We start from the raw sequence: 72089 nt of genomic DNA on the forward strand, positions 1-72089 counted from the left end.
CTAGCAAGATAGAATTTCAGTTAGTGCTGAGCATTAGTAATCATCAAGTGCCAAGTAATATAGTATTGACATAAGAGTTTGTGCCTTCACAAACTAAAATGTAAATCATGTCGCATGACAACTAATGGATATACCTCGTAGCTTAGAGATAAGATTGAATCTATTTGATTACCTATGTAATCAACATGCAACCAATTAGAAAAATGGAATGCTAAAGAGGCAAAAAGGATGAATCTTAGTCGTAGATTCATACCTAACCCGAAGTCACGAAAACCTTTTAAGGAGGACGAAGCCCCATAATTCAAAGAGGAGAATATAGTATAAGTGAGCAAAGAACAGAAGGAGTGAGGGGTGAAGTATTAAGAGGACATTCAAAGGTGACTTAGCAAAATAGAGGAATTGCAAGATCAGTTAGTAGAATAGAGTATCAACACTACAAAAAGTTTCATATCAAATTAGAGAGGATCAGATCGGACAGAACAAGGATTTGAAATCAGCAATATCAGATTGTAAGTGATTAGGTCAAACATTCTACTATACTCTCTAACAATTGTATTAGCAAAATGAAATCCTATGGACTTAGGTTGGTTTAACAACCATTGTATAAATCCTTTAATAGGGTGACATTCAAAGTGAATGTTTTGTAAATCCTTTAGATAGGTACACTTTTAGTAATGTATAAGAGCCTTTAATAGGGCAGGCCTTTCACAGGGCAGACCATGGCTCATGGTCCAACTTTGTAACCTTGACAAGTTACATTATTGCTGCAGTGATAAGTTGTGGGTGTCATCCCCACCCTAGTTTTACCTTCTCATTTTAGAGGGTTTCTGGGTGATCAAATATGGTGTCAACTATTTTCATGCATGCTTTTACTTTCATGTTATTTAAATGTGTATCATGCATGTATTTTTTTTAAGTTAAAAGTTTTATTGGTTAAGCTTTGTACTTCTAATTCAACCCCCTCCCCCTTGCCTCTTAGAAGTATACCTCCCACTTATAAATTCCAACACTGCATGTCAAAATTTTAATATTATTATAAACATAATATAGTTTTAAAAATAATCTAATAAACACCACATAAAAAATATGTTTTGCTAAAATTATAAGTTTTGAAGACATAAATAATCAATATTTTTTAGAAATGAATTAAAAAAAAACTTAATTCAATCTTGAAAAATTAATATAGATACAACAAAATACAATTTTTTTGGGTATAATAAATTAAATTGTAAGTATTTGATAATTAATATCTATCGACATTTCTTTAGATAGATTTATCTAATATATCTAAACTAGTTGAATAATTTTTTTAAATCAATGTTACATATTTTTATTTTAAAAATACAGATATATACCCTCTTTCCCACACTTAAAAATTCTAGGACATATGTTAATGAATATTGAATTTGACTTGTGAATATTGAATCTATTAAATTAAAAGAAGAAAGTATTTTGTTACTCTCTTTTTTATTGGTCATTTTGTAACTCATGTTCTTCCCTTAATTTCTAAAAAAAATAATTGTGACAACTTGTTGTAAAACTTAATACTTATATATAATTTATTTATTTTCACTTGAACAACAAAAAAACATTACAAATAGAAGCCTCAAACAAAGACCCATACTAACTATGGCATAGGTGCGTCAAGACTACCTAAATATCTATTTTGAGCAAAGCCCTTAGCTATGGAGAACACAAGAATACAAAGATTTTTTTGATAGATAGGACATAGAGGGATGTTACCATTTCATGTGATACTTTGGATACATCTTCACCCCCTCGGTTGCGGTTGAGAAAGGAGCATCTGAAGTAGAGTGCACTTTTGTAAACTGGATTGGGTCTCAAGAAAGAGTAGTAGATGTCTCACCAAAAATATCACCACAAATAATGTAGAAATAATAAGGGAAGTGAGCCAGGTGAATAACTTTATGCGGAGTGTGTAGGATGATGAGATAGAGGAAATGAAGAATGTTGTGTAGGGACATCATATAACATGTGTGGAGTGATTGAGAAATGTTGTAGGTTAGAACAAGAAATAAAATATGACGAGTATTATAGGATGTGAAATATCAGTAAATTGAGACAACATGAATTCCAAACTTTTTTTGAGGGGTGTGTAGGATACGATCTTTGCACATATGACTAAATTTGGGTGCTACGTTCTTGTATATAAATGCCATAAGATAAAGACAGGAAAGTTAGATGCTCTTTTTTGATGTAGAAAGCTAAAACCTACAAAAATTGCACGAGATGACAAATACTGTTGATGATTGCATGGGCCATAACCATACTCAAATCCTAAGAGTTGACATTACAGAAAGAAACTATTGACATTGGCAAGACGAAGAGGCAAAGGGTTGACATTTAGGGCCATGTCATGAGTCAAGTCACTAAGAAACCTTCACATTCAACCAATTTTTCTTTTGAGCAATACTCAAAGATGTAGAATAACACATACATAGTTTTAAAGAAAAAAGAACAACATTGCTTGCAAAAAATTTTGTGTGACAAATCGAATACCGCAACAAAAAAATAATAGTCATGTCTACATACTGGTTGATGTGAAGCATAACTCATCATACTGACAATCTAGAAAAATTGTCTCGAGCATGTATTAGTTAAAATGTCATGTATGTCAATGGGCCCTTGATCTATTAGTGAAGTTGAAAGGCTCACAAAGAGCCCACCATCATGGATCAAGTCTTGTTGAGTGCAAGGCCCCTCGACGCCTAAAAGGGATGAGGCTGGGATTGTGCCCCAGGCGAATTTGGTGGAACAGATACCCCTCAATCCTTGGTTCTTAACTAAAGAGGCTAGGCGAAAAAAGCTGACCTCCATAAAAAAAAATGCCATGTATACTATGTACATAAAAAAAAGGAACATCTTGACTCCTACTTATTGGTCCCTTCCTATATATAGGTAGGGAACTAATGTTTCCAGATGACTCATCTCATTAAATTTTATGACTAAATTTAATAGATATCGAAGATTTAGATTCTGTTTTATTTTTAAATGAATTTTTATTTCTTAATTTCTATTTTGTGATTGGTTGATCATAATTTTGCTGGGGATATAACTATATTTTCAATTAAAAAATATGAATAATAAAATATTTGGAAACTTCCATAGAATTTTTGAAATACGAAAGCACCGACAAATTACTGCTTCACAATTTGCCAGCTACACAGCTTATTATGGCCCTTCCTATAGAAAAGTAAGTTTTGGGTTTTGAATTTTAGAATTATCTCCTACCTGCAAATGTAAAATATTTGTAGGATGAAGCAACCACATATTAGTAATAAATATCTTGCAAAGTTTTGAGGAGACACATTAAATTAATGCTTGCTTACCTAAGAAGGAGCAAAAGGCTTGATTACATTTCAGTTTTCAGAAGTAAAACATTTACATGACTTGTATTTTGGAACTCAAAAATAATTTACACTTTAATTACATTTCAGTTTTCAAAAGTAAAACATTTACATGACTTGTATTTTGGAACTCAAAAATAATTTACACTTTAATTACATTTCAGAATTAATGCTTGTTTACCTAAGAAGGAGCAAAAGGCTTGATTACATTTCAGTTTTCAGAAGTAAAACATTTACATGACTTGTATTTTGGAACTCAAAAATAATTTACACTTTAATTAAACGAAGTAGATGATTATTAATATTATTATTACTATTTTAAAAATAGTGGTATAACATGCCTCTTTTTCAAGCCTATCATATTATATTTTTAAAAAAAATTAACAAATCTATACTGATAATATAATTTGTATTTTTATTTATTAGAAAAAATAAAAGTAAATATGTTATTTATAGTTTGTTTGTGATTAAACCATTTATTATTAAAAAGTTAAAATTAGAGTTATGTAAGAAGAAGTGTTTCTAAAAGTGGGAGTAATATTTTTAAATTTTTTTTCTCATTTTTAATATTAATTTATATTAATAAGTAGGAGATAATTTCTATAGAAAGTCAAATTATGATATTGCTATTAGGATTTAACTGTGTGATTTTGAGTCAATGACCTTAGGTTGGAGTAGTGTTGGGATGTGTGACCTCCCGGGAAGTCCTGGTGCTTCACCCCTAGATCCAATGAATGCTATGTGTTCCCTTTATTCTCATGAGAGAAGGATTCATGTTGAATCACTACTCATGAAACATGGGTCAATGAGTTTGACTCAAAATCACACAGTTAAATCCTGATAGCAATATCACATTAATTTATATTGCTAATATTTAATATATAAGTACAAAATTTAATATATGTGAAAAATTAACAAAATCATAATAAAAATAGAGTTGGTCTTTTAATTTATTAGAAATAATAAAAATATAAAATTAATTTTTATAATTGATTTTTACGGTCAAGCTATTTAATTAGTATACATATATATTTATCAAAAAATCTAAATTAGAATTATATTTTAAAGAGAAATGGAATAACCTTTTTCACCTCTCTCATTTTTAATGCTAATTTAGATTACTAACATTAAATAATAAATATGTTTAAGTTTAAAAAATCTACATTGAAAACATATTTTAAATTTTAATTTATTAAGAAAAATATAAGTTAAAGTGATATTTATAGTTCATTGTAAAAACTTAAATCATTTTTGTACAAATTAATTATTTTTTAAATAATTTGTTTTCTTCTCAATAGACAAGGACTCCCGTTCCGAAAGAACTCTTGTTATATTATTCTTCCATAGTTTAATAGAACAACCGCATATTATTGTACCTTTTGATGCAAATGCTAGTCAATGAACATAATTGTTGTATTAAGTCGAGGATGCTCCTTGCCTAACTCAAAAAGATTTATAGAGAATATGAAACACCTCGTATTTCCACCAACAGGTGGCTAGAATGCGATATTTCCACATTGTAAGATGACACGTGTGAAGTTATTTGAGTTATGGAAGATGGGTCCACACGCAAGGATGAGATGAGAGATATTTTTATGGACCATGCAAAGATCTGCATCAGACCTCTCGCCGTCCTGTTTTTGATTTACCTCCCTCTCGAATATTCCAGACGGCTTCCGTAGCAAACGATGGTGCTCTCTGAGATTCGATGACGACTCCTCTAAATATCACGGTGGGAGACGTGTACAAGCAAACTACTCTTTGTTATCAATTTGAAATCTTCCCGTAATATAGACCACCAGAGGAAAGAGCAGGAGCAAACAAAATTGCCGAGCTTTTTGTATTCTGAAGCATACCCACAAAGTGTTTGATGCGTTTAGGGTTTGTTCTTCTGGGATAGAAGTCGAAAAACAATGCCATGGAGAGAGCTGGAAATGAAGCTTTGGAGGTTCGACTGGATTGGAAGACGGAGTTAACGGCTGAGTTGTACATCGACAACGAGAGAAAGAAAATGGAAGGTGAAAGAATAGTTATGTGGGAGAAGTTTCTTCCACGGCGGTCTCTCAGAGTACTGGTGGTTGAGGGTGATGATTCCTCGCGCCAGATTGTCAGTGCTCTGCTGCGTAATTGCAGTTATCAAGGTATTTAGTCGATTTCTTGTTTTTTCTTTTAATCAGTACGTTTATCTTTCTGCTTCTTCGGCCTGGATGCCACTGTCGAGGGATAATATTGCTGACAAATTCATCTGTGGGTTAGATTATGGTGTATTTAAGGATTGGGCGTGATAGTTTATTAATTCGTATTCAGTATTTATGCATTTAGACGAGCGACATATATAAACATAGGTTTTCACATTGGAAGGTCCATGCTTTATTTGAACTCATCCCATTTGACTCTGCATTTCTTTGTAAGTGTTATTATCGTTTTGGTAGAAATCTCATCTACTTCTTGTGTTGTTCTTTTTTCTGTTTTTATTTTTAAATAACGTTATAGGTCATGGCCAGCCTTTAATTCTGTCCGAGGAAAGGATACACCGCAGTTTAAAGATGCTTAAATCTTAAGTGGGGTTGTTTCACCATAAGCTGGACTTACGGCGGCTAGATATTTTGACTTGGGTTCTATTGGGATCATTCCAAAGAAAAGGATATTACAATTGTACAAATATATTCAACATTAAACATCCCGTTGTCTGTCGCATCTATTTATTCTGTTATCCTTTCAAATTTCATCCTCAGACCTTCTAGCTTGCATTCCTAGAAGCTAAACCCTTCAGCACCTTATTAGAGTTCTCTTCAACGTGGAACACCTTAGGTGGCAACAGAGTGTCCCAATCCACTCTTGGGTAGCATAGTCACTTATAATAGACTACTTTTTTGCTAGATAATCTTCAAGTATACAATTCTACGTACACAGTCTTTTTTGGCACTCACTTAAATTTGAAATTGGGCGCCAAGTTGCGACTCACCTTGGGTGCCCAACCTTGTATTTAAGCAAGCCCAGTTTATTACAAAAGGTATCTTGGAAAAAGTGTTAATGCGTTGTTGCAACTTCTCAAACACACGGATGGCTAGGGCAACACAGTGCTTGATTACAGGTACAGGTTCAGCCAAGGATGGCAGGTCTTAACATGTTGATATGCAGTCCATTTTCGATAAATGTAGCAAGGTATTCAGTGAAATTCTTCTTGGGTTACTATCGGTTAGGGGCTTAGAGCATGTCTTTGAGCTGAGAACAGAAATGTGTTAGCAAAGACAGTTAAACAGCAGGTTGAATGTTTGGTGATTATTCCTTGCTATTGCTTTGAAATTTATTGATGCTGTAGTAGGATTTGTGTTGTGAATTTGATATATTTATGAAGCTGGTGAAACATCTCATAAACCCTAGGTGTATTATAAAGCACCATCTTAACGTACTCCAAAGTCTTTGCCTCTGATAAATTAAATATGTTAAAGAAGCGTTGCTCCATAAATACTCCCTTGGATGCATTTGTTCTCTTATGTTGTCATTTGATTTCCTCCTTTGCAAATTGTCTCACTAAAATTTCCCCTCTCAATCTCCTTAAACATGGGAGCACAAAACTAGCTTTTTCTATCTCAAAGCTTTTTACTCTTAAAGCTAACATCACATGCAATGACGGTTGACAAACTTAATTGTCACATACACTACCCCTTTAATCAAGAATATTTTGGCAAATATAATTTTTTTTTGAGGAAGAGTTGGAATAATTGCCAAAATTCACAAAGAATAGATACTTTGATAAGCCATTCAAATTGATTCATTACCTCCCATTACACAAAAGGAATTTGATCCACATACATATCCATTTAAATATATTTTCAAATCCATTTCATTCTTTGTATCATTTCTTAATGAAATATTGTGAAAGAACTACTTTTGCAAGGCTTTTGATTCTATTCCCCGCTCAGCATTATTTTAGCAAATCAAAGATATTGGGGTTTCAGAGGTACTCCTCATGGCCATCATGAGACTTTATTAGAGAGTTGTCGGTCGTCTCAGGGCCCCCTTTGGCTTCCCCGATTTCATCCAAAGTTCCATTGGGGTTAAGTAGGGCTGCCCACTTTCTCCTACGCTGTTTGGTATATACTGTAAGGATTTGCCTAAGGGCAAAATTCACCTAGGAACTAAGAACTCAAACACAAGCACAACTGTAGACCAGAAAAAGAGAGTATGATCAGAATGACGATATATTCAATATGCCATGTTCAAGAGTACACTAGGAGTGTCTGTATATAAAGGCCTCTGAGATACATCTAGAATGCCTCGGAATTAGCTACATGATAAGTCATACAACTAGACACATGTCCACCAGATATGGGTTATCCTTCATTAAGTACAGAAGTAAGTGCGGTGATGAGAGGATAAGCCTACAAGGGTGTAACACACAAATTAGTGTTGTAGACACCATGTGTTAAAATAGAGTTGTGTACTCTTGTGTTGTCAACAAGACAACTCAAAAAGGTGCACAACCTTCTAAGTGTCTCACAAATAAAAATAATAAAATAATGCATTAACTTTAGTAAACTTAAGTAAGTGTAAATAGTAAGTATTTATTTACACCAACACCCCGCCTTAAGTGCAACTTAGGGGAATGCCCTTACGTTTACGAAACTAGGATGAAATGCAGGATGGGTCCCGACTACTAGGCCATGTTAGGTACCTATGTACATAATGAAATGCAATCTCTCATAAAGCGGAGAAAGAGGGAAAACCTCATGGGAAAAACCCTCCCCCAAAAAGAGAGATAACTAGGGATGCATGGAGTAATCAAGACCCCCCTCATTATGACATACATCTATTATATACATAAGAGAATGATGAGAGGAGGAAGAGAGACAGAAGAGGCTCTCCCCCCAAAGAAGAATGCCAGGCAGTAAAAGCCACTCCAAGGAAGAAGTTGGTCCAAGAATGCAGAATGATGTTGCTTCCTTTAGGAAGAAACAAAGGCATAGGTACAATCTTGAAGATGTATGGTGGCCTTGAAACTTGCTCAAGTATCCCTGTGTTGATGCTGATGCCCGCCCCTTCCGACTGTGCTGAAAAGAACAAATGCAGATCTGGCAAGGATGTCTGTTGAACCTGTTCCACGAAACCATTTGTCTTCTCAACTGACAAAGAGACCACCGCTAATTGCTGTTCATAAGGATCTACAATCACGCCAACCCGTATAGATTGATCATGTAGAGAGTGGACATGAGGGTCAGAGTAAGCCCTCGCAACAATTGTAGAAGGATCACCTTCATCAAAGAGAAGATGTAAGTCCTCAAGGCTGTTTCCCAGGTCAACTAAAGTTGGAGCTGGAAGACGAGATGGACCATGCTGTGTTGGACCTTTCGCTATGGCAATGTAAGCATGTGGACTAAACTGATGTGACCTCTCACTGCAACTGTCGATAAAACCCCATGTGTTTGAACTTGTTGAAGCACTATTGCTGGTGTCACCATCAGTTTCCACTGTGTATGATGTGCAGAGAGTGGAGGATAAGTTGGGTGAACTTTCCTCAAAGTGAACATCCTTCTCCACAAAAATCTTGTGTCTCTGGATCCATAAGTCTGTAAGCCTTTGCATTGTCTTCATAACTGATAAAGGTACAAGGCCTAGGTGCCAGTGCCTTACAACTCCTAGAAGATAGGTTAGCCCATGCTGGACAACCGAAGACTCTTAGGTGACTCACAACTGGTTTTCTGCCGCACCATGCCTCAAAAAGAGTCTTCCCTTCTAAGGCATTATGAGGGGACCTATTAAGTATGTGAGTAGCACTGCTAATGGCTTCAACTTCAAGTGTAGGATCAAGAGACTTGGCTTTTATCATGCAACTTGCCATGGTTTTGAGAGTCCTAATCCTCAGTGCTGCAACATCTGTCTTGTGCAGACTGAATGCTGGTGGGTTTTGAAGATCAATCCCCTAAATTTTGCAAAAGTTCTCAAGTCTTCTATCTACATATCTGTTCTCATTGTCCACCCTTAGTTCCTTGATGGCTTTCCTAGATTTGTGTTCAACATGAGTCTTGAAGTCTTAAAGCTTATGAACCAATTCACTCTTATGATGAAGGAAGTAGACCCGAGTGAATCTTGAAAAGTCATCAACAAATGTGAGGATGTAGCGGCTTTGGCTGACTAAAGTCACTGTAAAGGGTCCTGCTAAAACCATGTGAACTAACTGAAGAACAACTGGTGCTCAAGAAGACTTCCCTTTATCATACTTCTCCTTGAGATGGATATCCACTGAACATGATGAACACTGCCCCTCAGAAAAGTTGATATTAGGTAGATCTTTGACCATATGTTTAGAGCAAAGTTGTTGAAGAGAGCAGAAGTCAAGGTGACCAAACTGCTCATGCCATAAGTTGATTTGTGAAGTAGAGTGAGTCAACAAGGCTTGAGAAGGAGACTTAGGCACAAAGTGGGAGAAGGAATAAAGCCTCTTGTCATCATTGACTTTTCCCACTGCAACCAATGAATCATCTCTAAGACTGCGCACCATCACTGAATCTGGAAGGAACTCAACTTTTTGATCATCTCCAAGGTGAGTGATTTGGTAAACTGATAGGAGATTGGAGCTAAGATTTGGAACGTAGAGAATATCTTTGAATTCCCCATTTTCCATTTCCACATGTCCTTTCCCGTCAACTTCCATTTTAGTATCATCTCCCACGAAGATGTGTGGTACCTTTGACTGCTTCAATGAAGAAAAGTCTCCCTTTGAAGAACCCATATGGTAAGAGGCACCAGAGTCAAGTATCCATTCCAAAGAAGAACTTGTGCTTGCCATAAGTGCTTTCCCTTTACCCTTTGAAGAGGTTGGAGCTGAATCCTTGGAAGTACTTGGTACTTGAATCTTGTTCTTCCTAAGTAGGTTTTCTAACTCATCGATTCTTTTAGTTTTGCAATGATGCTTGTCATGATTTGGCTCTTTGTAGTATGCACAAAATAATTTGTCCTTCTTTTCATTACTTCCCTTCTTGTTGGAAGAAGAACCGCCTTGTTGCGAGGAGGATTGTTGTGTCTCACATTGTGATTTCTGCTTCCACTGCTTCTTGTTGTTGTTGCGTTTCCCTCCTTGACTTGATTGGTGCTCATCACTAGCCACCAAGGCTTTGGTCTTTGATGACTTGAGAAGTCCTAAATCCATCAAGTGAGATTGCTCAACAATCAACATCTCTGCAGATGCATGAAATGTAGGCTTTTGGTAAGCAAATCCCATGGTCAACCTATGAGTATTGAAACTTGAAATGAAGGAAGCATACTTTGATGGTAGCCTATTTAGGATGCGATGAATCAACTTGTCGTCCTTCATGGGATTTTCGCAATCTTTAAGAAGTGCCCTATACTCATTGGCTTTGAGGATATAATCCTGAATTGTGTCAAGATTCTTCGGATACAAGAGAAGTAGATCATCCTCAATCTGAAATCCCTTTTCTTCATCCACCTTCCATACAATGATTCAAGTTTGTCCCAAGCTTCTTTAGATTCTGAACAATTGGTAATGTGAAAGAGAAGATCCCCATTTACACAACTCCTGATAACTCCTCAAGCCTGTTGGTCTTGTACTTGCCAATTAATGAGTTCTTTAGCATTGGTAGGTTTAGGAATTTTACCATCAACATAAAGACTATATCCTTTTTCCATTAATCTACTCCATGCAATATCTTTCCATGTAGAATAGTTGCGTGAAGTTAAGAGGACATTTAAAACCCATGATGCAGAAATTAAAAGAGCACAATAGAGACAAAAAAAACACAGTACACCCCCCCCCCCCTTTCACTCAATCAAAAGACCCCCCCCAAAAAAGATGCTTTTGGCACTTTATAAGTAGTGTGTGTACAATGGGCCACTTGTCAAAATGAACAAAGTGGACTTTCTGATTTTGCTTTTACAATTGCCTTATGAGGCCCAAATCTATCACTAAGCACTGTAGCTCAGGTTTACAACAATTCTGAAAAAGAATCAAAGCTTTACAATGTTGAAAAAGGCCTAATTCTGAAAGTGAAAATTTTGTCCACACAACCCTAGAATTTGACTTCAGATCTGGAAAGTAGACGAAAAATACGCACTTTAAAAAAAAACTAAACCTTAAAAAGTGACCAAATGTGCTCGTATAGAGCGTTTGAAGTTGTAAAACATAGGATTATGCAGGTACAATCGCCAAAAAATGCAATTTTTGCAAAATCTGTGCACCAAAACCACAAAACAACACCACCATTCGAAAATTTAGGAAATTCTACCTAATTTCAAAAAAATTGCACTTGAATCGGAGTCCAGATGTCTAAGTTATGGGCTTGCAAAGTTAGGCTGCCAAATTGAAAAGCAATTTGGAGAGGGGTTTGGCAGGAAAACTGCGATCTTAAATTTGATGGACAAACGACCGTCGCAGTAGTTATAAAATGACTAGGTTTGACAGTCAAACAACTGTCAAATTTAACCTTGTGAAAAGCTGACGTGAGCGAAAAAAATGCCTCTTGCTGATGTGTCAGGTTGAGTCGGATGTCTGTACGGTACAAATTGACACGTGGCTGCATGGTCAGCGTACAGTCGGAGGTGATGTGGCTCATAGTTGGTAGTATGATAGTCTAATGTGGTGGATGAGCTATATGCTGACGTGGCAAAAATACGTGTCACAGGAGTGACATGGCAACTTATGTGGCAAGTTGCCACGTGGAGGTTTGCTACTACACGAGGCAGGCGAATGAATACATGACATGTGTCCTTGGTAGGCTCTGCATAGATGGCTGAGTTGTTGGAGCCGATGAATTAAATAAGGCTGTGTGTCACCGGATTTAGTGCTGTCAGAGTTTCACAGTCTTCGTGAGCCTGTGGCCAGGATCTGTGACGTGATTACTGCCGTTGCCGAGAGTTTAAAATGGTGCCAGATAATTTGAAATGTTGCTGCCGAAGTTTATCCTGCATGTAGGTTGTTGTGACGTCGAAATTTGCTTTTGTGTGGGCCGGGAACAAATTAGTGACGATGGATGTTTGAACGAACGGGACCTCGAGGTTGTCAAAGATGCCCCAAACGATCTGTACATAGCGGGAAATCCAAAGTCGTCTGCCGAATTAGTGGAAAATATCCCACATTGGTAAGGTGGGAAGCTTGCGGGCAATTTAAAAAGAAACTTTTGTGCAATGCCAAGAAAGAGCCCTTCGGGGTTATTGTGGACTTGTTGCCGGTGGGTAGAGTGGTCGGTTTTTCTAAGACTTGCTGGATTTGTCCGCCGGTTAAGCTGTATGGTGTGATAATAATAAAATCCCTACTAATGCCTGCGAATAAAATAAATTCCCCACACTGCAATGCTGAGACCTGACATCCCGGTTCTGCAAAAAAAATTTCTCTGCTGGGTGCCCGAAGGGCAATTTTTCTTTTCCATAAATACTGATGAAAAATAAATAAAATTACAGAGAATAAATACAGATCCTAAAATTAATTAAATTGCAGATCTGAAAATGACCATACTTGAATTGCAAATCGGGGCCTTCGGGTTCCGATTTGCAAATTTTTTTGTCTCATGGTCGACTTTGGGCCAAGGTAGCTGAGTTTATAGTCGATCCTCACCGATTCAGCGTTTGGGATGCAATGGCGAGGTCAGATCTGGCTCTAGACGCTCCTAATTTCCGCAGTACTCCAGAGTCGGGCTGAGGTGCTGAAGCAAGAGTGGTCTCGAATGACTATGTGATGAGAAAATCTCCAAGCTCTGATACCATGTAAGAATTTGCCTAAGGGCAAAATTCACCCAGGAACTAAGAATTTAAACACAAGCACAACTGTAGACCAGAAAGAGAGAGTATGATCAGAATGACGATATATACAATATGCCATGTTCAAGAGTACACTAGGAGTGCCTGTATATAAAGGCTTTTGAGATACATCTAGAATGCCTCGGAATCAGCTACATGATAAGTCATACAACCAGGCACATGTCCACCAGATATGGGTTATCCTCCATTAAGCACGGAAGTAAGTGCGGTGATGAGAGGATAAGCCTACAAGGGTGTAACATGCAAATCAGTGTTGTAGACACCATGTGCTAAAATAGAGTTGTGTACTCCTATGTTGTCAACATGACAACTCAAAAAGGTGTGCAAACTCCTGAGTGTCTCACAAATAAAAATAATAAAATAATGCATTAACCTAAGTAAACTTAAGTAAGTGTAAATAGTAAGTATTTATTTACACCAACATATACATTGATGGGCTTGAGACTTATTTGAGGAGATTCTCGCTTCTTGAGAATGGGTCTTACCTTCATTAGGTCCTGATATCCATCGTTCTCTTTGTTGACGATGAGGTGCTACTATCCTCCATCTCGGAGGGGTAACATCGTCTTTTAGACGGTTTGGCCTCCTTTTGTGTCTCTCGACAGCTTGTGGTTAACTTGGGCAAGACCCAGGTTATGGTTTTCAACTGCTTGAAAACCTCACATTTCCACTTTTTCTTCAGAGGGATCGAGATCAAGTTGACCTCCAACTACACCTATTTGGGCATTAGGTTTTCTGGGCCACGTTATAGTATGAGATTGGCCATGACGCTGTGGGTTAATAAGGGGTTGGGTTCATTTGCTTGCTTGAGAGATAGTGCTTCAAACATCACTTCCAGGATACCATATCTAAGATGTCCATCTTAGACTCCTTGATTAGATCTACTATCCTTTATGGCTTGACCATCTCGGGGCCCTCTTTATTGGTTGCTGACTAGACTTCGATTGAGAGGGTTCAGACTCTTCTTCTTTGACGCTTTATCTGCTGCCAGTTGACCACTCCTACTAATATTAGCTTGGTCAAGTTCGATGCTCGTCCATTTAGACTTTGCACGATCTTTGATTTGGTTTGGTTACTTCATAGACTCAGGGGTTTTGCAGACTCCGTTGATAGCAGATAACGTTATTCCTACTTGGCTTACTGTTCCTCAGCGTCAATTGTGGCCGTTGACCCCACTTGTCATGCTTGATGCTAGTATCCTGAGGTTTACAATCTCCTCAGTAATGTAGGTATTGATATTGACTACCTTCCTCCCTTTCAGTTCTCCCTTGACGTTCCCACTCATCTCCTCACCCCTCGGGAGAAGTTGAATTAGATTACTAGGATGGACAACAAGAGGTTTATTCATGTGACCTGGGTTAACTTGTGAGGGGGTCTCTGCCCTTGTATGGCCTTCTATGTAGAGCACTATATTGACATTTAGGATGGCATCATTGTTTGACCGCACTACTCTCAGTGTCGGCCCCATGCCTTCTGTATTCTGTTAGGCTCTTTTAGAATTGACTTTCACCGGCTCTGTATCCAGACATATCACCAAACCAACAAAGATAAGCGGTTTTGTTAGTGTTGTGACATGGGTGTGGTTAAGATCAAGATTGATTTCATATTTTTATTGTTCGATCTACTACGAGATTAGAGGGAGATTCCACTGCTTCTTCAGGGATTGCATGTCCCTCTCCCCTTTCTTCAAGTACGATGACCAGCGATGCCTCACTCTTTACCTCTAGGAGGCCTTTCGTCTTTGGGATCTTACTCTGCGGGAGTTATCCTCCTTTGGGTTTGCGCGCCCCTTCACTAGCTTATCACATCTTTCTTCACTTTGGTTATCTTTACTAGAGGAACCAAGCGTGCGAGAGGCTCGCTTACTGCTACTCACACCAGATTAGTGAGGCCGCGCAGAGGTCGTATGCACATTCACCATCAGTGACAATGATCCTCCTCTCTTCGGCGACGGGCTTAGACTTCTTCGCACACGAATAGTAATCCTTAGGTTTTGAGCTACTTTTCGACGTCTACGAACTGCTGGTTGCTTTGGGGTTTCGTAATCTCTCTTGTGTAGTGTGGTTTCTCTTTATTTGCTTCTTGTTCTGTTTGTTTCCTTTCTCTTAGGCACTGATTGGTGGTCCTAGTGCCTTCTAGCCTCTGTTTGTATCTTCAATACCTTAGGCCCAGTTGTGGTCTCTTATTGGATGTTAATATTCCATCTTATCTTATTTAGGTTAGCATTGCTTCCTCTTATTTTTTTGATAATTTGCAAGTATTAATATGCCTATTTACACGGGCATTAATATTCACTTGAGAGTGCTCTTCAATCTCTATTTTCTTATTTTCCTTTTCCTTTACCATTTTTAAACCATCCAAAATCACAAGTGCTTTAGGCTTTCAACTTCACTATTCATTCTATGACCAAAGAAGAGTTCCTCCTTTGCCAGATTACACACTGAAATCATGCAACACCACCTTTGCTCTTGTTATCCCTAATTTTTTAAAGTCAATCTATGTAAATTTAGTTTTAGTTTTCTAAATATCCCTTTTAAGTAAGGCACCACTTACTTTTAATAAATCTTTCTTATTATCTTACTTTCGTTACCCCTTCAACAAGGAGAGTACTTGGACATTAGTTAGATACATGTTATAAATTTCACACAACTACCTCAATCTTTAATGAGAATACAAAATCCTGTATGATGTCACGACTCACGACACAATTTTGCCACATTTGTATTATTACTAGGCGATCTTATTGTGACTAAACCTTTTAATTAATATTATCCAACCTCACATATGTACATTAGATTATTATGGTTTTATTTAATAAACGATGTTTATAGCTAGTTATAAAAGTATAATTGTTACAACAAGATCTTGCATATGGTTGTTGGGAGTAATAGTGGCCTTATGGAATTATATTTAACAACCTCATCACATTTGTATATTACCTTATCGGTGGAGGCATTATTGTGGTGAGAGGTATTTAACTTAGGTCATTCTCATATTAATGTCCTCTTTTGAAATGGATAATTTTGGTCCCCATTATTTAACTATTAACTATTTTAATATAATTTTCTCTAATTTATTTTCCAATTTTACAAAACAATGTTTCTCTTCTTTTGTGATTTGTGAACATTTTGTACCTTCTAATTTCTATACCAGAACTCTACATATGGTTGCTAGGTTTATGGTTTTATTAGACATGATTAGGGTTACAACTTACTGATATAGTTATAATGCAATTTTGTCAATACACAATTGTACACATTGTTAGTAGAGCTATGGTGGCTTTACAAGAGATTATTAGGGTTACTTGTATTATAAATATGTTAATCTGATAGTTCAATGGAGTTTTTAGACATTCGGTGAGGGAAGGGAAGGCTTTGGGGTTGGGGGATTGAGGGCCTAAGTTTGGAGATGGTGTGGGGACAATAGTGAATACTAAATTGTAAAGTAAAATGCACTGTAATGATTGCAGCTGAACATTTGAATTTTTGAAGTCAATACTAACAATGAAAATGTCGAATTTATAATATATATTCAGTGTACACCCCCTCCCAAACCTTAGAGTACCCATCCTCGAGACGCCCTCGCATCGGGTACTAGTGCAGAAATAGTTTCATTTGTAAGAGAACAAGAAGCTGCTGATGCATTGGTCAATAGGTTAAAAAAAGCTACTATCAAGGTCCATCCTCAAAGAGCAAGATGCATGCACCCACTGAACCAATTGTATCCTCCCAACACCCATTTTGGCAAGTACCTATGCTAGTAGAGGATGAGGAAGAAGTGGGAATTTCAACCTGCAAAAGAGGTCCATTGCACACCGCATTTCAAATGGAGGCAAGAGACCGTGCTGATGAAGCTATTGCATGTTGCCTCTAACAAATGGGCTTCCTTTCAATTTGGTGAGAATATTGGAAGGAAATGGTGGCAGCAATCAAAGAATCACTAGTTGACTACACAAGCCCAGGGTATGAAAAGGTGAGTACAACTCTATTGCAACAAGAGAAGACACAAATAGAGAAAAACCTTCAACCAATCAAAAAATCTTGGAAAACTTCGAGTTTAACTATTATGTTAGATGGTTGGAAGGATACAAGAAACCGACCACTGATTAATGTGATTGTAGTTTCCCCCAAAGGGGCAATGTTTTTGAAGGTTGTTGATTGTGAGGGGCAAGTGAAGGATTTTGAATTCATTTCTAGAATTCTCATGGAGGCCATTGAGATGGTGGGTAGTGAGAATGTGGTACAGGTGGCCATAGATAATGCCAAAAATTGTAGGGGTGTGGGTCCTTTGGTTGAGAGCCGGTATGAACATATTTTTTGGATCCCATGCAACATTCACTCCCTTAACTTGATCATGCAGAAGATTGGCACTGAAATAAATTGGGTGAAGAAAATATACCAAGAGGGGGAGGAGATACAAATGTTCATGATAAACTGCCACATGTCACAATCCATTCTTAAAACATACTCCAAATTGGAGTTGCTTAAGGTAAATTAATTTCTTAAAAATACTAAGTTTCATGGATTTGTAATTTAGTTAAAAATTAAAATTTGTAATTTTATAGTCAATTGACATATTGTTAACTTGCACAGGTTATTGAGACCCATTTTGCATCTCATATAATTTTTATGAGACGACTCCTCAAGGTAAAAGATGCATTGAGCCAAATGGTCATTGGTAATCAATGGGGTGATGGAAGGCCTCAAATTCAGAAAGAGGTCAAAGGGTTAGGGATTTGGTCTTGAGTGAGAGTTGGTGGGCACGTGTGGCATATGTATTGGATTTCATTGAGCCCATCATGACTATGCTCCGCTTTTCTGATGCAGATACACCTTGCTTGGGGGATGTGTATGATGGCATGTACACCATGGTTGAGAAGGTAAAACATTCTATACAAGCACATGAGAGTGACCCTACACAAAGCGAAACTTTATGCAATCAAGTGGAAGCAATCATCCACCATCATTGGAATAAGATGACTAGCCCATTGCACATCCTTGCATATGCCTTATCTCTTACGTACTATAGTGAGGAGGTACTTAGTATGCCGGGTAGAGTTGCACCATTTGCAGATGAGGAGGTTGCTGAGGGGTGCCACAAAGCTCTTACAAGATTCTTCCTATTGGAAGAAATGCATAAAAAAGTGAGGGAAGAATTTGGGCTGTTTGTTTTGGGGTTAAAGCATTCTCCATTTGCACTAAAGGATCAAAATAGAATGGGAGCTATCACATGGTGGTACATGTATGGTCAACTCTTCAAGCATCTTCAACCTCTTGCAATCAAGGTCCTATCATAGGTAGAATTTTAATTTTGTTTTGTTTTAAACTTCTAATATTTATGTTTACACTTGCATTCTAGAATTTAGTGTTTCACACATTCTTTAAAATTAATTTTCTTTTCATTTGTATGTTTTGTGACAACTATTTAGGTTGCTAGTTCTTCTATTGCTGAAGGGGATTGGAGTACATACTCCTTTATCCATTTAGTGAAGTGCAACCGGTTGTGCTCCAAGAAAGTTGAGGTCTTGGTCTTTCTCCACACCAACTTGCGTCTTTTGTTATGTAAGAATGATCATTACAAGGAAGGGGCAACAAAGCTTTGAGATGTAGCCTCTGAGTGTGCGGATTTGGATGCGACACTTGATGAGCTTACTACAATTAGAGATGGTGATGATGATAGCGTGGCATGTGGTGCATCTAGCATATTTCGAACCATGTTTGGTTCAAATGATCTTTCAATAGTTGGAGACGATGATAAAAATGTGGATTTTCTTGCGAATCCTTATGATTTAGACTCTGATGCATATTAGTTGATTGGATCTTCAATTATTAACTAAGTTTTTATTTTGTTGAAATCTTGAACATGACCTATTTGAACTTATTGTCTAAGACTAAACTCTAATGTTGGACAAGCACAGATTGATATATCATATGAATTTTGAAATATCTTGAATTTTGATAAAGGGTAAAGTATCATAGTCATACTATCAAATGATTTGTTTTTGAATATTTCTTGCATTTCTTTGCGCACACACACATATACACATTTCCTCTCGTATCTGCATCCAAATTAATTTTTTTCCCGCATCTCATATCCGCTCTAGAATCTGCATCTGACTCGGTAACTTAGCCTAGAAATAACAAATCTAATGGTACAATTTATTTGTAAGAGTATTTGTTCACTCAATTACACAATAACAATTGAATCTAGGAAAATAATGAATTAACATTAAACAAAATGATAATAAAAATTCCTATTGTAAATATGTACATTGTAGCTTTTTCCTAATAACTAACCATATTAGAAAATCGAGGGAAAATCACAATAGAATGCTGGGAGATGGTCCTCCATAACTAAGTCCAAGAGCATTAAACAACCTACGAAGTCAAGCCAACTCAGTGGATGAACCTGTACTGCTGCATCTCCTAATTATGTCTCCTTGCCAGTTCGTAATATGGTGGCTTTATGAAAATCAAATGAATAATTACTAATCTTACAATTGTTGTTAGGATGTTTGGATACTATCTTCCTCAACCAAGCCGAAGGGCATGATACATCCTTCAATACAACTTGACCCATTGGCCCCGAAGCGGACCAACTTAGGGTGGATTACTTGACGAGGGAAGATCAGTACTGCTGCATCTTCCTTACAGTTTCATAAATAAATTGTAAATACAACAATATTTACCTTCCACTTTCCTTAATATTTGAGATTGATGTATGTTTTCTGTGTTCTATTCAAATCATCAGAATTGATCCTTCGGTTATTGTTAATTAAAGATATTTTTATGATTGAATGGTTAATTGAATGTATTTCTTTGATCACATCATTTGAGGTATTGGTGAGTGATGATTAAATGATTGCTGAGTATATGATTGATGAGTGATGATGTAATGAATGCTGATTTTAAATATTGGTGAATGATTGAATGAATTTTGATTTGATAGTGTGCTTTGCTGATTGATTGTTTGCTTGATTTGATAAGTGATGATTGCTTTTGTGGATTCATCAGTGGTGATTCATAAGTGATCCTTGAATGATTGCAATGATCTCTACTTCATTGGTGAAAGTCTAACAATTTTTAATAAGACTTGCATCACCACCCTCCATTGCTGCTCTTTGAGAGCAATAAATTATTGTCCAAATTGATCTCTCTTGGATGTCTTTCTCAACTGAAACCTTCCTTCCTTTATATCTTCCACAGTGAGGGATGAGGTCACATCTCTTCATCATGTCTACTGTATAGCAAGAGTTACAACCTTTCAAAAGTACAACCTTTTCAATTAGTACAACCCTTCATACTTTCTACCCTTTAAAGAGACATTACCTCTCACAATTAGTACTCTTTGAAAGAGTACAAGTCTTCATAATTTATACCGTTTGAAAGAGTCTCATCGTTATTTACTTCCTGTTCCTTTCTTCTTTGCTTAATTCTTCTTTGCTTCACATGCTCCATTCTTTCTTCCTTCCTCTCCCTCCCATTTCAATGAAGTTCTCTTCTCTCTTTTATATCTCGTGTTTGAGGGAGTTGTAACTTTTCATTTAATGCCTTTTGACCATTCATTGGAGTTGATTAAATAATAATTATGCTATATTTTTAATTTAAAATTAGTCTTTATTCTTTTATACTATTAAGTTTATAACTTTATCATGATTGTTTATTTTTAAATCTTATTTTAAAAAAGGGACATTACATATTAATACATTATCCACATATTAATTCTTGAATCTTTTTGCCAACTTGTCTTTAAACTTATCTGGCATGTTCACAAATAATTTCTTTTTCCCCTTTTTAAATTTGTCAATTTTAATCTATAAAAAATAAAAAAAATAAAAGAAAAAAACCTTGAGAAAATTAGAAAAAAAGTTTTTTCAGATTATAACCAAAACAGAGAAAGTGAGTTGTCAAAATTGAAAAAGATATTTAAATATTTCAGAAATTCTAAAAGAGTACTTAAAATTGTCCCTGCATCACACACTCACTGCATTCTATATTTGTTATTTTATTGACATTTGTGAAGGGGATCAGGAGTCCTCCGTTCTTCTGTTATTTAGTATTGAATCTTCTCACCATGTAGTTTTGTTTTATTTTTATGATGTTATTGATTGAATTTGGTGTTCATTTTTTCTCCTAGATTCTTTGCCAATTGGTTTTCCAAAATTTGGCCTTTGCAGTTTTACTCATCAAATTTACTTTAGAATCAGCCTTGGTTCTTTCTCTTGCCATCTGAATGACATAACAAAGTGTTCTTTTTTTGCTGTCGAAGTCATCAAGGACCTGAATTTTGTCCCTGTTCTTATCCATTATGCTGCATCTACACTTTGATGCTGTAATTTGTTTGCTGATTCCAACAATTTACATGTTGGTGAGTTGAATGCAAGGCTCCACTGTGAAAATGTCAACAATTTACTGCTTAAGCCTGTCCACTTTTCATGCCATATTGATGGTTTATATGCTTTGTTTATCTTATCTTTGAGCCATTTTTGCTTTTTGGTATTTCAATTCTGTTTTTGGTTCATGTTTACTCTAAATTTAAGTAAATTGATGATGCCCTTTGAAATATTTAGCAAAGGATTTTTTTAATTTCCTTCTTTTTGAGCCATTCTGTTCTGTATATATTTTGCTGCTTAAGCTGAATTGACCCCTTGGAGACATCTAGCAGAGGCATCGATGTCGTAAGGACCAATACTTGCTGGCCAAAGTTGGAGTCTTATTTTTCTCCTCATAGAACAAGCTTTTATCAAGTGGACAGGTACAATTCTTGGGAGTGGGATTGGAATTAGTTCAAGAAATCAAAATTTTGAGGAAAAACTAGACTATTTATAAGAGACTTATCTTTACGCTTTACAGATTCTGCATTAAATGAACATAATTTGATACAGTCACTCTGTTTGTTATCTTATGGCAAAGGTGAGTGCTTACCACCAATTTGACTCACGTGTACCCTTTTGAATCCTATCAGATGGTTTTGTTCAAACTTTCCCTTGCAAGTTTTTTTAAAATGAGTTTAGAAATAGGTCAGCTCTGTAAATATAACATGCGTACAAAATCACTACTAGTAAATCATTTCCACATGTTCTCTCAAATATTGCCATTCTATTCTTGTGAAAAATTTCTATTCCTTGAAAATCCTTGGGGAGTGGGAAGGTTCCCTGGAGCAGTCTTTGGAGGCCAATTGTGGTATCTGCAGGCTTTTTGACACACTGACCTTTTCAGTTGTGAAAATATAATGTATTGGATCTTTGTTCTAGTTATATGATATGAGACATCATTGCTTGTGGCAAACACCAGTAACTGCAGTTGGAGATGGCCTGCTAGCATGGGGGCTTTTGGAAGATCCAAGCAATTGCTTTGACCTTGTCTTAACAGAGGTGGCTATGATATCGCTTTCTGGATTTAATCTTCTTTGTAAGATCACGAGTCATGAGAGCTTGAAACACATTCCTGTGATAAGTAAGACACTTATACTCAAATGATTTGTCTTATGCTGACATTTTTGTTTTATATTATTGAAATTATTGTAGCATTACTCTCCAGCAAAAGATGTCTATGTTTATTTTCTTTTTTCTTGTTGCATGCAGTGATGTCATCTTGTGATTCTATGAGTGTAGTTTTCAAATGTTTGACTAACGGTGCTGCGGACTTTCTGGTTAAACCTGTTCGGAAGAATGAGCTACAGAACTTATGGCAGCATGTCTGGAGGAGGTGCCATAATGTATGTCTCCGATGTTCATTCAATATTAGGTTTTACCATTTCTAATGTAGGAATGTGTCTCTTCAGAATATTTCTGCAATGCATGTTGCTATTCTTTTTTCTTATTATTGTTCACTTTTCTTTTCTTCGGAACTTGTTAGATTGTTGAGCTAATTAGTTGTACCTGTCAGTCAAGTTGCAGCGGTAGTGGAAGACAGAATCAAAATGCTGCCCAGAGAAAGAATGAAGCTGGATATGGTAACAACACTGGCAGTATTGGTGGAAGTGAGAATGCAAGTAGTGGTTTGGATATCAGAGAAGGAAGTGACAATGGAATTAGTACACAAGTGAGTCTTTTCATTTATACCTTGGCTAGACAGAACGTGTTTAGTCAGATACAGTACTTCCAGGAAGGCATTGGCAAGAAATGTGGCATACAAGTGAATATCTTTTAATTTCTGCATTGCTTAGTCAGGCTAAATCTTTTGTAGTGTTCTTTCCTATCACTAAGTTACTTGTTTGTGTTTCAACAATTAAGAAACATGTTATACAAATTATCTTTTGGTATTGTATATTTGTTATTTTTGCTTGGAGGTTTACATTTTCCTTTAGATCTTACATGTATTCAAGACAGTTCAAAGCTGAATTTTGTATTGAAAAGGCTTTTGGTCTTTATCTTCATTGTTTGTAGATCTTCTATGGTATCAGGTTAGAAAATATTAAAATCTTTAAAAAGCAGATTAATCACAATGTTGACTACATGGAATTCAGAGTTGGTACTCATGCTGCATTTGGCTTTGTGCACAAACCTAATAAACATATTCTCAAAACAGGGATTATAATTATCAGTCTATTATTCATGAGGGCACAACAAAGATCTTACAATATGCACAAATTATGAATTATTTGCATCACTCTCTTTGTTAACTCCTTGTTCTTGATTTTGTTAATGCTATAGAGATGCTGAATCATCAAACCTGGCAAGTTACTCTTGAATTCGTGAGTTGTATTTTTCATTGGTTTTGGATGATGCTTATAATTTAATTGAGTTGGAGGCTCTAGCGAATATGTGTTCTGAAAGTGCTATCCCTTGATTTAATGATGCCAATGAACCATCTTGCAGGGTTCATGGACTAATCAACATGAAGTTGGAAGTTCACATCAGAGAGGTAAACGGAAGCAACCTGGTTGCCATGGAAGCAAGTTTGATGAGGCTCAACAAATAAAGAAAGAGAAGATACAGAATAACTGGATGCAGAGTGTGGCAACTTCTGTAAAAGCTTGCTATAAGGATATTCAAGGTTAATTTTCCCTGACATGATCTGTTTTGATATTTAAGATATGATGCTTTTCTCATGAAAGACTAAACCATAATTATTTTTACATCACAGATGATGTAATAGGTCAGGATCTGGTAATTCCTGTTCCTGGACGAGTCTTCACACATGTGGAATGCCTTCAAGAGGAAAGTATTTTTCACAATCAACCTAGTCAAAATGAAGAAGTTGATTGCTCCGCAAGCTGTGGAGAGTGTGGCTGTCTAGGTTCTGAATCGGTTAAAGAAGGTAGCGAGCCTTCAATAAAGGCTATTGACTTGATTGGAAACATGGGCGGGGAACCTGATTGCAGGAATGGGGATCAAGAAGATGGTAGGAAGGGGGAAGGTAAAATAGAGACAGGGGTAAACTGCTGTCACGGGAAAGACAAATTTCTAACTGATTATAATTGCATGCCAGAACTGGCGCTTACTCTAAATCGTCTACAAGGTAATTGGAATGAATATAGCAAGCTCAAAGACAAATGCACAGTTAGACAGTCAGATGCTTCTGCATTTTCAAGGTGAATATATTCCCCTCTATAATGGCTCAGAACTTTTATTTTGACCTTTTAAGTATATTACTTACTCTTTCTTTCTGTTTATTTAGATATTGTTTGTTTTTGAGATTTTTCAAATGGAGTATGTTCGTAGTCAAGTCATCACAACAATGGCACTTACGAGTAGTCATTAGGTTAATGAAATTTTGCTCATCTATTGTGCTAATAATCACAACTTTCAAGGCAAATGGTTCCAAAAAGCACACAATTGTCTGGGAATTTGTTGGGTAGAATGATGATTATAAATCACCACTTTAAGCTTTTCACCTCCTAGCTTCTTTTCCCATTTGGAGTGAGTTTTGGATAAGCTTTACTTGTGTCACAATTATTGTTTATGTATAACGGTAAATGTGGGTTTTTGAAAGGGCCCAAACTTGTTATTATAAATTGATATATACAACAGAGAGGAAAGGCTCTATTTATAAGATATTACAAGATGGTGTTTTCTAAATGAAACAATTGTGCAGCACAGAATGAAGCAAAACAGAGATTTACAGTTGCAGGTCTTGGAAGATGGCACGAGCAGACAGAGAAAACATCACACAAGCTAAAAAATCCTTAACACGGCACCTAGAAACACAAACTTCTCCCAGGGCGCGCAAGACAGTAAAGACCTGCTCCCATGTTTAAAAAATGTGAGCAAATGAAATGATGTAGAAAAAAATAATTGCGTAAGCTAAAGAAATGGATGTGGTCTGCATAGTAGAACTTTTGCTCAAAAAGCTTTGTAACAGTTGCCGAAAATCCTCTGAGATTTGCTTGTAGGATGCTAGTGAAACAAAAGGCAGGTTGCAGGGGGTTAAAACAGGCTGATGGAAAAAAATGCCAAGAAACTCTTTGCTTGTGACCTCTAACCCACAAAATGGCAAACAAAAAGCTAGAAGGAATCACAGGCTTCAAAAGCCGTGATTCACAGACAATTTGAGGCAAAAAACTCCAATAGTTTTTTCCTTAAAAAACCAACATAAAATTTCTAAAATAATTCTAGGTAGGAGGGGTCACCTTTAAAAAATAAAATTCCAAAACCTAGAAAGCCCCATCAACTGACTCTAATGCCATGTTACTGTTAATCGATATAGACAAAGACAGATGGAAGACTCTATTTATAAGAGATTACAAGATGATGTTTCTAAATGAAACAATTGTGAATTGAAGCTAGAATTAGAAACTATCTAAACTAAGGTGACCATTATAGAAACATGACAGCATTATTTTAATAAAACTCTTGTACAGAGAAATTTTCAGATTCAGCGATGAATCTTGTCAATCTTCAGAGAAACAGCAAATCTGGACTAACAAAGAGTTTGTTGCCACCAAAGCTGTTAAAAACAACAGAACACTAAACTTACAGCATCTGGACAGCAAATAAGCACATGGCTGAGACAAATAATCAAAAGAGCTAAATGAACAGCTCTGCTTGGTACCACTTGAAATTTGATACTTAAACCTTATTAAATAGACTTGGCAGGTGTATGAAGCCATGAAATTCCAACAATCCCTGAGTACCAACATTGGCGATAACCTCTGTTTCTTTGAAGCACATTTTCTTTCCTTTCCTCTTCTCTTTTAAAGCAACCTTCCCATAAACAATATCTTTCTTGGAGCTTCTTGTTGGCTTTTATAAGATAGATCTCTATTTTCTTTCTATATGAGGGAGGACACAAATGCTCATCAGTTGGAGTATAGAGCAAAGAAAATTTGACCGTCTTGTAGATTTTGCTCTATTGTAGGATGTGCCTTGTCCAGTCTAAATGTGGATGCGGTGTGTCTGTGGATGCATTTGTGGATAAGGCTTCTTTGCAAAATTTTGACCTATCAATTGGAATAATAATATTAATGTTTGGCATTTGGCATTGAACAATGTTGAAGTATCATTCTGTCAAAATGATTTAGTTTTACAATTCTGTATATTTATTTTATTTTATTGTATCTATAATATATATGTATATGTATTTTTATACAAACACACATATCCAAATGTTTGCATCCAAACCTCAATTTTTTTTCCATGCATCCATGTGCCAGTTTCTCGTACCCACATATGAACTGGTATCTTAGAGGTTTTGGGACTTGAGACTGACCCTTCATTACTTACGTGCTTTGGGGCTGATTGAAGGCTGCACCTTTCTATTAGGGTTATTTCCTTTTTCTTTCAAGGAAGGACCTTCTGCTCTGCCTCTAACATCCTAAATCAGAAGCATTCTTTAGTGGCTCCATGCCAAAGAGGAAAACATTTTTATTCTCTGCTTATCTAGAGCCATCCCTAACATCTAAAGTGCAGAGAAAAGACTCAGATGTGTGAGGATTTCCACCCTCCTTTAAAGTTACATTGAACTTGTTGAATGTCTAGTTCATGGTTTAGTGCTTTACCCTATATGAGAGAAATTCCTTCCTTTCCTAAGGAAGCCTTGTAAGAATTTGCCTTAGGGCAAAAATCACCGAAGACCAAGAAGCACAATAACTAGCACAAAAGACCAATAGAGTATGATCAGAATAACAATATGTATTCAACTGATTGTATAGTACACTACAGGTGCCTGTATATAAAGGCCTCTAAGATGCATCTAGAATGTGTCTAGAATGATCTAGGAGATAAGCATAACAAGTAAGCACACGTCCTCCATTGTGCATGAATATACGTGCATCAATGAGAGGATAAGTATGATAAGGTGTCTTACGTGTAGAGATGTTGTAGACACCATGTGCTTAAATTTGATGCTAACTCTTGTGTTGTAGACATGACAACTCATATGAGTGTGCATACTCCAAGATGTCTAACCTAATAAATAATAAAATAATGCATTTAACCTAAGTAAACTTAAGTATAAATAATAATTATTTACACTAACACCCCCCCTTAAGTGCAACTTAGGGGAATGCACTTAAGCTCACAAAAGCTATGATGAAATGAATAATGGGTCCCGACTACTAGGGCATGTTAGGTACCCATGTACATAATGCAATGCTGTACAAGGCAAGGAAATTGCTCTGCAAGCGGAGAAAGAGGGAAAACCTCGTGGGAAAAACCCTCCCCCAAAAAGAGAGATGAAAAAAACAAGATGCATGGATGGATGGAGTAATCAAGAACTCCCCAATTACGACATACATCAAGTATATACAAAAGAGAAGAAAGAGGAGGACAAAACCCCATAAGAGGAAAAACTCTCCCCCATAAAAGAGAAGAAGAAGGAGACAAGGTACTCCCCCCCTGCCCCCCCCCCCCACCACCACCACCACCACCACCACCACCACCACCACCACCACCACCGAATGTAGAGTGCCGATCAGTGAGAGCTGCTCCAATGTAGAAGCTGATCTATGATTGTTGAATAACGTTCCTTCCCTTTGGAAGAAACAATGGCAGAGGTATAGGTGAGATACTTCCCCTACGTGTAGAAAGAATCCCGAAGATGAATGGTGTCTCTGAAACTTGCTCAACTGTCCACGGATGGTCACCCCTTCCAATACTGCTGAAAAGATTGAGTGCAGATCTAGCAAGGATGGATGTAGAACATGTCCCAAAGAACCAATTGTCTTCTCGAATGATAAAGAGACCTCCTACAATTGCTCTACATCAGGATCCACAATCATATCAACCTGTGAAGAATGATCATGTAGAGAATGGACAAGAGGGTCAGAGTGTGCTCGCATGACAACTGAAGAAGGATCTTCTTCATCAAAGAGAAGATATATATCATCAATGATGTCTCCCAAATCTGCTATGTGTGACTCCACAAACAAACCTCCAATGTCTGTCAAGAAGTCATCCACTGATGTTGGAGCTAGAAGACAAGGTGTACCCTGCTATGCTAAAGTACATGAACCTATCACTGTGGCAATGGATGAAGTATTCGTCTCAATAAAGAAAAGACAAATATCATCGATGATGTCTCCCACATCTTCAATGTGAGACTCCAGGAACAACCCTACAATGGTTAGAAGGAAGTCATCCCATGAAGCTGAAGTAGGAAGACATGGGTTTTCTTGCTGCACTGAATCAGAAGCATCTGTGGCCGAAACTTGATCAGTAGTAGCAATAGGAGCATCAGGAGGTGTGATCTCATTTGGAGAGGATGTAGCTACAACTGGAGGTAAAAGATCTTTTGGGAATGGAGGAATGTGTGGATCTCCATTATTTCCCAAAGATAGATCCAAATAAAAATCAGCTCACTCCACATTAGCAAGCAGCGAGTACATGTTAGGGTGACACGTAGGCAAATAGTCAGCAAGGCCACGCCTTTTTTTCCTTACAATTCGTACCCGTTCCATACCTTTGACATGTCAGACTGACCATACGTTTTGTGCAATACAGCCCTGCTACGTCAGCAAGGGGGATTTTTTGTTGACATCGGCATTTTACTATGCTAAATTTGACGACTGTTTGACCGTCATTTCCAAGCAAATTTGAACTACTGCAACGACTGTTTGACTATCAAATTTAACCTCAGTTTCCTGCCCAAACCTCTCTCCAAATTTGGTTTTGATTTGATAGTCCGACTTTGGGAGGACATAACTTAGTCATTCAGGCTCCAAATCAGGTGCAATTTTTTTGATTGTGGGTAGAATTTCCTGAACTTTTCAGTGGTGCAGTTCTTTTTTGGTTTTGGTGCACGGATTTGTTAGAAATTGCATCTTTTGGCGACTATACCTGTCTAATCTTGCATTTTACAATTTGAAACACTCCTTACTGGCTCATTTGGACACATTTTCAGGTTCTATTTTTTTTGAAAGTGTGTAATTTTTTGGTATAGCTGTGATATCATATAAGAATTTGCCTTAGGGCTAAATCACCCAATATCAAGGAACTCAAGCACAAGCACAAGAAGACCAACAAGGTATGATCATAATAACAATATGTATTCAATTGATTGTATAGTACACTAGAGGTGCCTGTATATAAATGCTTCTAAGATGCATCTAGACTGTATCTAGAATGATCTAGGAGATAAGCATAACAATTAAGCACATGTCCTCCATTGTGCATGAACATACGTGCATCAATGAGAGCATAAGTGTTATAAGGTGTCTCACATGTAGAGATGTTGTAAACAATATGTGCTTAAATTAGATGCTAACTCCTGTGTTGTAGACATGACAACTCATATGAGTGCGCATACTCTTGCGTTGTAGACATGACAACTCATATGAGTGTGCATACTCCAAGGTGTCCAATCTAATAAATAATAAAATAATGCATTTAACCTAAGTAAACTTAAGCAAAGCGTAAATAATAATTATTTACACTAATAAGCCTAAGCACAACTTTTCCTCCTTGAATTTTTTGCTTCTTCCCAATGATCATGCAATTGTATGTCAAGTGTTTAGATTTGTGGCACTTAGAGCAAAACAACTTCAGAGATCTTACACTCAATTAGTTGTACCCTATTGCCAAATTTGGAGGCCAATTTTATAGAAGACTGGAGGGTCTTATCCACAAGCAATCAGGTAGAATCTAGCATATCACAGTTGTCTATTGGACTCAAAATCAATATCTATGAGTTGTTTGAAGAAATATTATACCAATCATGATTTCATTATTACAAAAGGCAATAATAGAGAGAATGATTACAAAGATGTTTGATAATAAGGAGCGAAAGTCTCCTTAAATAAGAGTACAAATGATTTATCCAATAAGGATAAGATTGACAACCAAAACGTTGATGACAACTATAAGAATAAAGAACATTCCTAAAATCTATTTTAACAACTTATTTGACCATTATAACTAAATACTTCAATGTTTATTCTAACACCATCCTTTAATGTTCAATCTATCAACTACACCAAGCTTATCTAAAATTTTACAAATTTGTCATGTTCAAAAACTTGATAAGAATGTTAGTAGTCTATTTTGTTGTCGGAATGCACTACAACATCATTGGTGCATCTTCCACAAGTTGTGCTATGAAATGAAATTAAGGTTGACATGTTTTCTATGGTCATGGTATATTGAATTCCTAGCTAGTTTTAACATCCCTTGATTTTCACGAAACAAGGTTGAAGGCCCTTCTCGAGACATTTACATGTTTGAAAGCATCATTCATAGCCATACTACCTCGCAAGATGCTTTGTTTGTTCCTCGATGCTTTTCTTTTGTCAAGGAAACATCTATTGTCTATTACTTCTTATTGACCCACGTGAGTGGAGGTGTACTATTACAAAAAACATACCCAAAGTTTAATTTCTTGTCATAAATAGAGCATATCCAATCTGAATTTGTGTACCTATTGATGGGTGTTTTGTTAACACACCAACACAGAATAAAATATTGAGGTGCCTTATCCTCTCTTGAACAAAATCTTGTGTATGCTAAGATTCCTTCTATGCATGGTTAAGCTCAATGGTTGCTATGATATGTTGGTAACTCAAAGGGACTTACATTAGTTTTTAAAGATGACTAAAATAATATGGGAGCTTTCAGACGATATGGCATGAATGTACTTTTTTTTGGTCTTCACGAAATATGTAGAAAATATTGAGAGATCCATTCTAATCTGAGAACTTGAAAGACGAATATTGCCAAAGTGAAGTCTATCACGCTTTGCTTCTCCAAATTCAACAAATGCACAAAGGCGATACAATCTTCAAGGGTTGTGTAAACAATTTTCAAATCACAAATGAACACCATCATGAAACAATGCACATTCAGCAATTAAAGTTATGTATCCACACAAATGGCTCAAACTAACCTTACTTTGCACATAGAAATTATCCAATAGCAAAAGACACGAGCATAACGATATCACTATAATAAAACTATCAATCTCATTCAACTAATAACATGAAAGCAAATCTAATCTAAGTGAGGGAATAAAGAAGTCATTCAAGTTATCACCCAACTTCAATGAGAACTCTAATTATCTTCGTAGCTCTTAGCGAGTATCTCTAAAATCCTTTCATTTACAAATTAGGGATGAGCCCTCTATGTAAGCCTCAAGATTCGAGTGGACAACCAAGATCAATTTACAATAAGTGACTAAGATTTTGCCACATAAGCACTAATTAGGGTTAGGTCAAGATAAAAGAATCTATCATAAATTTATGGATCTGTTTACCGCATAGGGTAAGAAGTTCAACACAAGTATAACATGATTCAATTCCGAATAGGTACTTTATTCATGTATGCATTTGCAGATTACAATGACTACAATGATTTCCGATTACCACGATGATTCCAAAGTCCATCTCGAACGTGTACATATACCTTTCCGAAGGGGTGACTCAAGTGTCACGCGCTCGTTCGGATACTACTCTACCCGTCGGCTACATGATACATTTACCGACAACATCATCCCCCCCAAAAGAAAGGTCATCTCCGGACGACAATACAACAAGATTCCTTAACAAAATTTTACTAACAAAATGCATCAATGCATAAGTACTAGACAGAGGGATGCGTCCCTGGCATAGTGGCCGTCCGCGTCCGCAACTCGTTCACCTCTGCCCTTAGCTTGTAGACTTGTTCTTTCCTGATCTTCAGCTCTGCTTCTGGTTCCAACTGGAGCTCTAGGGCTGAGTGCATCATCTCTCCGACTTCTCCCAATTCCTTCTCCTTCTCTGCTGCCATCTTCTCTTTTTCTGTCCTTAATTGTTCATTTGCTGCTGCTAACAGTTCTTTTGCTGCTAACAGGGCTGTCCTTTCGGATTGCCAGGTCACCCGCTCCGACTCCCAGGCTGCCCTCTCCGAAGCAAACCTGGCAACTGACTCCTCCCGAGCTCGCTCAGCTGCTAGCTAGTCTGCCTGACTCCTCCGAAGGGTGTAATATATCTCCTTGTATAACCTCACGATCTCTTGAATCAGTACCTTAATCAGGCCCTCCTTCTCAAGTTCCCTTGTCATGGACCAATCCTGTTGCATTTCTGTGGTTTCCACATCGAGCCATCCCCTCTCCCGAAAACAAACGGTAAAGGCAGCTGGGCATCCCATCCTCATGAAGGATATGACTCCCTCCAAATCCATCCCTACTGAATCCAACGCTTGCATCTTTGCTGAATCTATAACTTGGCGAGCCCGAGATGCTAGAGCTGCGACATCATCAAGAAAAAATGCCTCTGTCCTCGTTGCCTCCTGCACTAGTGGGTGCTTCTGCTGTGTACCCATAGCCTTCTCTACTTCATCTGCCATACGCTCAACAAAGCTATGCATTACTCCCTCATTCTGTTCCTGCACAACCTCCTGTAGTGGGTTCTCCCAAACTGCTTCTCGCGTGGGTGTCGTCAAGTATGTCACTCGAGGTGCTGGAGTTTGGTGAAACTTTGTACTCAGAAAAGCACTCACCCTTTGTGTCCGATCCTCTCTCTCGCTGTCCTGCTCAGGTGATGCCAACAGTGCTGTGTCTTTTGCAACCACCTCATCAGATCCTGCTACATCCAATAGGACACTTGATGCTCCCAATTCCTCACCTACGGGTACCTCCAACACCTCTATCTCCGTGTCTATCTCCATCTCCCTGTCAGGTACAAAAGTCTCTCCTGTATCTGGTAGAGTCTCATGAGCCGGTTCCATCGGTGCCACCGAGGCTATTATCTTCGTCGGTGCTGGATGTGACTTTGCTACAGCTCGTGTCTCTACGGTGGGCTGCGTTGTAATTGAGACTGGTGTCATCACTATCGGCTGTTTGATCTGTCCAAACCCTGGGATACCGTGTATACCCACCGGAACCAAGTGTGTCATAGTCGAAAGCACCGGCCGTGGAAATCTCAAGGGTGTAGCCGTGATTACTCCTACCTCTTCGTCATCTTCTTCTTCCCCCTCAGACCCGTTCTCCTCTGAAGATGTTTCCTCTCGGCCACTATCTGTGTCGCCACCATCCGGCCTTGGTCGCATCTGCCCTATTGTTTTGGTGCCGAGAGTATCCAACTGCTTCCACTGCATTATAGGTGGTTCGCCAGGCGCGAGTGGTCCCGGTTTTGCCTCCAGGGCATCGTTCGGGATCAACTGCGTCGTCGCATCCAAAAACAGACCAATAGCATAATGTGGCATATAGAACGTTTTGTGCTGCAGTGTCATAAACTCTAACATCCACTCAACCAATAGTGCTGCCCAGTCATAAATTTTGCTATGCAAGATTCCGTTCATCATGGCTACGTGTGGAAACGAGATATCTGAAGCATGGCTCGAACCTGTGAGATGGCTTTTAACTATGTCCATCAAACAACGCCAATGCTCCTCTTGGATATTAGATTTCTTTAGTCCTCTGCCTTTGGACGTGACTGAAAGAGCCTCCTGTTCTACCTGCGACAGGTCTGCGCACACAAGCTGTATCAATTTCATCTTCACTTCCTGGCTTAACTTCTTCAGCTTGCTTTCTATTTTTCTCCCAACCTGAGCATGACTAGGTATGCCAAATACTCGTGTAAAATCTGCCGGTCTGAATGATACCGTTAACTTGCAACCAATATATTCAAATGTACTGCTTCTGGAGAACCTGTCATATGTTTCAATCATAATGCGCAAAAACCTCTCGTAGTCTCTGATGCAAAATACAGGCATTTGCACTACCCATTCAACCTGTGCTCTTCGGATACTAGCCTTCACCTGGTGGTTGTTTGGGGTCTCCTGCCACCATTTCCGGCACTCTGCACCATTTAACCCTTCGAATGTGATACTCTGTACTGTAGGAATTTCTCCTTGCTGCCTAGTTTGCTTTGCTTTCTTATTTGCGCCTGCACTAGTGGTTCCTGTATACATCCCTCCTGCTACACGAATTCCTGACGGTAGTGTCTTCGCGTTTTTGTTCATGTCTTCATCTAGTTTTCTCTTCCAAGCCCTCTTTCCAGCTGACTCCATATTGTTACCCTTTTGTCGTTTGTGAATAAATGTCACACCGTTATGGCAGTTACTTTCCACACTTTTTCTGGCTTCCGTACTGTACGGCTTTTTCGAATCCTGCTTCCTATTCCTATGGTCGTACATACATCTTTCTTTTGTCTGCCCAAGCCGTACGGTCTTGATCTCCTGCTTAGCTGTACGGTATCAATATTACTGTTCAATTCCTTTCAAGTCCGTACAGAGTCTTGGCTCAGGCCGTACGGTCTTTCCTTCAACTTTCCTGTCTCCTCTCAAACCGTACGGTCTTTCTTTCAACTTTTCTGTATCTCCTAGGGCTGTATGGTCTTCTATTTGACTTCCTTGTATCTTTCTCAAGCCGTACGGTCTTCCCCTTAGCTTTCTTGTGTCTGTTTAATGGTTTCCAAGGGCCGTACGGTCTGTTATAGTCTCCCAAGGGGGCTGTAGGGTCTTTCCTAGTCTTCTTCAAATACCCGTACGTCCTCTCTTTTTCATAATTTATGGCAGCCGTATGGTCTTCTCCATAATTTACAACTTTATTATTTTAAGATAGTATAGTAATATATATTTTTAACTTTGCATTTCAAAGCTCAAGTCCGTACGGTCATAAAGGAAGGCCGTACGGTCATTAAATACTCCTTTTCAATAGTCGTACTACCGGCTTTATTAAAATTTCCTCCTTTTATTATTATTTTGTTATTTTGCTCCAGTTTCTGCCTACTTTTCATCTGATGATGTTTTCTATGGTCGTACTACAAGCTTTTGTTCCTCCAGAATTTCAATACGTTTTATGCTTCATCTTTCATTTTATCACTTCATACTCTTATAGTTTATCACTTGATATTTTAACTATATTTGGCTTTCATATTATACATATGTACATTATTTACATTATTTACAGACATCTTTTCTTCATTCACTTCCTTGCGCACGGAGGATCCTTCCTTTCCCTATATATTTTCAACTTTGATCCATTTACGGCATCTGTTATTCTTTTCCATCCAGTGTCCACAATTTAATTGCTCTGTTATATCCAACTTCCCATATCTTGTAGGGTCCAACCCATTTGACTTTAAGTTTTCCCGGCCTTATTTCATTTCGTCCATTATACTTCAGAACTAACTGACCGGGTTGAAAATTGTTCAATTTTAGGTGCTTGTCATGCCACGCCTTCCTTCTTGTTTGTGTAACTTCGATGGCCCATTGCGCCTATAATCGCCGCTCATCGAGTTTGTTCAGATTGTACAATCTCTTCCGTAAGCTCTCCATGTCACCTAGTTTATTCTCTATTGCTATCCTTAAACTTGGTACCATGAATTCTGTTGGCACCACTACCTCTTGTTCATACATTAGCTAAAACGGGGTATGTCCTGTAGTTACTTTATACGAAGTGCGGTACGCCCATAAAGCAGATGGTAACTTCTCTTCCCAGTCTTCTCCCTCAACTGCGCAGGATTTATAAATCACTCCTACTAGAATCTTGTTCGTTGCTTCTGCCTGTTCGTTAGCTCTTGGGTAGTACGGGCTCGACAATGAATGGTAAATTTTGAAATCAGTAGTGAGTACTCTAATTACATGGTTAACAAAATGTCCCCCACGATCACTCGTCAACTGGAGTGGGATTCTGTACCTTGTAATAATTTGTTCATATAAAAATTTTGCTGTGCTGATTGCAGAATTGTCTGGTAATGCGTGTGCCTCCACCCATTTAGTTAAGTACTCCGTTGCTACCATGATGTATCGACACCTTGTTTTGCTCACCTTCAGTGGTCCGATAAAATCCAGTCCCCACCTCTCAAACAGTTCTTGTGTATGCGAGGGATTCAAAGGCATAAAATCTCTCTTCAATGGTTTTCTAGCCCGTTGGCATGTATCACACTCAACGACCCATTCCCTGGCGTCGTTGTATACAGTCGGCCACCATAGTCCTGCCAAAAATATCTTCCACGCAGTAGTATCTGGCCCCATGTGTCCTCCTGCTGGGCCTTCGTGTGCTTTCGTCAGTACTTTCGGAATTTCCTCCTCGAGGACACATCGTCTTAGAATCTGATCTGGTCCCATTTTATATAGTAGGCCATTAATTAACTGAAATGTTCGGCTTCTTAGTACCAATTTTCGTCTTTCGTTTGGTGACATGTCGCTTGGAAACTGCCCCGTCGATAGATATTCTCCAATGCGTGTGTACTAGGCTGGTAGTAATGTAACGTGAAAAAGTTGCTCATCTGGAAAATCATCAACTCCTTCAGGTGGCTCCTCCGATTTTATTCTTGATAGGTGATCTGCACTCACATGACTCTTCCCTGGCTGTACCACAATCTTAAATGTGAACTCTTGTAATAATAACCATCGGCTTATTCTTCCTTGAATAATCGGCTTATTGACCAAGTAGAGTAACGCCTGATGATCTACATAGAACACAAATGAAGTGGCCAACAAGTAGTGTCTAAACTTCTGTATTGCATATACCATCCCCAACGCTTCTCGCTCTGTGGTACTGTAATTTCTCTCCACTTTTGACAACAATCTGCTTGCAAAGTACACTGGATGGTCCAACCCGTGGTCGCCAGTCTGCGCCAGTGTTGCTCCGATGGCATAATTTGAGGCATCTACATGGACATGAAATTCTTTATCCCAATTCGGATAGGCCAAAATCGGAGCCGTAGCCAACCTTGTCTTCAATCCATCAAAGGCTTCGTTCTGCTCAGCCTCCCATCTGTAAGGTTCACCCTTGCAGGTGAGTTTTTCCAGTGGATAAGAAAATTTTGCATAATTTTTGATAAATCTTCGATAATAACTGATGTGCCCCAAAAACGACTTCACTTCCGACACATCCGTCGAGGGTGGCATCTCTAAGATCACACGGACCTTGTCTGGATTCGTCTTCAGTCCTTCTTTACAAACTATATGCGCAAGCAGCTTCCCTTGCGGCACCATGAACTTGCACTTCTTCGGGTTCAATGCTAATCTTGCTCGCCTGCACCCCTCCATACACTCTCCTAACGCCGTTATGTGTTTGTCTTCTGTGCTAAAAATTGACCAATCATCTAAAAATGCCTTAAAATTTCCAATAGACATCTTATCAAATATATACAGGATAATCCTTTGGAAAGTTGCCGGAGCATTACATAACCCGAATGGCATCCTGTTATATGCATATACTCCATCTTCGACAATGAATGTCGTTTTTAATTTATCCTCAGCGATGGATATTTGATTATACTCCGAGAATCCGTCCATGAATGAATAAATTTCATGCCCCGCTACTTCCTCCAAAATGCTATCTGTAAAAGGTATCGGAAACGGGTCTTTAATTGTCACGGCATTCAGACATCGAAAATCCACACATATTCTTATCTGTGTCGTATCCTTTTTCAAGGATATCACGATCGGTGATACCCACTCACTTGTCTGCACTTTAAAGATGATACTCGCTTCTAGCATCCTGTCAATCTCTTCCGTGACCCGCGCTGCATAGTTTTTGTTCATTTGGTACGGTCTCTTCTGTACTGGTACTGCGCCTTCAATTAGTGGTATCCGATGGACACATAGTTCTGGTGGTACTCCTTTCAAGTCCTTATACGTCCAAGCAAAAACATCCTTGTATTCCATAAATATTTTGAATGCTGCTGCCTTTAATATTGGGTTCCAATCGTCTCCTACAAGAATGTTCTTCGGATTCTCCTCATCACCCAAGTTCATTGCTTTCACTATCGGCTCTTCATATTTTATTAGTTTATCTTTACTGAACGTATGGACAGGTGTTTCATCCACCTGCGCTTCCCCCTCCTTCAGTTCACTGTACTCCTTTGGAAACTCTGGCCTTCTTTTCCCTCCTCGACACTCAAAATATTGCAGCTCGGAAAGACCTCATAGTCTTTCATTTGCCAATGCAGCAGTCCATTCACGGAGTCGAAGTCGTCATCAGTTGAGCCTCCTTCTAGTCTCAATACCCCTTTATCATCTAGTTCCATCCTTTTTTTCCCTTCGTTGTCACTCTCGCCATCGCCTTCTGAGTCCGACGATGCAGCTTCTTCTCCTACCATCTGTGTATGCAAATTGATTATAAATCTCCTACCTCCCATCTCCATTGATAGGGTGTTCCTTTTCCAATCATGCTTTACCTTAGCCTGCACCAACCACCCTCGTCCTAGGATGGTGTCATACCCTCTTTTCTTTAATGGAATGACTACAAAATCCAGCAAAAATGGTTGTGTCCCAATTGTTACCGACTGCGCCATCAAAGTGCCCAAGGGTTTTATTCCATGTTGATCTGCTGTAAGTAACTGAAAGGTGGGTGGCCATAGTGTTGGTTGTCCAAGTTTTTGCCAGATATCTTCCGGCATCACATTCGCTCCCGATCCTCCGTCTACTATTGTATCTGTTAGCACCGTACCCAGAATGCCCATCTCCACCACTGCTGGATGTCTACCTGTTGTAAGTGCTAGTAACATCGGATCTGTTGTTGCTGTTGTAGTTGTTTCCGTACTATCCTTTGCTTCCTTTGTTACTCTCGGGGACGGTCTCATATTTATAATAGCCGTACGTAATTGTGGCATGGTAATAAGAAGATCATTTAATTTAACTGGCACCTCCATTTGCATTATCTGTTTCACCATACTTTGTTCTGCCAAGTTTCTTTTTGGAATTACAGTAGTGTCTTATTTGTGACTTCTCTGCTATCATCTGCTTTTCTATCTCCGCTTGGGCTTTCTGTAACCTCTCCTTTTCTTCTTCCGCATTCGGATATTTTGCCTTCCTCGCCTGCTCCCGTGTGATCGCCAACACATTCTCGTTACTTGTTTCAATACTTAATAAATTTACACTTTGTTTAGGACATTTCGAATCTTCATGGTCCCCTGGACCACACCATCTGCACAGTAGCTGGGGCGCCTCTTTCGTAGTACAGTCCCTCGCAAATGACCCCAAAGATTACATGCTCGGCACTGTATCATCGGCCTTCCACTTGCATCATATTGTATTCTACTTCGGCCTCCATTGTTGTTGTTATTGCTTCCGCCCCTTCCGCGTCTATTGTTATTTCTATATCCACTTGAAGTTGCATCATTGCCCGCATTATTGCTATTGTTCGACGCTTCCTACATGAGTAACACCTGTTGGTGTCCTTTTGCTTTCAAGTTAAACGGGCACTCTTTCAGGGAATGCCCCGCCACCTGGCAGATGTCACAAAACTGCTTCTTCGGGCATGAACCCTTCGTATGTCCGTCCTCCTTGCAATCTGTACACCACAGTTCTCCTTTTACTGTATCTGGATTCTTTTTCAAATTTTTGAATTCTTTCATCATCCGTAGCATGTCTTTTTGTAGCGCTTTCACCGTCTTGTTTGATTCCTCATCACTACTACTACTCTCCTAGGATGAATCATCTGAATCAGAGGACTTATGCTTTTTCTTCTTACTCTTCTTCTATTCACTTTCCAAATTCATAGCGCGAGTATACGCATCGGTGTATGATGCCGGTGGTACAATCTTCATTTTCTTTTTAAGAGCCAGCCGTAGCCCCTCCACGAACCACCGTTTCTTCAACCCATCCGCTGGTTGACTCTCCATCTTTTCGATCAGTTCCTTCAGTCGCCTAGCATAGGTTCAGACTGTCTCATTCTTTCCTTGTTTGGTGCTGTAGATTTCTGCCACTATTTCATTATCATCTTGGAGTAATCTGAATTCTGCGATAAATTCTTTTTTAACATTCTCCCATGTATTAAGTTTCTGAGGACTAGTGTCAGAAAACCAGTCTATCGCCACACCCCGTAGGGTCGCAGGAAATTGTCTTACCCAATCATCCTCATCCGTCACACCATTTGCCGTCCATATGGTTTCACACGTTTTACAATGTCTGATAGGGTCTGCTGAACCATCACCGTGAAACTTGGGTAACTTTTCTTTAGGGCCAGCCATCATTACTTGTCTTTGATTCCGAGGTACTTGTGTACCCGCGCTGTTCTGAGCTCCTGCGCTGTTTTGTGCTCCCGTGCTGTTCCGGACTCCCGCGTTGTTTTGTGCTCCCGCACTGTTCTGGACTCCCGCGCTGTTCTGGACAACAATTTTGTTCCCAACAACCGCGTTGTTTGGTGACAGCTCTTAAGTGATGTTCTATTCTCCGCCCGTATCCGTTCGTCCGGTGTGTCAGGAACGAAGAGATCCCTCCACGCTCGTGCTCCCTCGGCACTTCGAGCCGTGCGAGTTGCTTCCCTTCCGTTCGGACACTCTCCCCTTGGTGTATACAGGTTAAGGAATTCTTCCCTTGTTTCCTCCACCAAATTCAAGTGTTGTCGAGTTTCTTCCAGCAATTCCTCGGCACTCCTCAGCCTACTAGGTGAGTGCACTCCCTCCGTTTGTGCCTCTTCACCCCTTCGGTGCCCCTCGGCAATCTGTTGAAGTCTTTGTCTGCGTTCTGCTTGCTGTGTTAAGATTAAATTTTTTTTTGCTATACTTAGTTCATTCTTATCTTTCACCTTATTCCGATCTTTGTTTGGCAAATTCGGCATCAATCTTCATATCATTCCTTCGTTCCAGGTATGTCTGGCAATAGCGCCAAATGTTTACCGCATAGGGTAAGAAGTTTAACACAAGTATAACACGATTCAATTCTGAACAGGTACTTTATTCATGTATGCATTTGCAGATTACAATGACTACAATGATTTCCGATTACCATGATGATTCCAAAGTCCATCTCGGATGTGTACATATACCTTTCCGAAGGGGTGACTCAAGCGTCACGTGCCCGTTCGGATACTATTCTACCCGTCAGCTACATGATACATTTACCGGCAACAGGATCTACACGGACCAATGAGAAGGCCACTCACTTAGTGTGGAAGTGGTCAAAGTTGACCCATTAATGGAATAAGATCCCCACTAAGCAATAAATGCTCTTTTGACCAATATAGCCTATGCTTGATTCCTTTTCTTGGATGCAACGAATTTGGAAAGTGCAATCTCCAATTTGCCCTCAATGGTACTTTGGTGTTGATTCTCCCTTGAACTCTAGAATGGCTGAATCTCTCTCTCTCACATTTGCTAATGTTATTCTCCCAATCTTGCATTGATTCCTGAGTGGTGTGGTTAATATTTGAGAGTATGTAAATATTCCATAAGTCATCTCTCAAGAAGGAATTTATTTCAAAAGAAATAAAACCTGCTTTTCAAATTATCAGCAATTATTTCTTCCTTAATCAATCTCTGTGCAAACAGGGCTAAATTTTATTGGAGGTTTTTTTTCTAGATATTTCTGGCTACCTTAATCAAGAAGACTCCTCATTGGTTTTTTGAAACATCTCTTTTCCTGTGACAGCTGCACTATACCAGTGTGCAAAATCATACATCTCACCTTCTCTTATTATTCCTCCATCAATCTGTGTTTACCTGGGAGTTTCCATCAAAGGATAGTTAATGATCTTCCATGAATCTGAACCATTCCTCGACAAATTTTCTTGCTTCATTCTGAATGCCTTTTCCCCATTCTTTTGTGCCATGAAAGGTTTTCCTCATTTTCTCAATGCCTTATATGGAACCCTTTAGAAGAACTATAGGGGGAATAAGCACTTGGTCTTCTTGCCTAACTAGATGAGAGAGGTGTTGTAGATATCCACACAAGGTTTTGTTCTCATTTTTTCACTTTCTGTTATTTTTCTTTCAAGTTCTTTATTATTTCCTTCACTACTTGGGCAAAATCATTAAATTCTTCTATTACCTGTTCCTTGGTCGCATGTCCCATATCAAATGCTGTCACATTATATTCCTCTGAAGTAATTTGGTCTTTGGTTTTATCAACCATAGACACTGCAACATACAGAATCTTGAACCCTGATTCATCCTTAATGATCTTTGAAAATCTCTGCCTTGCACTTCTTTGTTGGCTTGTTAACTCGGTTTGAGAACTCCTGTTGTTTTAATGCCCTTGCCTCTTTTGTGGAGGCTATTCACTTGTTACATCTGGTCTTTTCCTAGGTTGCACATTCTAGGCAACACTCTTACCCCTTTCCCATTCAATATTTTCTGATGAACTCTCTTCTACTTCAACTTTCACTTTTGATGACTGCCCAAGTATAGCCCCATGTAGCTCTTGTTGGTGCATTAAGTCACAAGTCAAGTGGGCATTACTTGTCTTCAATCTGCTGACCTGATGCTCAACCCACAATCTAGTTAATTTCAGAACTGGTCTAGATATTTAATCATGATCTATTATTTCATGTCTAAACCAATCAAGTGGTTGAATGATCATTGCTCTTTCTTTCTCAGACCCTAGTTAGGTCATGTTTGTATCTGCTTTCACTTGATTTGGTGCTTGGATGATCATGTTGGAAATATTCAAGACTAAGCTAGGTTACTGAGAGGGGAGGGGTGAATCAATAACCTCGAAAACTTTATCAAATTCAGATCTAATTGCATACATGAGAAACTGAAAACATAAAACATTCATAACACTTGAACACAATAATTTGGTGACCCAAAAACCTTCCAAATAGAAAGTAAAATTGGGGTGGGGATGATACCCACAAAACTTCAATACTGCAGCATAAAGTTGGCCGGTTAAGGCGTACATTGATCACTTCTAATGATCTGCCCTGTTAGAAGCAATTAATGTCGTCGGTAGAAATTGTGTATCAGCCGACGGGTCCCTTCGGGAAGGAAATTGTGTATCAGCCGACAGGTCCCTTCGGGAAGGAAATTGTGTATCAGCCGATGGGTCCCTTCGGAAAGGTTTTTGTTATGTAGCAGACATAATGTATCTGGCCGACGGATACCTTCGGGAAGGTTCCTCGGAAAGTATTTATAACCCCTTCGAAAGCATTGTAATCAGGATATCAGAACCTAATGTAAAATCTTGGCATATGCGAATAATAATGAGAGTTCTGCTGTTCGTGTTCGTATTCATTGTCTGTGTGCGTTTGTTAATTAACTTATGCGGTAAACATTTGGCGCCGTTGCCCAATGGACCTAGTATGCAGGCAAGCAGATATGAATTAAATGCTGAATCAGTTGAACAAAGATAAGAATAAGCTGAAAGAAAAAGATGACATACGTGTTGCGCAGGAAAATCTAATTCTGGCTCAGCAGACAGAGCGTCGAAGGAGATTTCAAAAAATTGCCAACGAAAACAAGAACGTGGAAGGATTGTTGAAAGAGACTCGACAACGGCTTGAGTTGGTGGAAGAAGTGAGGGAGGAGTTTCTGAACCTGCATACGCCACGGGAAGAGAATCCTGACGGAAGGAGATTGACTCGCACGGCTCGGAGTGCCGACGGAGCACGAGCGTGGAGTGACCTCTTTGTCCGAGATACTTCCAGAACAAATAGCTTCGGTTGACGAACCCTCTTCTTCACCAAACAGTGCAGGTGTTGAAAATGGCACGGAAGCAGAAAACAACGCGGGTGTGCAGAACAGCGCGGGTGTCCAGAACAGTGTGGGTGTGCAGAATAACGCGGATGTTCAAAACAGCGCGGGAGCTCAGAACAACGTGGGTGCTCAAAACAGCGCGGGAGTACAAAACAGCGCAAGTACACAACAAAACCTCCAACATATAGTGATAATGGCAGGTCCGAAGGAAAAATTGCCTAAATTTGATGGTGATGAAATAGCTGATCCCATTCGACATTGTAAAACATGTGAAACGATCTGGATGGCAAATGACATAACAGATACAAATGAATGGATCCGACAATTTTCCGCTATCCTACGGGGTGTTGCGATTGATTGGTTTACTGATGCTGATCCATAGAAATTAAATAGTTGGGATAACATTAAGGAGTTCATCGCAGAATTTCAACTTTTGCATGATGATAATGAAATTGTAGCGGAGATATTCAATACCAAGCAAAAGAAGAATGAAACAGTACGGGTCTTCGCCAGGAGATTGAAGGACTTAATCAGTAAAATGGAGAATAAACCGGCAGATGGGCTCCAGAAAAGATGGTTCATTGAAGGCCTTCACTCGAAGCTGCGGAAAAAGATGAAGATCGTGCCACCATTGACATACATTGAAGTGTACAATCGGGCAATGAACCTCGAAAGTGACCAAAAGACAAAGAAGAAGAAGAAGACTAGCTCATCGGATTCAGATGACGATGAGCCTTCAGGAGAAGACAGCAGCGACGATGACGAGGGAAGTAGCAAGAAAGTCTGTGCTCTCCAGAAGGACATGCTTCGGATGATGGAGTTCAAAAAATGAACAAGGAGACTAAGGGCAATGACCTATGGTGTACGGAGTGCAAGAAAGAAGGCCATACGAAGGGATCATGCCCGAAAGATCAATTTTGTGAGATTTGCCAGATTATGGGACACCCGGTAAAGGAATGCCCTTTCAACTTGAAAACAAGAACACCGCAGCAAGTGTTCTTGACATAGGAGGCATCCCCGTTAGGAGGGAACGGGAACACCAGTACGGAAGGAGCCACATCAGGCGGATACAGAAACAACTGGCGCGGTCAAAACAACAACAACAATAACAATGGCAGCAACAACAATAATGGCGGAAAGAGTCGAATTTAGTACGATGCGAATGGTCGGCCAATTGTTCAATGCCGTGCATGCAATCTGTGGGGTCACTTCGCCCGAGAGTGCACAACGACGAACACTGAAGTTGCTATGCCGATGGTGTGGACCTGGCGATCATGATGATACTAAGTGCCCGAAGTCCGGAGTAAACTTGATTACTGTCGGGACGAACGAGGAAGAAGTTTTGGCAATCACTCGGAAGCAGGCAAAACTATACCCTGATCCAGTGGAAGAAAAGAAGAGACTGGAGGAAGCACGGGCAGAGATCCAGAAAGGCAACGCAGGCAGAAACGACACACCTGAAGGACCCGCCAAGTACCTTCTTCCGGAACTGTGCAAAACAGAACATTGTACGGCAAATATTGAAAGCTAAGATACCCGTCAGGATAAGTGATCTGTTGCTCACTATGCCTCAGCTCCGATCGGCACTCACAAACATCGTTCCCGCTGCTCAACTACCAGGAGAACATGGAAGGAAGCAGGAAAGTGGAGCAAGGGCAGCGGACAAAAAGAAGGAAAGTGGCGCAAGTGCAGAAGATCCGATGCTGTTAGCTCTTTCATCCGGACGCTATCCGGCAGTCGTTGAAATAGGAATTCTCGGGATTGTATTGACGGAAACAATTGTGTACAGAGGGTCCGGTGTCAATGTGTTGCTTGAAGACACTTGGAAAAAGTTGGGACAGCCGACATTATGGTCGCCTACATTCCAGCTGCTAACAGCCGATCAACATGGAATCAAGCCATTGGGAGTCCTGACAGCACAACCAGTGATGATTGGAACACAACCATTCTTGTTGGATTTCGTCGTGATCCCACCGAAGCGGAGAGGATATGATGCCATTCTGGGCCGGGGGTGGCTGATACAAGCCAAGGCGAAGCACGATTGGAAGAAAAATACTTTATCACTCGAAAGCAAAGGTCGCAAGTATGTCATTGATCTACACACTCAGATGGTTGGAGAAGAAGCTTTGTCGTCGGATTATGAAGAAGACAATAAGAGGAGGTAGAGTATGGAACCCGATCAGGAGGGAGTCCTACGATTGGAAGGAGATGACGATTTGGATTCAGTAAATGGTCTTTACCACTGGCAAATAGAGGATTACGAGCTCTTTCCGAGTTGTAATATGCTAAGGATCGACGAAGGTAAGAAAGAAGAAGGATATGAATGTCCGAAGGAACATAGAGAAGCCGAAGGAGGAAATGAATGTCCGAAAGAAAACAGAGAAGCCGAAGGAGGAAATGAATGTCCGAAGGAACATAGAGAAGCCGACGGAGGAAATGAATGTTTGAAGGAACATGGAGAAGCCGAAGGAGGAAATGAATGTTCGAAGCAAGATAGAGAAGCCGAAGAAGGAAACGCGGGCATGACTAAAGCTGAAGGACAGAACATACAGTACGAACCCAAAAGAAGGAAAGATTCTATTGTACGACTGCGCAGGAAGAAAGTATTACGTCGAACCACAAATATAGCAGAAAGGTACTGGCAGCAAGGAAGGCACACGATACAGTCTGCATAGGAAACAAAGCGGAAGGGTCTAATAAAAGTTGCAGCAGTATGGAGTGCACGTGTTATTGGCGGCCAGAAGGGGCAATTGATGGAGTCCATGCTACAGAGCTTCGGGAACAAACTGGGCTGTATGGAGATGACACAGAACAGGCGTAGCAGGTTTCAACTCGGACAATGGGTGTTGAAGTATGATGATCGGAATGAGATCAAACCGGGCAAGTTCAAAATTAAATGGGTCGGGCCGTACCAGATGCGGGAAGTAAGCAATAACGGAGCAATAAAACAGTGGATGCTAGACTGAAAGGAAGTATTTGATGTAGTGAAGAGGTGGAAGTTGAATGTTTGTCATGAAAGAAGTAACGCATCCCCGTGGATGAATAATTGAGAGAAGACTGTAAGTACTGTATATATGTAAATATTGTACATAATTGTTCCAGAAGTGAGATTTAAAAAAAAAAAATAATAAAAAAAAAAAAAAAGAAAAAAAAAAAAGAGTACTGTACGGTACCATACGTATTTCACAGTAAAGAAGAGCACCGTACGGATTTCTCAGAGGAGGGAATGTGCCGCCGTACAGTTTCTAGAGGAAAGAGTCCGTACTGTTTTTAAGGGACAAGTACCATACGGCTTCTTGAGGGAAGGTGAGTACCGTACGGTCCTTAACACCTGAAGGAAGGAGAAGATCGTACGGTCTTTTATATTCGAAGGAAGAAGAGTACTGTACGGTTTTCCAGATCTGAAGGATGGTGTACGGTTTTTGTACAATTTTCCAGACAATTTAATATTTGTAGTATGGTTTTTAAAGACAATGTACGAGTTTCATATTTGTAGTATGGTTTTTAAAGACAATGTACGGTTTCCATCTTGGAAGTTGATGTACGGTTCTGCTATGGTACGGCTTTTCCTTGCAGTGTACGGTTTTTTAAGAGTTGCATATTGTAACACTGTGACCACCGTACGGATTTTGATAACCTGAGAAGGTTAACGTACGAAATTTGGAGCCAAAATTTGTTAATTTCCATTGTATGGATTTTCAAGTCTTGGGAGGATATTGCAGTATGGCTTTTCTAGAAGATTGAAATAGTAAAGACGCCTTCAGAATTGTTTCATCAAAACTTGTGTGCGTGGCAGCTCCAGGAAGGAGGCATCCATATGCAATCAGCAGACAGTGTCAAGATTGAAGCCGTACGGATTTCATCACAGAAGGGTGACAAGAGGTTTTCTAAAAAAAAAATAAAAAATAAAAAAAATATGATAGAATCAAGTTGTTCAGAATGAGTGACAGATGATGCCAAAGGGAAGGGGACGCATCTGTGGTTGCCAGAAAGAGTGCAGAATCGGCAGATAATGACAGAAATGGTGTGTTCCGTGCATTTCTGTGTGGGTTGTGAAGTGCTAATTTGGTCTTGGCACTTAGGACCCCGTGGGGGCGCTGCCCCTCGACCCTGCCAGGGGCGTTGCCCCCTGGACCCCCAGTCGTCGTGGATATCAGTCGTGGGAGTCTGACCAGTTGAGCAGACTTAGAGCTGTTGCAGGCATGGAGTGTCTGTGTACCAGAGGCACTGAGAGTAGGTGTTGGCCGTAAGGCTGTCTTGGTGGATGCGTACAGAGCTCGGGAGGAGCTGATCATCCAGTTGGAGGCAGTGCAGCGACACTTGGTCCAATGTACTCCAAATTGGAAGGCAGAAAGCGGCACAGGTGGCTATCAGGGTCAGATGTCAGATTGGCTAAGCTGACAGTGTTGAAGACCAGTTAGTCAGTCAATGTATTTTGGTTGTTGATTTGTCTTAGAGATTTTGTAATAGTCGTCAGGAGACGACTTTTCTTTTTTGGGGGGGATGATGTCGTCGGTAGAAATTGTGTATCAGCCGACGGGTCCCTTTGGGAAGGAAATTGTGTATTAGCCGACGGGTCCCTTTGGGAAGGAAATTGTGTATCAGCCGATGGGTCCCTTCGGAAAAGTTTTTGTTATGTAGCAGACATAATGTATCTGGCCGACGGATACCTTCGAGAAGGTTCCTCGGAAAGTATTTATAACCCCTTCGAAAGCATTGTAATCAGGATATCAGAACCTAATGTAAAATCTTGGCATATGCGAATAATAATAAGGAGAGCTTTGCTGTTCGTGTTCGTATTCATTGTCTGTGTGCGTTTGTTAATTAACTTATGCGGTAAACAATTAGGACTACTAGGTCCACCTTGTTAGAGGTTTTACAAACATACAATGAAGTATGCACTCGATAAAGAGATTTGAAAAAAGACTGTTAAGTCTACCTTGTTAAAGGATTTGAACTAGTTCACCTGTTAGGATGAAGCAGTAGATCTCTGACTTACAATTGAATTGTTGATAGAGATTCCTTGAAGTACTGATCACCTTTATGTGATGAATATGTCTTTGCTGCTCTTTTATTGATATGGCCTTACAATACACTTGGTCTGCTGCTGGTTCACATTCGCATGCTTCTTTTTCACATTATTGTCACACTTGGATATGATACAATACATTACATATATATCAATCCAATTTACATAATTACAAAGTCGGCCATCATACGAGTTAACACCAATATTACAAAGTCAGCCCATACGTAGATATTCAGGTTCTGAAGACTGACTTCGTGAAGTTCTGATACACGACGTCCACTGTCATTACTCGGCATCGTCATGCACTCGGTAGAAGTAGAAGCTCGGTGCATACTAATCACTTCAATGTAGTCTTGAACTCGGTCTGCACCGGTGACTCGGTAGATATTGTGTAATTCGGTATAGACTGACTTATTGTTTACCATGACTGCACTCGGTAAACACTACTCTCCATACAGCTCAGTTAACACTGGCTTCGCTTTACATGAACTGCTAGCTCGGTAACCACTGAAATGCTCGGGTTGAACTGTTAGACTTCACACTGATTGAATTCACTTGGTAACCACTGGAATGCTCGGTAGGAACTGTAGTGCTCAGTGGCTACTGAAATGCATGGCAAACATTGTAGACTGTTCAATAAGCTTGGTAGCCATACAAAATTGTGATATTACTATCACACAGTTAAATCTTGATAGCAATATCACAATTTGACTTATTGTGGAAATTATCTCCTACTTAGCCATACAAAATCTGAATAAGTGTTGTCACTAATATCAAATTTGACTGAATGTCAACAGATCCTGCATCCCCTTATAATTTTGAATGGCAACCTGAAATACATCCTCTTTTCAATCTCATACTTGTATGCAACATTTGCCCAAAAATTTTCAAGATGCATTCTGTGTTGATATTTTCTGCTTGCTACCACACTGATTTTGTTGTAAGGATTGTAGTCTATCCTTGTTGTATGATATGTTAACTGGTAGAATTGCAATTCATCTGCTGACCATTCAACTGCTTGTATGCATGGACATATTTTTCCACCAACTTTATTGCTGTAGATGACAACTTTGTATGAAAGTCACTTTGCAGAGATTTGACAATGTGCACAGCAAAGGCTTCATTGCCTCTCATGAAGTTGACCCTGGTGTGGAGGTGCAACTAAAGATAACACTCGCGCTTTTAATTGATTTGCATCACTTCCTATTGGCCCCCTGTATCTCAATCCTTTGTATCTTGTCATTCTGACCGGCATATATGTAACATATGAGCTCACTTATATATCATTTATGGAGATGGGACCGGTGCTTCACCTCTGCGAGCATCACCTAGATCCACTGAGTGTTAAGTGCTCCACTCATTCTCATGAGAGATGGGTTCTCTGAACCACTACTCATGAAACATTGGTCAATGAGTTTGACTAGAAAAACTTACACAGTTGAATCCTGATAGCAAATCACAATTTGACTTCCTGTGGAAAATATCTCCTAATCTAAAAATTGATTGCTTGCTAACAATTCCTATGACTTGTATCCTTTATATGGAATACTTCTTTGTGATTAGTTGAACTCATATTTCCTTTGAAAGCTATAAGTTGATTCTTAGGTCAATACCCAACATATCTAATGCTTCCATATGATACACTTAATATTCTATGGTGACCTCCATTGATTGATCTCTCTACAGATTTTTTTGATAATCTTAGATGCTGCTTTTCTCCACTATTAGTCAACATCAGTTATATTCAATAGTTTTTCTTTTATCACATGGTGATTTATTAAATCCAATTTGATATTATTAGTATGAGATTGCTGGAACTATTAGTGTAGACATCTTGGTTGGCATCCTTATTGTGTTGCCTAAGGATCACTTATTTCTTCCTGAACTTTTTTTGTATATTGATTACTATGTATTTGCCGTGCCCCATCTTTTCCGCTATTCCTTGATGCCTGAGATGATCTGTTTTAACTTTTCTATTCCATCTTATACTGATTGTGTGTGGGGGTTGGACCTCTTCTCTCACCCGGGAGACACTTTTTCCATCCATGGCTTCAAGCATCGCTTGGAGGAAGGGTTTATTGTTTTTCTTTCAGCGCCTTCATTGAGAATCATATTTTTCTCTATTTTTTTCTGAGTCGAAGACATATGAATGAATGCCATTCGCATAGTACGTATTGATTATAATTTAAATATGATTGGTTAATATTATCAATACTATTGATTAATATTATTAATATTATATGGGTTGATAATACTGATTATATTAATATTATTGCCTGATGTTTATTGATTGATTATTATATTTATTAGCAATAATATTAGTATTATTGATTTATATTATATTTGATTAATTATAATTTATAATTAAATATTAAATTTTATATCTGGAAAGAGATATAACAGTATAGCAATATGTATGTACATATAAAAATCAGTCAGGCATTTATACATCTCTTCTCAGGAATTACTGTGTGCAGAACACATGTACAATTATGCCTATCTTGATGTGTCAGAGAACACTCATCTTTTCAGTTTTTCTGTTATATAACACATGGACCCTTGCAATTTAACATTTGTTTCCCGGTCTGTTCCTAGGGTTATAGTTGTGATACACAAATTTTTGAAACCGAAAGATGTAATGATAGTTCAGGTGTTCTAAGTTGGAGTGAACCTTAAGGAATACAAATTTGCAGCAAACTTGAAGACATATATTGAAGAATTTTGTGCTTAACCAGCTGCACTTGCAGTGTGACTGACACAGACCATACAGAATGTTCAACCTGTGTGGCCATTGATTCTGAGATGGTTCTAAAGCAAGTGGATACAGATATTTAGCCATTCTTCCAAAGCCTTAATTTTTTATTGATTATTGTAACTTGATGGGTCCTTAACTGAAGTACTTAATGGAAATTCTTAGTCTTTAAAGCATCTATATACTCAAATTCTTAAGCAATCATCCATATGGAGGCTGTGATTTAATAAGTTATAAACATATTTTTGTATCCTAGCTTTAATACTTTAAAGATGGAGTCCATATTACCTGGCTTAGTTCATATTGTTAGGGGGCAACCCAATGTGCTTAAAAATTAATAATGAGTTGTAATTTGTAATACAATCTACCATCCAACTCCACAAGAAGGTAAAGTTTTTATGAACGTGCATCTCAGTGGATGTTTATATTTTTTTTGCACAATTAGATTTTTTGGCTTAATCTATGTTATTTCCAAAGCTAGACATTATTACCTTTAACCTTCCTTGCGTTGTGGTTACTTAAAACTTTTCTTCTCAGGTATAACACAGGTAGCACACATTTTCTTTTTCCTTGGACTGGTTCCTTTCCAGTTAATTTGTACCCAAAAAACACAGAGCAATATTGTGTCTCTTCTGAAAACATGGGATCATTACCTTTGAAAGTCCCATTTGAACAGTTGGGTTGTTCAAAGCAAAGTGGTGGTGATGCTGCTGATCAATACCAATTATCACAGAATATCAACAATCAAGATAGGGGCTATTCTATAATTGGTCCTTCTGGTCAAGCTGCTCGCCCAAGCTCTGGGCCAATGAAAGATGAGACACCTGTGTCCTTGCCGATGGGTGTAGCTATGCCCATACCCTGTGGAATCATCTCCTTCGATGGTATTCCACCACCACATGACACTTCCTTGCATCCCATGTTCTATTCTTATCCGGGGGTTCCTATATGGGGCACAGATACAGTACTCAAAGCAGAGAGAGAGGATGCTTGTGATACTTATTACCATGAGCCACATTATGTTTCCCTTCCTGACCATTCTCATCATTACAGTAACCTTCATCACCACCACATTCAATACCATCACCACCACCACGATGAAGGGCATGAACATAAGAAACATGCAAGACAAGTTGAATGTGCTGTAGATAACTCAGCTACAACAGATCAGGATGGTTCATATATTATGCTCAGGAATACTTTGGATAGTAATTGTGGGGAGGGTGGAAGTTGCAATGGTCATGGAAGTAATGGTAATGCTGATAGAAGTGCATCTGCAAGCAACAACAATGGAATCAATGTGCCTACTGGAAAGAGCAGTGGTGCCGTAATTTCTGGAGCCAATGGGGCCAGTGGGACCAGCAATACATTGACAAGTACTACTGGCAGTGGAGTTGAAAATAATCGATCTGCTCACCGAGAGGCAGCATTGATGAAATTCTGGCAGAAGAGGAAAGAGAGATGCTTTGAAAAAAAGGTTTGAGTTAGAATCTTCCAAGTTGATGATTAACTTACTGAATACCAAAATATTTTTAATAATTCACATATCTGCTTTGCAGGTTCGATATCAAAGTAGAAAAATGTTTGCAGAACAACGGCCTCGAGTAAAAGGACAATTTGTCCGTCATCTGCCAATAAACAATTCTGACGCTGGTAAAGAAAAATGATAGACATACATGTAATCTACTTTCAGTCATTACAATCGGTGTGTCTTGCTAAAGAAAGCGTAAGATCAAGAATTTTGTTCATCATGAAGCTCTCCACAAATGAAATCGATGAGTTCACGATTGGATAGATGATGAGTTTTGGATAATACTGTCATAGGTTGTGGCGATTCTGTTCTCACACGTTAGGAGCATACCTTGAACAAAAGTTCTTCATAAATACTTCCTTAGTGGTCAGAAAGTATATTAATGTTTTATGTATCTAGTTCATAGGCATCAATGTGATGTTAGTGGCTGTATTATAAGTCTCAAAGTTCGTATTTAGAAGTCTGTAAATTATTTCCCATGTCTTGGATTGTAGTAGTTGTATTATAAGTTTCAAAGTTTGTATTTAGAACTATGTAAAATATTTGATTCCAAGCTTGCATATGTCAATGCAAACTAGATTTAAGTGATTTGCAAAAATGTAACTTGTGTATTGTTCTCGTACAATGGAAGATTAAAAGCGAATATGATGGTGTCCGTGTTCTTCTTGGATGTAGGTTATGATATAAACTGTAACAATTCATTTGTTCATATAAAAATCTATGAAATATGATACTTGTATCTGGGTTATTAGAGAATAACTGTATAGACATACAGTCAGTGCTACCCGTAGAATATGCTCTAATCAGACATTTAATTAAATCCATACACTCAGGGTATATTGTTAAAACACTAACTGCAACCATGATGACCAAAAGGGAAGTGCATCTATATCTTCTCATGAATGTGCAATTCATTGAAGATAAGATATATTTTTTTATAAATAAATGTGGACTATGAGAGAGGGCCCTCTAGTAGAGCAGCCAAACTTCGTGCCTTCTATGTTGAAGATTGTAGCTGTGAGATCTTTATCTCTGATTTTTTGAAATAGAGATATGACCATTACGGTCATCTTCATGCTTCAGCTGAAGAAGATATTTATGATGATATTCGAGATAATATTATATATAGAGACGTGTCATGTGAAGAGGCATGCATTTGGAAATATGAAGAGACTGGTATTTGGAAATATGAAGAGACTTGTGTTTGGAAATTGAAGATACTTTCGGATATGATATGAAGAATCTCTCAATTCTGTATATGTGATTGTGTTGTGATAATGTAGCATCAAGTGAAAGTATTGTACTTGAACACTTGTATTATCAATGAAAGATTTTTTTTTTTTTTGCGTGGCTGGGTTTTTCCCATCAAGTAGAATGGTTTTCTTAGGATAAACTTCTTAGCACCAAAGAGATGGTGATGTCTCACTCCCCATGTTTTGATCTTTCTGTTACATGATTTTGCAGGGTTTGAGATTTAATATTGCCCTCCTTTGAACTTTAGGATCCCTGTTTATTCTAAGCAATTAAGTTCCATTGCATATTCATCAAATGTCGAATGGAAATAAAATATTTTTTTAGAGTATCGATTCAAAAAATCTAAGTTAGCAGTGAGTAAAAGATTGGAGGTGATTAAATGATATGCGTAGCCAGTAGAGTTGTCTTTATCGTGCACTTCCTTTGTTTCCAAATTCTAGAAGTCATCTTAAGCATATATGCCGTTCTTTTTTGACATTTTTAAAAATCTGCTTATGTTCTTGTGACATTGGGTATGATGGTAGAAGTCTTCAGTTCTATTACTTCATGATTTTTTACTGCAATTTTTTGTAAATTTTGTTGTCTCTCAGATATTGTTTGATATCAATCTCTATCTGCTTCGTGGATTATAGACTAGTTAAAGCTGTTTTTAGAATCATATTTAGATTATCTTAGATTCAAGACATTATTTGACGTTTTTACACATGTTTATTGTATTATGTGTGCTTTGAGATTCTTTCTATTGTGTGTATAAATGCATGAAAATTAGGGTTATGTGTACATCTTAAATCACAAGTGATGAAAAGATGGGAATTCAGATGGAAATAAATTCTTCTCTTTATTTCATGCATCCTTATGTTCAGTTTTGCAAATGTTTATCTGTGTTTATTATTCAATATTGAGATCAATTATTTGTGTGCATGCTAGGATTAGACTTCATAGAGATAAGTATTTTTGTATATTTGTTATATAAGTGGGGTTTTCTTGGTTGCAAGATACATCAAGAAGTAATGAGATGGTAAGATCTGGGAACAATTGTTGGTAGTCACGAGATTGAATTAATGATATACAAAATCATATTCAGAAGTAGTGTATTCAGCTTTAGAGGGAGGTAACATGACAAAGGAAGATGTTTAATTCTTTATTCATGTGGTAGTGCAATTGATAAAGATCTATGTTTGGTAAAATTGGAATCAATTATCTTTTTGTGAGCATAGCTGTCCCTACCGAGAGGGAGTCAGTGGAGTGAAAATCTGAGTCTTTCTTATACATGGTGGAAAGTCATTCTTCTCTTGGGAGAAATCTGATGTGAAAGCTCTTGTTTCACTCTCTAAAATTAGGTATGGTGGACCAACCTCCATGAATTGCATTCTTATTTGGGAGAAGTTTGAGGTGAAATCCCTTGTTCCACCCTCTGTAAGTAGGCACGATGGACTATTCTCTACGAGTAGGCATGGTGAACCACCTTTTGCAAGTAGGCATGGTGGAAGTCATGTGTGTGACTTCATGACTTTAATTTTATGTGCTTGTATGGTAAATTATGTTTTGTTGAGATCACATGTTTTATGTGATTAACAATTTTGGTTGTAGCTATGTGTGTTTGCCATACTAAAGATCTCTCTTGCGAAGATGGAGTGTTGAAGATTATAGTTGGGATAAAGATCTTTATCTCTGATTTTATGAAATAATAATATGATCATTTTGGCTATCTTCAACTGAAGAAGATATTTTTGATAATAATTCAGATAATATTATATGTATAGACATGTGTCATGCAAAGAGGCATGCGTTCATAATTATGAAGAGATTTGTATTTGGAAATGGAAGAGACTTGTATTTGGAAATTGAAGAGACCTTCAATTATCCTATGAAGAGTCTTTGAATTCTATTTATATGTGTGATTTGAGTTGCGATAATGTAGCATAAAGTGAAAGCATTGTACTTGAACACTTTTATGATCAATAAAAGAGATATTTTTCTGATGTTGTTAGGTTTTTCCCTTCAAGTGGGCAATTGGTCTTTATTTTATTATAGGTGGGGGATTTAATTTTTAATTTCTGATAATAGAATATCTTTTTATTGTATACTCCCTCTATGTTTGTTGTGTTTGTTGATAACATTATTATGCTAACTTTGTATCTATTTATTTCAACTCTTTTTTCTGCTTGTAATATGTACCAACCATTGTTATTTTTTTTATTGATTTCTTTCATGCTTACTATAATTAGATTTTGGTTTTTTATTAGTTTTGGCATTATAGAACTTATTTGAAATAGAAAAAAACCTCAGTGGGAATTGAGATTCCAAGTCAATTTAAGGTACTATGTAGATTAGCTATTAATCCTTTCCTATTCTTTTTAAATTAAAAAAATATGATTGAAGTTTTATTATTCGGAAGGGTTTTTCCAAAGTTAAAACTTGTTTGTGTCTATTTTGTCCCTCTTTTGTTTATTGTTGTTTCTTATTATTTTTGCGCTTAACTTTAACATCCTAAAATATTGGGTGGGTCCATTTGTCCAACTTGGATTACAAATTGATGAAATTAGGTAGACTTATTATCATCAACATTTACACAAGAACATAAGCTTGGTAAAATCCCATGATGTCTCTCCAAGGTCCCCATGTTAGGGCTTCCTTGCCTGTGAGTGGTGTTGACGATGCAACTTCCTTGAGCATTGCTTTGGGGGTTGTGTGTCTTCCTTCTATTGTAGATGGTTTATGCTCCTTTGTGCTCTCGCTGGCGGATGGTTTTGCCCCAATGGGTTTCGGGTTTTGCTAGTGATCTAGTGTCTGCATTACATGTGGCGGATTGTCCTTCCACTGTAGATATCTTGGCGGAAGGGGGTTGCTCGCCTAATAGAGCAACATTTGTGTTGCTGCATTCGAGTGGTTGTCAATTGCATCAACTTCTTTAAAGGCCATTGTTGGTGATTTAGGTTGGAGTCATCCCTCATCGGGGGTTGTTTCTAAATTTTCTTAGGGGATTGGGTTAAAAAAGAAACTGGTGGAGACAAAGCATTTCCTTGCCTCTAAGTTTATTGCTATCTCGTTGGAGGCTGATATAATTGACTAGGCTACCTCTGATTTGTCTTCTCATAGTTTGATCTACAGATTTAGGGGTTTTTGGCCCAATCTCGTGAAGTTACATGCTTGGATTTCTCAACACTGGGAGCCTATTGTTACTTGTAATGTCCACATTTTCCCTTTGGCAAAGGGGGTTTTGTGCTACTAAATTTGATAATGTTGTGGATAGAAATAATGGTCTTGTATGATCCTTCCTTTAGTTGGAAGGATCGCTACATGTTGATGGTCAAGCCTTCACACCCAAATTTAAGCCTTTCTTTGGAAACTTTTAATAAAATGTTCGTTTGGGTTAGAATCCCCCAACTCCCCCTTCATCTTTGGGTGGATTCTCTTCTTGAGGAAGAGGGCGGATGAAGATTCCTCTCTTGTTTATCACTTGATAGTTTCCAGGATTTTGGTAGATTTAGATGTCTCTAAGGGGCTTTCTTCGGAGATTAAGCTTGTCTCTCACGAGGGATGTTGGATTCAACTTTTGGAATTGAAGGGATATCATTTAAATGCAAGAGGTGTTTAGAACTAGTCATGTGACACCTAAGTGTGATTTGGAGAAATCTAAGAGTTCTACTTGGCGAAAAAATGCTTCTTCTCAGCATTCCATGGGTTAGAAGAATTGCTCCCAGAGGAGTTTTTCTGTTGATGCCAAATGTGCAGTAGGTCTTTGGTACATAGTAAGGGTGTTTGTTCTTATTTGATTGTGAAAGGGCTTCTACAGTTGAGTGTGTTGCTAGAATCATCCCTCTGTTAGTTGTTGGCCCCATCTCTCAGGCGAATGCTAGTCCTATTGACACTACTGGTGTTCTCTATGTAGATGTTGTTGGCCCCACTAGTTTTATCTTTGGTTCTGCTTAGCATGCCCCTGTAGTTGGGTCCTTAGGTTTGTATTTTTTGGCTTGGTAAAGTGTGACTGAATTGGTGAAAGAGGAATGGATTATGGTAAAAAGTAAAAATTCTAAAAGATCTTCACACATTTTTAACATGATCCTTCGATCTCATAAGAAAGAGGGTAATAGAAAATCTTAATCTTTTTGTTGGCATGTTCTTCTCATGTTGTGTTAGTTTCAAGTTGTAGGGAGCATGAAGTTATAACTCTCTTTTTGGTCATAGACCGTCTCATGTTGTGGGCTTTCTTTGAATACCTTTTGTGACCTCTTTGTAAAGAGCTTTAGGCCCCTTCAAAACCTTTTTTCACTTAATAAAAAACATTCACATAGGAACATGCAAAGGCTAACTTGGATTTAGCCTTGGTCACATAATCTATTAGAATATAATGATCAAACATGCTCCCAATCCACTTGAAAATCTACTTGTCTCAAAACTTAAGTGGGAGTCTTGGCATGTGTATCCAAACTAACACTATATTGTTAAGGTCTACAATAGGATCAAATCTTGGTTTCCACCTAAAAAGCGAGGTAATGTTTCCTACATGCCAATGACTTTGAAAGCATCACAACCCAATAATCTTCCAATATTAATTTTAATAAGATGAGACCACCTTGTTGGTGTATTAAATATTCACTAATTACACTTACTTAAGCTTACTTTGGATAATGCATTTCATAGTAGTTTGTGATTGAGATACTTAGGAGTTTGCACCTTAATTAAACACATGGTGTAGGAGAATTTCACTCTAGGTGGTCATAGTTATCTCATTCCACCTTTAGTGCACATATCACATTATCATCCTCGTCAATGCACATACTTCATTGCATAATGGAGGATGATCCACCTTTGGTAGACATGTGATTCCACCTTGTGTGGGTGATAGCTTATCTTCTCCTTATTATTGTCTCTTATCGCCTCTCCTATATAAGGAGGCCTATTATGTATATTTTAAATCAATCCATTGGATGTCAATCAAGTCCATCATCAATAACCACATTCTTGCATCTTCATGCAATTGTCTTGCCAATCTCTTGTGAAAGTTATCTTGGTCTTTCATTTGATCCTGGGGGTGTTGTAGAGTCACCTAAAACTCTAACATGGTATCAGAGATCTCATGGTGTGAAGACCTTTTCTCAAGAAGTGCAATTTTGGCTTGACTTATTGTTGGTGCAACATTAACAATTTGGACATCACAATTTGGAGGAGATTTCAAGATGCATATTTTGTGACCTTCTATTGTAGGTGAAAATTGGAGCTTGTTGGTGCAAATCAGAGGTTCGCATTATATAGAGGAGGTCCAAAAAATTCTAAATCAAATTTTGTTTCATCCAAATCGGACATCTGAGGCTAAATCTAGAGCCATTTGATTTTTGAAGGTGCGGTGGTGGTGATTAAAAAAAAAACAATTTTAGAGGTGATTTTCAAACAACGATATCTCCCTCATACAAACTCCTTTTTTCGAGCAATTTTTTTTGTTTTGGGGTAGAATTGCACGATCTACGCAATGGTGCAGGTGATTTTGGATCTCTACCTTTGAATTTTTCTGAAAATCACAAACCCCTTTTTTTGTAACTTTCAAGGCATTATTTGGGCACATTTGACAATATTTTTAGCTGCAATATTTTTTGAAAGTGCATAATTTTTCCTCTACTTTCTAGATCTGTAATCAGATTTTAGTGAATTGGAGTGGACATATCACTTTCAAAAATAAGTAATTTTTGGCTATATTTGCACTTGGTGAATACTTGGATTTCAATTTTCTTAATTGAATCAATAAGTTGGAGTTATCAGTTGATTTCAGTCATTCTTTGGGTTTTTCAAAAGTTCCATTTCTTACTCCATATAACTATCATAAATGGAAAGAAGCAGTTTCTGATCAGCTGATGAGTATTTGATTGCATAGAATGATTCTTGGACATGATCTAGAACCAACTATAGGTGTTGCAGAAAGAAGGAAATTGTTTGATAGAAGGGATAAAGAACTTGGCTCTCTTAGATCTACCATCTCCAATGATTTTCTATATCATATTGCATCCTGCACACATCCTCATGATGATTGTACAACATTGGAAGGGATCTTTGGTAAACCTGATAGAATAAGAAAATTTGAATTGGAGAATGAGTTTATAGGTCAAGTCCATGTGATTTTGACAATATTCAAGACTTTTTCTCTAAGTTTAATTTCATTAGATTGGAGCTTTCTAATTTTGATATTACTAAAGATGATGAGCAATTTATATTATCTATTCTTTCCAAGCTAGGTCTTGAATATTCAATCTTTGTTTCCACATTCTATGCTACTATTGATGCTCTTGGTAGTGCATATAGAGTGCCTTCTCTTGATGAATTTGCAACTTAGCTCACAAGGGAACAAGCAAAGTTAGCACACACGAGTCAATTGAAGCCTTCCAAGTATCAAGATTTGGTTGCAAATGAATCCTCTCCAAAGGCTCCCAAAGGAAAGGGAAACAAACAACAAAAGGATCCTAAGAAACATGAAAAAGGTGATGACTCTCCTTCAGAACATAATATTGAATCCAAGTCCTCTTCAAGAGAGGAAACATCTAGAAGAAAGAGAGATAAATGTGCTTGTTGCAAAAAGTTAGGACATGATGAGCATAAATGTTTCCATAGGAAGATTGATGAGCTCACTCACATTCTTCAAAATAACAATATCCAGTTGCCCTCATTAGTGTCTTCTTCTTCTCAATATCAGGTAGCTACTACATCTACATCATCATCCAGAGGCAAAGGACAAGCACTCATTTCTTCCACGCATCCTGAGTAGGGTAAATAGCTTCTTGATTCAGGTGCATCACATCATATGACATCTTCTATGGATATGTTTTCTTCTATTGACCCTTGTACTTCTCCACCTATATTGATGGGTAATAATACATACATAAAGGTTTGTGGGAAAGGTTCTATTCCTATAGGAGAAGGTACATTTAATGATGTTCTTTGTGTACCATCCGTGACCACTAATATCCTTTCCATTTACCAAGTTACTCATGGGGCACAAGGTAAAATTATTGAGTTCACTCTTGATTATGTCTATATTAGGGACATGGAGACTAGAGATGTCATAGCAATGGGAGTTGTTGATCATACATCATGCTTGTATTCTTTTGCACATTTTGTTGATAGTGATGATGATATTCATGATGTACCTAACCCTTTATCAAGGGTGAATAATTCATGTGAGGAGAACATTGGATATTTGAATCATTTTGTCCTTGAGACAAGTGTTGAACTTCCTACTCCTCCACCTCCTGCTTCTTCAGACATAAACTCTACTATTCAACATGATGATATTTATGCTTCAGATCTTGCAGTGTGGGATGAATTCATGGATGCTCTTTTAGATGAGTCTCATAATGCAGATTTGGTTAATACATTTGAGGAGGTTTCTCTTCGAGATACTTCTTCACCTTCTTTGGAGATTGGATTTCCCAACTCTTCATGTTCTCTTGTTTTTTCACATCTCATAGGTCAGCTTGATGGTGTGACAGAATCTTTGAGCTTAGAGACACCTATTCAGTCTTCAGAGATGCATACATGGAGACCTTCTTCCTCCTTCCTCTATTTTTACATGGAGTGGCTTCTTTATCATTTGATGTATTTATCTCTTCCTAAGGGGAGACATGTTTCTTGTAGGCATTGAATTATATTTTTCTTGCAGGTACTCTTCATCTACATTGGAGCTTCTTCATTATGGGGGGGATATCATGTCTCCTTATTTCTTTCCTATGGGAGGATTATTCTTTGTATATACATGATGTATGCAATGTTTGGGGGGTCTCAAGTAATCCATCCATCCATGCATCTTATTTTCATATCTGTTTCTAGAGGAGAGTTTTTCCCATGAGGTTTTCTCTCTTTCTCCACTTTATGAGAGATTATATTTCATGTATTACATTGCATATTGTACATGGGTACCTAAAATGGCCTAGTAGCTAGGACCCATCTTGCATTGTGAGTTTAAGTGCATTCCCCTAAGTTGCACTTAAGGGGGGTGTTGGTGTAATTAAATATTGACTAATTACACTTAAACTTACTTAGGATAATGCATTTCATAGTAGTTTGTGATTGAGATACTTATGAGTTTGCACCTCAATTAAACACATGGTGTAGGAGAATTCCACTCTAGGTGGTCATAGTTGTTATCTCATTCTACCTTTAGTGCACATATCACACATACTTCATTGCGTAATGGAGGATGATCCACCTTTGGTGGACATGTGATTCCACCTTGTGTGGGTGATAGCTTATCTTCTCCTTATCATTGTCTCTTATTGGCTCTCCTATATAAGGAGGCCTATTATGTACATTTTAAATCAATCCATTGGATGTCAATCAAGTCCATCATCAATAATAGCATTCTTGCATCTTAATGCAATTGTCTTTCCAATCTCTTGTGGAAGTAATCTTTATCTTTCATTTGATCTTGGGGGTGTTGTAGAGTCACCCAAATCTCTAAGACACCTTACATAGCAATTGTTGTAACCCTCCCTTTTAGATTCCATTTCAATGATACCCTTCTTACCATGTATATCTTTAGTCTGAAGGAGAACTTTGAAACTAAGGCAATATCCATTAAAGAAATAATGCGAGTGATGACCATGTTGGGTATAATTATTACAATGCTTTCCTCTCTTTGTTAGCACACAAGAATTAAATCTTGGTCATTATGTCCTTGCTTCTCACTAATAAACACATTTATCCACCCTTTGGGTTATGTGATCTCCTTTGAAAGATAATGCTCCAATTTTTTGGATGTCACAAGAGTGTTATCATTGTAGCATGGAGTGGAATTAACATAACCTCTAGTTTGAGAATATATGATTTCAATAATAGGGCCCTCAGTAAGCGACACTTATATAACATCAGGAGGAGGTTTAGTGGCTAATGTAGAGAAGGATCCCCAAGATGTTGGTAAAGGTAAGAGATGTCCACTTATATTGGGGCTTTGTAACGCCCCGCCAAGGGATCCAAAAGAACTAACCTAAAGTTTCACTAAGTTTACCAAACATTTTTTTTAAAGATAACATATAACAACAATTATAAAACAATGGAAGTGATAACATCCATTCATACATAAGCAACACATAAAAAGATTACATTCTTTAAGGATCCCAAGATGTTGAATCACATTTAAATTTAAATAATACTAAATCCAATATATAACACATCCACATTAAAGATTAACTACAAGTTCAAATCCATTTAAATAATATACATTTGTCCTGAATGCCACTTCGAAATAATTAGAATGCATAATCATCCATTGTAAATGTCACAGGGTATGAAAGGCTGAAAGAATATACATCATAAAATAGATTACATCATCTCTTTAATTATCCATAAAATTAAAATACATACAATAAGTATAACTATCCATCATATAGGTATAACCATCCATCATAATACACAAATATAGAATGAAAGAGAATGCAGAACAACTCTAGCCACGACATTGAACTGACAAATCGCAATGGTAAAAGTAAAAAGCACTACCACCCAACCTCTTGGTAACCCAAAAAGGTCCACTCCCATTGTGTTGAGGAGATAGTCTCAAGTCCCAAGCATGATAACAACCCAAAAAGTCAAAAGTAATATCTAGGTCAAGGGAAAACCTGGAAGCAATCTAACTCAGGGTACTAAGATATAAACAATATCTAAACCCAGAGGCAAACAAAGACACATAGGGAATCAACTATGTAAGCAGGCAAGTGTCATTGCATGATTCCACTCTAAGGTTACCCTAGTAGCTTGGTTGGATTCTGACTCCCTAGTGACTCTATGTAGCACTAGTATCCTTTTGTACTGATAAGGCATACTAACCATGCATGGTCATAACCAAGCATCCTCTCTACTCCCATCCTAGTCTATACTAGAACTCGAGGCATGAGTGAGGAAAGACAAAGACTTTTATTAGTTCATTTTACTCTCATTTAGTGTAGTGTTTTCACTTATTAGAATGACCTACAATAGGTTACCCATGTAGCCTCTTTGGGCTTCGAACTCCATTGCAAGCCACTTCTCGACATTACATACAGATAACCTAACCTAAGCTCAGTAAAGCAAAAAGAACTCAAAAGACCACATACCATTCACCAGTTCTTAAATAAGCAATTGACAAGTACTAAAATCACTTGGTCAAAATACAAGCATCATTAATACGATCATCCTAATAGGACTGATCCAAGTAAGTACACATAAATCAAATCATAACATCATATGTAATCATGGTAAACATCTTAGAACTGGTCAACACTCTAAGCCAACCCCAATCCCAAAACATAAGACAACATACAATTAACAATATAGTTTCATAGTTTTGTTTGATTTGGAAAACACATAGTTTGAGTTTACAATAAGGTTTAAGTCTACATTTCAATGTATATTTTCGAACTGATGAGGTTTATAATTTCTCCCTTACAATTTAACCCATTTCCCATTTTAAAACAAAACACACAATTATCATTAACTCACAAAACAAACATCGTTTCTATAAAGATCTTAAATTTAAATAATAATTATTAAATAATTAGTTAGCAATTATTTAACAATATTAAAATTTTCAAAGAATTTCAATAATCAATTTCCTTTTTAATGTCCCATCAGCAAATTAATTAATTGATAACTAAATTAATTAAATTAATTGTTAATAACAGATATTTTAATGAAAACACTTAATAAATTATCATACTTTAATATTTTAAGAAAATTATTAATAAAACATTTAATTTAATTATAATTAGATTTGTCACTGATAATCAAGCATAAACATAAACTGGCCTAAAAGAGTTCAATAATAATAACTAAAAAGTAAACTAGGGGTAGGCACTATAGGCTCCAACAAGAACTTATAAAAAAGGTGCGCCTAAGAAAGCCTCCTTAGGTGGGTAGGAACTATTATGAGGAAATAATAAAATTAATTGGTGAGACATTGGTTGAGTTTGGTTTAATGAAAAATATTAACTTGTATTTCTCTCTATCTAAAAAATGATAGCTCTTTCATGAAATCTAAAGGGATGAATATAATCCATTTGTAGTGTCGTAAATTGTAAGCACCTTGCTAAGGAGCACAATTTATGCTTAACACTCATTTTAGTTTGTGTTCACCCTTCTATGCATTATTATAGTACTTATATATTTAATTAATAATTTAATAAATGTAAGTCCTATCTCGTTTAGTTTTATATGTGGGACCTTAACTATAGGTGTGCCCCTTTTAAATATTTTATTCAATCATAATTTGCATACATAGGCACTATTTTATCATGTGTAGCCTTTTCATTCATCTCCACTTATCACACCTTGATTTGTGCACATTTATGGTATCCCCATGTCCATATTGGCCTTCAATTTGAATTTGAGCCTTGATTTGCTCGTTTCGAGTGACTTGAGATGTATGGGGTGACCCAAGTTGTCCCCTACATTGGGATGCACTCCTTACATTACAAATTGGGCCCAAATTTAAATTGGCATGAGGTCCTTTGATTTTGAGTAGGATTCCAACTTAGTCTCAACCTTCTTTGGGTTTTGAGCATCAAAACGATCAAAAAGGTATATAAGAAAGACAAATCCCTCATTTTGGTATATCATAAGGGTTTAAGGATTTCAATCATATATCTCAAGCATTCAAGCATACCAAACACTCTAAGACATTTCATTTTTCATATCCTTCATTGTAGTAAACACCAACAATCATTATTTAGGTCTTTGTGGACTCATGCTATAACATTAACACATGTGATCTCATTTGAAGCATATTCACAAGAAGTTGGTAAGGAATATAATCTTATTGAACAACTTTGTGCTACTTCTACTAATGCCAATTCGGGAGTTGATTGAGTTTTCATCCATACACCATACTAAAAGATGCTTTGCAAGATACTGTTGTTCCTCCTATTAAAACTAATGACATGTCAACCTTGTTGGAATTTATTAATACAACTAAACCTATTGCTGAAATTGTGTTATCCCAAGAAGAGTTACCTTCTTTTGAAATTCAACAACAATATAATGCCCGAATGATTGTGGTCACACCAATGTTATTAAGAGGACCTTGCTTGATAATGGATCTAGTATTGATTCTTGTAGCATATTTTTTTACATAAAATTAATGTGGGTACCTCCTTAATTAACTCGACCCTTTTTCTATTTATGACTTTGATAATTTTGCAAGATATACATTAGATATTATCATCTTACCTATTACTATAGGTTCATTCACTTTTTCTACTCTTATCCATGTCATGCTTGACACCCTTAGTTATAATCTTCTTCTAGTAAGACCTTGATTTGCATGCTATACAAGCTCTCCCTTCTCTTCTTAAAAAAGTAAAGTTCATCTACAATAACATATTTATATTGCAAAAACCCTCATAAACTCCAAGGTTTCTTACAAATAGAACATTCTTCTATTCCTTTATCAATGCAAGTTGATAAACTATCTACTACCCTTTAAGAAAAATTCCTAAGAGATGATTGGGTTATTAGACTTTACATAATATTGTAGAGGAAAATGTAAAGATCCTGAATTCAAACTTGGATCCTTCAAAGAGCCTAATATGCCATTTATTCAACCCTTTTCTTCTAACATTTCAACTCATGAAATTAAACATGGTTTAGTGTGCAACAAAGTGTTGAGATCATGAGAACCCTCTATCACACTTACCTATAGAAGGATTATCTTTCCAACCTCCTCTGTCCTCATCCCTCCCCTTATCATCTAATACTTCTATATCTTCTATGCCTTCATGAACCAAGATAACTTTTTGTCTAACCTTGTTTTTGTTAACTTGACTACCTGACCCAAGCAAAATAAGTATGAACAAGTTCTTAAGAACCTTCCTTTTTGTATGTATCACCAATATTCTAACCATTGTACTAATGAATGCCACACTTCATAGTATAACACTTAAAAAATCATTCATTATGATATCCTTTATGTAACATGTAATAAGGAGAACAAAACAACATATGCATAGTGGATAGTAACATTGTTCTTGAAATGGTTGGGGTTTTGAAGCCTAAAGTTAGGGTTGCTGGAACTTCATCAACTTTTAGAGATCCACTTCTAGTATTTAGATGGATGGGGCTTCATCATCTCCTTGACTTGTATAGTCTCATGGAGCTTCATAGTCTCTTAGAGCTTTGTTGTTTGATGGTAGGGTTTCACATGGCAGTGGTTCTAGAGTTCTTCAAGGAGGTTTGTCTTTGACTAGGGTTTTTTCTCCTTTTGGGGTGTTTCTATCAAGTGGGGTTCCATCTTCTGATAGGGATTTGATTGCCAATGAGGTTTTGACATTTTTTTGTTTTTTGGACTTCCACTAGATCTGGATTGGGTTATGGATATACTGTTGTTGATGGTAGTTCTATTGGTGCTGCACTATTTTTTGGGGTTTCCCTATTTATTGGTGCCGACTTTGGATCACTTCTTAGCAGTTTTCCATCTGTTAGGTGTTTCTCTTTATTAGACTTTCACCTTCTGTTGGGCTCTCTTTAGTTGAGGGTTTTTTTTCCTATTTGCGCTCCTATTCCCTTAAGCTTTCTTTGGAGGTTGAAGGAGGTTGCAAATAACTTTTCTTCTCATGCTACTATTTGTAGATTAAAAGGTTTATGGTCAAGTCTTCCTTAGTTTCATGAGTGGATTTCCCCAAATTGGGAACCAATCTTATTAGATATGATTCATATCTTCTCAATGACAAAGGGCTACTTCATTGCAAAATCTAAGGTTGTGGAAGATAGAACTAAGATTTTGTGTGATTATTTTTTCTATTGAGATGATAAAAATATTTTGATGATTAAACCTTGAAACCCTTATTTCAATCCTTTGTCAAATTTATTTAGAAAGATTATTATCTGGGCAAGGCTCCCCAACTTTCTCCTTCATCTATGGGCAAATTCTAACATTAAGGAAGTTGATGAGGCTCTTGGGTACTTTTTAATGATTGATGAATAAGATTTTTATATAAAGTACTATACTTATGTTTGCATTTTGGTTGATATGGATGTTTCTAAAGGTCTCCCTACTGAGATCATGATTGATTCTTTTTAGGGGTCTTGGATTTAACCACTCGACTATGAGGGAATCCCTTTTAGATGTCGTAGATGTTATAAGACAAGTTATGTTTCAACTCATAGATGGAAAAAGAAGAATAAAATTATTTCTTGGCAAAAAAGAGTAACTTTTGTGTATTACATGGGTTGGAAGAAATTCTTCTCCCAGGTGGTAGGCCAGAGTGTGCAATGTGCCAATTCTACTGACCAATGTGTGGCCTTGGTGGTTAGAAACACTCATGACAATTATGATGTTTTTCTTAGAGTTTTCTATGTGTTGCAACTAATTTTTTTCCTTTCTTGGGTGTTTTTGTCCCTGATTTTGTTGTCTCTCTTTTGTTCTTGGTTTTGTTGCTTCCATTGTAGCCGCTTCCACTAGAGTGTTATCCCTAATCGAGTGGAAGTTGCCTCTTATCCATCTACTGGTTCTGATGCTTGCATACCTTCTTAGACTCTAGTTGGCCCCAATACTTTTGTTGATCTTACCAGATCTTTTGTGTCCATGTCACCTTCTCAGATGCTTGTCATCCATGCTACTACTAAACCTTCCATGAGATTTTCTAAGCCTTCCCAGGTTGGAGGTTTTTTTTTTTTGGATTCAATTTCTTGACAAAATGCTATTGCTATAGTGGAAGAGGGTTGGATAGCTATACAAGTAAAAATCTAAGACTCCTCAGTCCTCATTTGATATGATCCTTTATTCCTGTAAGGGAAAGTTGAAAGGGAAATCTTAATGTTGTTTTTTTGGCCTAGGATGCATGTAGGTTTTTTTTCTTTTCTTTTTTTTTCATGCAAAATCTTGTCTTTGAGGGGGAAGCTTGTGTGCCTTGCCCTTTATTCTTGGTTTGGTCACATTTTTCTTTTTCCTACTCTATCTAGTGAGTAGTCGTGAATATCTTTAGTTACGGGGCTTCATGTCCCCTTTAAACCTATTTTGTGAAGGGTTTTAGGGTCCCTTCAAAACCTAATTTCACTAATAAAAAATGTAATAATAAGTACATTTTAATTATGCTTGTTTCAAATACCATTTGAGTTTCTATTATGTTGCTCACTATGTAACATTGCCAACCTTTCCCTAGGGGCTCATTTTTATTCATGATGGTACAACTTTAGGTACAATATTAATTTTTGAGAAACATGATAGCCTTTCTTATCCTTGTCTCTTCACATAGGGGCAAGGGTAGTTCAATATTATATCCTTTCTAAAGATCCACTTTTCCTTTGTTAAGTGGCATTTGTATTCCGTGACATCCTTTCTTACATATTAATGATTGTCTTGATTAGGTATTCTCTCTTATACATGAGGTGTGTATACTTGATTATAACCTCTTCCTTTCTTTTAATTACATGTCCATGGTAAAAAAATTCCTTACATGGGGGATAAAAGAGGGTTATCCTTCTTTAAAAAATCTTTACCTAGAAAGGGAAATTTGAGAATTCTTGTTTTCCTTCCTCTTTTTCCACCAAATGATGTTATTTTTTTTCAATATCTCTTGACGTTAGATGTAAATTTATTCAAGAAAATATCTCTTCATCCTCCTTTATGCATCCTTCAAAAGGACCCGTTTACACTTGTTACATGATATCTCCTCATAATTGTCCCTTGCATAATAGAAGGTGTGACCTCTTTGGCTTGGAATAGGTGTTTCTTATAATATATCTCCTTGGTGTTGAAGGGATTTATCTTTGTTCCTCTTTTCCTTAAGATACCAATATAGCCCTATTTTTTCATCTTAAAGGGGGCATATATGACCTCCTTGTAATTTTTTGGTTCTTGTATATATTCAAACTTGAGTGTAGCAACATAAAACAATTATTAGGGCTAAATGAATCTTCTTTATACTAGTTTAGGAAATTTCCTTGGATACAATTCTTTCCTTGGTTATCCTTAGAAATTCTTGAACTAGCATAACATAACTTTCTTGGTTATTTGACTTATCATTTGTGTAGATTTTCAAAGGTGGGTTGAGTAGTATAACATAACTTCCTAGCCCATGAACTCTCTTTGTACCAACCTCTCTCATTTAAAGATGAGATGAATAACATAACACAACTTCTTAGGCCATCAAATCTCTTTGTACCAAGAACTCTCTTTTAGGGTGCATTGACTACCTTTATGCTAGATAACTGAGAGGGTTGTGGGGGTGGGGGTGAATCCGTTATAACTAGTTATCCTATAGGCCTTAAAAAACTTTTGTACCAACATCAACTTCATAAAATTTTAGATCAATAACTTGGTATTCATTTTAAACATAATAATTAAAGCTTATAATAAATTCACATCAAACTATTATCTCACTGTTTCTTAATATACCGAGTATTAGAGTAATCATCTAGCTTATAGAAAGTTTCAACATTAAATAATTAACATGAAATAAAATTGAAAAATAATAAGCATTCACACATTTGACACAAGTATTTAATGTTGAAACTATGTAAAGGGAAAAACCACGTGGAAACTGACAACCCAAATATTTTTACTCTTCTAAAGTGAGCTCTATGAGGAGCCAACCTCATTAAAGGTTATATGCACATTTTTAGTGTGACCTTGTTAGAGAGTTTTCACCAAAGATCATCTAGACCTTATCACCTCGATTGCTCTAGAAGACTTAAAAACATCACTATTAAATGTTACCATATAGGATTTCGAAGACTTGTTAGGTCCACTCAGTTAAGATATTTTTCTGCTACAATGATAAGATACTAATAGTGAAATGGTCTGTTAGGTTTTAGTAGTACACCTTGCTTGTTTAGATCTTTTCTTCCCTCTATCTCTTCCTTCTAATATCTTTCTGGATGATTCACACACTTCACACTTCAACTTAGCACTTTCTTTGCTTGATCTTCACACTACTGTTCGGTATAGTTCACCTTTTGTCAACAACTTGATCAATATCTTTAATTTGAGAAATGATAAAAAACAAGAAACATCTTTTTCATCCCTTTAAATAGATAGCTTTTTCCATGATAGAATATTCCAATTTTTTTTGCTTAATCATGATTGCATATCTCCATTCAATTCAAATTCAATGAATCTAGATGCTCGGGAAATAGACTTCCTCCTTGAACTTTGTCCTCCAATAAATATTCTCCATGAAATATTCTTTAAATTATTCCATCTGTTGATCTCATAAATAGCTTCATTCTTATATTTTGGACTTCTCAAACATTCTTTAGTTTTATCAAATACTTGTTCTCCATATTCATGCTCAGTGTTTATTACAACTGACTCGGTCAATACTTGACTTAGTTAACACTAAACTTCAAAACTTCTTGTCAAGTGCTCAATGAAAAATGTAGTAGCTTGATTAATGCTACATTCCTTTATTTACTGACCAAACTATCTTGTATATACATCTTGCTTAATATCATGTAAATAAATCAATCCAACATTATACTGTTAGACTCTAACTCATTCGAGTGCCCATTGAATACCATAAACTTATCAATATTCTAACTCATCATACTTTCTTCAAACCCTCTTCATCAATCAAATGATATGAAACTCTAGTGTATTAACATAATGTCTAACCAATTAAGACTTGACATCAATGAAAACATAACAATCTCCCCTTTGGCATTGATGGAAACATATAAACATAATATTTTACATTACAAAACATTACA

The 72089-nt window shown here is 37.6% G+C and overlaps 1 pseudogene across 1 annotated transcript; it reads left to right on the plus strand.

Annotated features, from left to right (window-relative positions):
• Nucleotides 1-5186: 5186 nt before the first annotated feature.
• On the plus strand, nt 5187-53814 carry LOC149531775 (two-component response regulator-like PRR73; annotated as a pseudogene). Its single transcript, XR_016358356.1, has 7 exons — nt 5187-5509; nt 22433-22856; nt 23027-23182; nt 23959-24136; nt 24227-24674; nt 52178-53117; nt 53200-53814. The product of XR_016358356.1 is annotated as a two-component response regulator-like PRR73 (transcript).
• The last annotated feature ends 18275 nt before the right edge of the window (nt 53815-72089 follow it).

This window comes from Cupressus sempervirens, chromosome 11 (assembly GCF_028749045.1).
Source record: "Cupressus sempervirens isolate cs-2001-9-10 chromosome 11, ASM2874904v1, whole genome shotgun sequence".
Taxonomy (NCBI): domain Eukaryota; kingdom Viridiplantae; phylum Streptophyta; class Pinopsida; order Cupressales; family Cupressaceae; genus Cupressus; species Cupressus sempervirens.